Genomic DNA, 52,962 nt, shown 5'->3' with positions numbered 1-52,962 from the left:
GAAAATATAACAAAATAATAAAGGTCTGCTATTAAATAATGCAATTAACTAAACAAATAACCAGAAATTGTCATTCTTACTAATTTTAGATATACAATTGTCGCTTAGAATGACGGTTTTTATCTTGGGTTAGATGTGCGAAAGGCGCCGTTTTTGTCAGACACAGGTGGCAACCCTAGGTCAGGAGGTCGCAGATGTAGGGGGGAGCAAGGTTGTGGAGGGCTTTGAAGGTGAGTAGTAGTACTTTGTATTTGATCCGGTACGGAACTGGTAGCCAATGGTGTTGATGGAGAATGGGGGTGATGTGTGCTGATCGTCTGGTATGGGTGAGGAGCCTGGCTGCAGAGTTTTGGATATATTGTAGTCTTTGAAGGGTTTTAATGGGGAGACCAAGGAAAAGTGTTGCAGTAATCTAAACGGGACATAATGAAAGAGTGAACCAAAGTCTGCATCACTAGCAGAGAGGAAGGGTCGGAGGCGTGCAATGTTACGGAGGTGAAAAAAAGCAATCTTAGTGAGTGATTTGATATGAGGATCAAAGCTAAGGGTGGAGTCAAGCTGAATGCCAAGGTTTTTAACAACAGGGGTGGAGTGGACAGATGTATGGAATGTTTTTTGTGCCTAAATTAAATAAATAAATGAAATATGAAATCAATAAATGAAATATGAAATAAATAATTAAAAGTTGAAATACATAAATGAAATATGAAATAAATAAATAAAAGATTAAATAAATAGTTAAATAAATAAAAAAAATGTTAAATACATAAATAAATAAATGATTAAATGTAAAAACCATATATACATTGACATTGACATTTACATTCCATATGCACGGTCTTGCAATGTGCCATGAAATAAATAAATACTTCAGTCACCCATCAAGGCGGGACCTAGCCGCTGATTGGTTGCTGCCTGAAAAAAGAAAAATCAAACTTTGTGAGCATGACTGGCTGATCAGAATAAAGTCATTGATAGAAGCTAAAAGCTAGTGCTACTGCTAACAGCCATAACCTAGGCATTTTCATTCAGAAAGATTGTGTTCTATGTTGCTAACTCTTGGCTGTGAGTTATCAGGACGTACAGTAAAAGCATAGCATCTAGTGCTGTCAAAAATCCTTGTCGGCTGCTGAGTTATACCCTCATATTGAGAACTAAAGTCTCTGGAAAGTTGTGGACACTGATTGGGCAATGTAGCAAGCTGCCACTGACACTCACATAATAAGAGTTCACGGCATGGGCATCTCAAGCTTTATTGTTTATGTATCATATAACAAATGAGGTGAATTCAGCTCAAGTGAAGTTAACTGGGACGTCTGGGCACCCTACTATAAATAGAAGCAATAGCAAAGTCGTTTGCCATAGATAGAAGTTCGCTTTCTGTAGATGTCGATAACTAGCTAACGCTTGTGCTAACTGTTAGCGCTAGCTCTAGATGTGCATATAGCATGTCTATCAACCCTCAGACACAGCAAACAGACCCATCAAATGACAGAACGCTTTCACGCCTGATATCTTCCCAAATGTATGTTTCGTGAGTTATGATACAAGTCTGAGCTATGTCCTTAGTCCAGTGTGGTTCACAGGTAGCAAGCCAGTACAGTCTGACTCAGAGCTGGATCACTTCGTGTTATTTCAGGCAGCAATCAGTTAGGTCCTGCCTTGATGGGTGACTGACGTATTTATTTATTTCATGGCACATTGCATGACCGTGCATATGGAATGTAAATGTAAATGTCAATGTATATATGTTTTTTACATTTAATCATTTATTTATTTATTTATTTATTTCACATTTTATTTATTTATTTCAACTTTGAATTATGTATTTCATATTTCATTTATTGATTTCATATTTTATTTATTTATTTAATTTTGTCACAAAAAACATTCCATACAGATGTACGACGGAGTATTAGGGCCACACATGAAGGAAAAAAATATTTTTGCCATGACGAGATTAAACTCAACATGTCGACTTTAAAGTCGCCATGTCAACATTAAACTCGACATTTCGAGAATAAAGTTGAAATGTAATATCGACTTTAATCTTGACGTATAGACTTTAAACTCAACATTTTGAGAATAAAGTTAGTTTGGAGAGAGAACGACCGCTCGGGACGATTGAAAGGGAGGACGAATGAAACAATGCAACAAGTGCAACAATGATTCAGAGTGTTCGAGTGCAACAATGATTAGACATAGGCCTATATCATGTGGACAAAACATAGAACATATTAACCTACGTTGCTCAGCCAAATACTTTGCTGTTAGGTCCTTATCACGGAGTTACAGGCGATAAATGCGATGGTCAAAAGTAGCCTAAACGTCATAGCGGTTTATTTATTTATAGGCCTATTATTAAAGTGTTGTTCTAAACATTTAGTTGTTGCATCTAAATGTTCAACTTCATGCTTATGCACTAGAGGCATACTAGGCGCTCTCCCCAATCCTAGACTTTCACGTTGCAATTGTCTGTAATGGATGCAAAACAGCCCATTGCTGAATGTCTATGGAGGGACGAATGAAGCTGTCCTCCCGACCACCCCGGCTAGTAGCCTATACTTGCACATATGCACACAAAGTGCATAAATGAAGTGCATGCACACATATTCTCTCACGGGATCAAAATAGTATATATGCTTAGGCTATACCTGTGTTTCTAGCCTCCTATAGGCTACGTATTGCAGGTGAGACATGGAAAAGCAGTTTTAGAAAAATGAGTTTTGCCATGTTATCCTATGGAGAGTGACGCCCGTGGGTCATGAAGGGCAGTTATTTGGATGTGCAGTAGCCTTAACCACGTAAAACAGAGTGAAATAACATTTTGTATAGAAACATTATATCATTGGATACATATATTTTTCTAGCTATTTAGCCTAAACGGCATAGTATTTCCATAACCGCGAGACAGCACTTCACGATGACGGCAATGATAGTTAACAGACGCAATCTATCTGAATATCTGCAATCTATCTGAAATAACACCTATTTGAAGCCCATTTTTCATGTAACATATTGTGTATTAGTGTAGGCTACATAGCTTAAACTGATGTTTAAACAGTAGGGCCTATTGCGAGTTTAATGTCAGCATGTCGACTTTAAAGTCGACACGTCGAGATTAAAGTAGATATGATATTTCAACTTTATTCTCGAAATGTCGAGTTTAATGTCGACATGGCGACTTTAAAGTCGACACGTCGAGATTAAAGTCGACATTAAATTTCAACTTTATTCTCGAAATGTCGAGTTTAATGTCGACATGTCGACTTTAAAGTCAACATGTCGAGTTTAATCTCGCCATGGCAAAAATATTTTTTCTCTTCATGTGTGGCCCTAATACTCCGTCGTACAGATGAGCCATCAATGTTGAGAGTGAGATGGGGAGATTTGGTGAGGATGCTTTTAATAAAATTAGTACTTGTATGGACAATCACTACTAAGGTCAACTTTAGAGCTGAATATAGGGAATTGCCTAAGAGATATCATTGGGCACCCACCCTATTCTTATGGAGTAACCCCTATGCAACAAGAAACAACAAATAAAAAAAACTTTAACTTTAACCAACAAAACCAGGTTCACCATGATTTCCTTTGGCTCCTAGCCTAGAAATCTAGACGCGCCTTAGCGGCAGCAAATAATGTGGGTCTGGCTCGTCAGGCTATTTGGCTCCCAGACTATGATAAGCATATCTTATTGTAATGGTTAGTATATTTAACTGAGTGATGAAATGTTGGCTTATTAGAGAAAAAATTACAGATTTTTCTAGCCTATTTAGGCCTATTTGAAATACTCTAAATACAATCCCTCAAAGTATTTTGTTACAAACTACATTAGATTTGTTCCAATCCAATGCAAAATACAAATGACAAAATAGTAATAAAATGCGTATTTAAAATACATATAATTAAAATACTGCCCATGTATAAGCCTATGTAAGTAGAGAGGAGAAGTAAGGAAGCTAAGAGACTTGACTTAAATGTTCAGGCAAAGCTTTGGACAGCTACATCACGTCATTGATGATACGGATCAGGAAGGACCCTATACTTCACACGTGCCATCACTGGCGTGTAAACAGAAAGCTACAATCAGCATACTGATAAAGTCTTTCCATTTATATGTATAACGTATATGTAATTTAAATATCTGGTTTAATAAATTATAATGAGTTCGCAAATAACTTGCGTTGGGTGGGTGAAAAGAGGAGTCGCAAAGGAAACACCCGATAAGGTAAGCAGTTAACGTTGTCAACAGTCCGCAAACGTAAACTTTTGGAACCCATACATACATAAGGATTATATAAGGCGATATTGTCATGCTTTTAGTATCGGATGTGATGCACTCATTTGTAAGAAAAGAAATATTGTATTGTTATAACATTCCTATCCTATTCCTAAATTATATTTTTTCAGGTGGAGCTGAGCAAAGAGGAGCTACAACGTATAATAGCTGAAGCTAAAGACGAACTGGCGTAAGTGTTTTGCATTTCAAATGGAGACATGGAGTTCATTCTTGGCACTACAGGTTAATGATGCTACAGACACTCTTCTCTGCATTGCCATCTTGTCTGGATAAAGTATTTTCATAAGACCCACTTATTATAAACCCCATCACCCTTTGCTCACTAACAGTATCTGTAATACAAGTGGTGTAAATCTAGAGATGCTATGATTTAGTACCAGTCATTCCTATCTGCCTTTTCATCCACAGTTACATGTGCTAAAGCTTTCTACCTAGAATTAGATAGATGTTGAGAATGCTACAGTCAGTCGAAAACTACTTTCTACTTTCAAGTGTCTTCCTCAAGCCATCTTCTACCGCCATTAACTACTTCACTGTCCACCGATGACATTTTTCACTGAAAGTGGCTGAGATTAGTGCCAAATTGAACTTTCACTGCTCTTAATGAGGAATACGTTCTAAGTGAAGTTTTCCAACAACATGCCACTCTTCTGCAATCCATCAAATCCACTATTTTGCCGGCAGTCATGCATGTTATTCATTTGTCGCTCAGCTCTGGAGAAGTTCTCTTTCCTTTTAAACACGCAAAGGTTACACCTCAGCTCAAGAAAACCAATGCTCCTCTTTTATCTGTTACTGAAGCATTGAAATTTGCCTCTGCTCAGTCTTCGGTTTTCCTTTACACTTATCTACAGCCTTTGACACTATTAACCATGACATTCTCCTCGGTACTTTATCTGAGCGAGGAATTTTTGAGAAAGCTCTTAATTGCTTGCATCCTCCCTCAAAGGATGTAGGATTGTGACTTGGGTGTCACAATTAATGACTGACTAAATTTCTCTTAGCAGGTAGCCTGAGTCACAAAGTTATGTTGGTTTATCCTATAGGCTACAATATTCAGAAGATCAGATCTTATAATCTAACACAATATGCCCCATAACTTCTTGTGTAGGCCATGGTTCTTTCCAAACTGGACAATTGCAATGCATTGTGAGCTGGCCTACCTGCTTGTGTAGTGATACTGTCACAGAGTCAAACAAGTGTTGGCTACTCATTGCAGTGAATGGGTGCGAGTTTGATAGTGTATTTTGCCGACAGTGCATGCGCACTGTGGCCAGAGCTGAGTCAGGCCGAAGTTAATTAATAAAAGATACATAGATAGATCAGAATTTAACACTGGTTGCATGTGATTGGTTTATTCAAATTCACTTCACCGGAGAGGTCTTGCCCGTTTCAGATTCCCTGCCTTGATGTAGCTTCCCGCTACCTATATCGCCACCTAATTTGGGCCCAATATGTATTAAGTGCATTGAATAAGGCAATCCATTGTGTTGTGGTTGGGATGGTTTTGTAGTTGGACGTGTGTTGTCGTGGTGATTCATCTTTGCCTTTGTGCTTGTTTGTTCTTCCTCCCTCCTTCCTTTTGCCTGGGCTGTAGGGCGGGTGATGATGGCAGTGAAGAGGATGAAGGCATGGGTAGTGGGGACTTGAGTGAGGAGGCAGAGGCTCAACCCCATGAGGAAGAACAGGTTGGAAATGGAGCTGAAAAGGAGGACAAGGATGAATTGGCAGAGTATGAACTTGACAAATATGATGAGGAAGATATCGGTAACTCCCTTATTTTGTGTTCCCCAAATGATTAATGCTGTATGTATACGTTAATGTGCTTGACTTGGTCTTGTTGGTTACTGAGGTTTTCTGTGATTTCTCCTGTTCCAGTAACAGCCAACCTTGGTGATAGTCTAGCTGGTCTCACTGTGTATGGCACCAATGAGCAGGACCCCTACATCACCATCAAAGACACAGTAAGTTCAAGATAGGAGCCATTGAGTACCATTCTGCAGTTACATATAGTAGAACTATACTTAACCATTTTTTGTGTGTGTGTGTGCCTCAGGATCAGTACGAGAGGGAGGACTTTCAGATCAAACCTAGTGACAACCTGATCTTGGCAGGCAAAGCTGAAAAGGACTGCTGTAACCTGGAAATTTACCGTAAGCAAAACATGATGTAAAAATGTAGTGTTGTAGTTCTGTGCCAAATTTCAATGCCTTTTAGGTGGATAAAAGGGTACAACACACACTTGCACAACTCTTGAAACAATAGAATGCACTATTACAACACAAACTCAACTAGCAATAATATTTTTCATTGTTTATATATTTATTGGCTGCACATTTTTTATACATGTATGTTACTCCACACAGTTTACAATGCAGAAGAGAATTCCTTGTATGTTCATCATGACATCCTTTTACCGGCTTACCCGTTGTGTGTGGAGTGGCTCAACTTTGACCCCAACCCTGAAGAAACATTAGGTGAGTTGATCAAGATTAAACTTTAGTTGAAGTTTGAGTTCCATGCATACACTTCAGATTTACACACTGAACAGTCATGTTGACATGTTGGAGCGATTTTATTGTAGCATATGTTTATAATGCTTTGCATGCACTGAACAGTCATGTTGACATGTTGGAGCGATTTTATTGTAGCATATGTTTATAATGCTTTGCATGCACTGAACAGTCATGTTGACATGTTGGAGCGATTTTATTGTAGCATATGTTTATAATGCTTTGCATGACATGGACATTTTTGTCCTCTTTCTATTCTTTTATACTCTTCATATTCTTTCAGCAAACTATGCAGCCATAGGTAACATGACTCCAGTGATTGATGTGTGGGATCTGGATGTGGTGGATTGCTTAGAGCCAGCATTCACTCTGGGAGGCAAAAAGGCCAAGAAGAAGAAAAAGAAAGGCAAAAAGGTGAGCTTTACACTGGCATATTTGTAGAACTTTTAAAAATGTAATTAGTTGAGTTGAGCTCTTCCTCGACAGGAAAGATGTACATACTCCTAACTAAAACAAACTTAATTTTCAACATCATGGAACATCTCTAATTGAAATAGCATTAGACGGAACACTTAAACACACAGCTCCTTGCAGATTGATATGTTTGGGTGCATAATGCTGTTTTGCAGGCTGCTGCAGCTGCAGAACCAGTTGAAGGACACACTGATGCAGTTCTAGATATTTCCTGGAACAAACTTGTTCGGTGAGATCTCTCAACTAGTCATCCTTGGTTGTCTCAATTCCCTGACTGAAAGGTCAAGTTACCTACACGTCACATGTTACCTACACGTCACATGTTATCCACACGTCACATGTTATCCACATGTATTTTGTCACCAACAGGAATGTATTGGCAAGCGGATCAGCCGATGAATCTGTAATCTTGTGGGATCTGACCCAGGGGAAGCCAGCCACAACGTTAAGAAAACACACAGATAAGGTAAAGGCTTCACACTTGGAGGCCATGTCGTTGGTCACACTTTACCTCGACAGTCTACCCACAGACTATCTGCAGATGCCTAGATTATCAACCAACATCTCTCTACACTCTGTCAACTACAATTTATGGTTAAGGTTTACATAATTAACTTGAAGTCTCTGTAGGACTATCCAGGTGAAGTGTTACCAATTCATTGATCGGTACATAATATGTACAAAAGAGGTGGCCATGCCATCTGGTTGTTGAGTTTAATTTATTTATTTGTTCATACGGTTCCAGGTTCAGACTTTGAAATTCCACCCTTTTGAGGCTCAGACCCTTATATCTGGATCCTATGACAGGTTGGTTATCAAAAGAGGAAAAACCTTTTACATACAGTTTTGCATATATATTTAAATATTTTGACCAGTATAGTGTGAAATGCTGCTGTGGAGTTTTAACTGCCCTCCCATTCCCTTCTCACAGGTCTGCTGTTTTGTATGATTGCCGAAGCCCTGACGACAGCCATCGCACCTGGAGGTTTAGTGGGCAGGTCGAGCGACTTGTATGGAATCACTTTTCTCCTTTCAACTTCCTGGTGAGCAAGCCCTCATTACCGCTGTCAGTCTATATTGAGCCTCTTCAAGTGTTCCAGAATGCACTGCTTTCTTTAGTTAGCAGAGCATATTAGTATAGGGTTTGCGTTGTCATGCTGTTGGTTGCAACTGATGTCTGCACACTTTACTATAGGTTATCCTCCATGTAATATACTGTGTGACATGTTTTTTACTGTTGTTTGTTTGTCAGGCAAGCACAGAAGATGGCTTTGTGTACTGTCTAGACGCACGCTCTGATAAGCCAGTGTTCACACTCCGAGCTCATGACGGTGAAGTCTCAGGTGAGTGGGAGGCTTCATTACTGTTATGTGGAGGTCATAGAAGTAAGTGCACTGAATTGTGTCTGAACTCCTTGCACACTGCAGTGTAATTGCACTTAAATCAGAGGAGTAAGTGACGGACGCTCCTTGAAAACGACTGATCTGATAAGACTGACGTTATCTACAACAGGTATGGACCTGAGCAGTCAAGTCAAAGGATGCCTGGTCACCTCATCAGCTGACAAGCATGTGAAGATCTGGGACATTCTTGGGGACAAACCCAGTCTTGTTCATTCCCGGGACATGAAAATGGTTTGTGTCCCCAAATCTAAAAAAATATATGAGTTATGTTACTTGGTGATAAAACAACAGGGTGATTGATCGGTTGATTGGTCTGGAAATGTATAGAATTATGAAATTATATCTTCCAGACTCGGAGAAATATGGATATTTGAGTGAAAGTGTTGAGTGAAAAACAGCAAGCAATATCAAAGCTTATAGTTCAAAATCCCAGCAAAAATACACACATATTCTACAAAAAAATAAAAAAGTTGCGACCATAAAGAACAAATAATCAGTTTTAAGAAAATAGCAAGAACCCTGAGTGAAAGCTACACTTAATATCACAAACATGCTATTTGGCTATGCCTACTGTTTAAATTGTTTTTCACCATAGGGAGTGCTATTTTGTGCGGCCTGTAGTCCCGACCAACCCTTCCACTATGCATTTGGTGGACAGAAAGATGGCCTTCGCGTTTGGGACATAAGTGATGTTGCAGCAGGTATGGTGAAGCTTTATGGTGTAGCCTGCTATTCTAATCTCATACGTTTTTCATTCAGTGAATTTCTCAGCATAGTCTTGTAGCTGACTGTTCAGTGTTGCTTTTGTACAATGCTTTTTACAATGCTTTTGTACAATCCAATAACCATTTGTGAAAGCGAAACCAAATTACAGACTATCCATCTTTAAAGATATACATTGTAGTACCTGCCATGGTGTTACAAGATGTTCTCATTCAGTTAGTCAAGCATCTGTTCAATGAGGACATTTTCTTTTGAATACTTGATGGTAGTTTATCTGGCCTCCCCATCCACCCCTGTAGTGTACCAGTGTTTGATATAGCGGTGTAGCTAGAAAGAAATTAAGTATGATTGTGTTTGATCCCTTATTTATATTTATGATGTATACTCCTCTTTCAGTGACTGAAGTATTTGGAAACAGGGAGAGGTTAGTGGCAAACACCTCTGAGGCTTCCAGCAGCATGGATGTCTCCTAACTCCTCAAGCTGCTCATCTGATCCAGCGATACACAAATAAATCTATTTGAGAGCAAGAGACTTGTACGTGGGACAACAAACAAAGGACCATTCGCTGGACTATATGGACCGACTTATTATACTAATAACCACACTGCTCTGTGTTGATGATGGGACGTGAGAAAGAAAAGAAGACTTAAACAATTTTTATCTGGACAGATCATGCAGTGGTGTCTTACATGGACACCATTCAGTGAATCTCAATGTCTAAGAATGGCCTGCATATGGTCTGCCAGTTTACAGTCCCAGTGTTGAATATAATAATGGATTATATTACCTAATGTCTAATAGGTTAACAAAGCCTAGTACCATTGTGTATTTGTACAATTTATTGACAACCAGATTAGTGTATCTAGTGCACATTTCACTGTCAAACAATAATTTGAGAAATAAAATCAATGTAAGATTTAATCAACCTTTTTTATGCATAATTTGTTGCTATACAATTTTAGGAAATTCCCAAGTATTTAAAAAGAGCTGCTCTTAAGGGAAGCAAAATTACTTCGATTTGCTAAGACCTCAAGTTGTAACTAGGCAATGGTGCAGCGATCCGACAATCTGCACTGAGGGTAGTCTGGCCAGTATACCCGGTTGTCTGTCCCATAGATGTAGAAGCCTCCAGTCTCGCCTTTCCAGTAGTACTGAGCAAATGTGACCGGTATGGCCTTCAGGAGATGCCTCTGCTGGATGACCTTACAGTGCGGCCACCTTCGATGGGATGCCTCTACCATCTGCTGTGAGACGTCGTTCACCTCTGGCACTGAAAACTGTGACAGAGGCCTCACTGTGGTCCCTATGCTGGCGTGGACCACGTCCCCAGCCGCCTTCAGCAGCTTCTTCTCCGGCACCCCACAGCCGGTCAGCAGCCGATTTTCCATGTGGGTCCGGTACTCCACCCTCAATTCCTTGAAGTAGCACAGGTGTCCTTTGCCCACGCACATTCTGCAGCACACTCGACCCAGCGCCATGCAAGCTGCACAGGAAACCTGCCGCTTCCCGTGACAGTGGCTACATTGCTTGGACTGTGGTCCCTGATGTATCTTACACATGGCACATGGTTTTTGGCCTACTCCACCACAACGAGAGCATGTCACCCACTGCTGCTCCTGGCAATATTGGCAACCCCTGTGCTGGTCTGTGTTGATCAGGCGGTAGTGGCACACCTGGTTACTAAACATCTTGACAGGCGAGACGGCTACCTTCCAGGGTCGAGGTTCTTGGTTGTTGGTGTCGCTGGATTGAGGGAGGTCTTTTATTTGAGGCTCGAATCGCATGCAGACTGACCTGTGCTCCGTGAATGTCTCAAGGAAATAGAAGAAGATGACGTCATTGTTTGTGGATGTCACCATGAACTCTTTAGCAGGTCCGCTGGAGAGGAATGTCTTGGTCTTCACCCAGGCAAGAACAATATCAGTTATGTCTGCATCTGACAAAAGAGTCAGATTCAAAGGGTGGTAAATTTCAGATGGCCGATGCGTCCTATGGTTCCTATCTTGCTCTCTTGCAGGACCTGGAGGAGACACAGTGGTGTACTGAGACGGGGCCAGGATTACATCACATCGGTAGGATGGGGGATTATCTTCTGACATTTTCTATGGAGGCGTAAAATTGGCAGCAACCATATTTAATGCTGATTTATGATGAGATGGCAAAGAATTCCCTGGTGTGTTCTATGTATGTGATGTCATAGGAATCTCTTTCTTAGGAATGTCTTAGGGTTCTGGAAGGTGCTCAACATTGATTATGATGTTTAGGTTTAGTTTGTTTCAGGGCTATTTGCTGAATGAACAGCCTATGTGATTTTGTTTACATAGTGCAGTAAAGACCTTCAAGTATGTGGTTTAGTGACAAACCTGGGTAAGTTAATAAAGTGTAAGTGGTAAACCTCCTAATAAAAGCTCTATGGCTTCATTCACCTAATAAAACAATGCCATACATGGCTCTTGTTGTAGGAGGTTTACCACTAAACACAAAAGCATCTTTTACGTTTTTGTAAAATGTTTCTGTCGTCATTAACATATGGAATAAATCGACCACAAACTCAAAACTCTGAGAATCCTACTTTTTTTCAGGGCGATACTAAAGTAAATAATTTGTTATTTAAAAAGAGCATAAATGAAATAGCATCACTGTTTGACTTGGTTTTGGCAAAAAGACGAGTTAAAGGGACCGGACTATATTTGGCCTGACTTACACACGGAAATATTTCGTTGCAACACCGTTGCGTCAAGAAGCATGGCGGCGATCTTGGGTCAAGGAACGCTTAGCATATTAAAATGTTTATGTCCACGGTTTTCGAGTCGATCAAATGTGTTATGTATAAATGGTAAGTGTAATGCTGGCTATAGACTTTGACAACCATTATATATTAAGTACGAAGACCTTGTCAGTAGATTGAACAAATGCTGAGGCTAACTGATGAACTTGGAGTGAAAGGAGGCTAGCTAGGTTAATGTTGTCTGTCATGTTCCTTTGATCCTTGACGTGTTGTGCGACATGCATGATCACATTAATTACACACTGTGTCTCCCTAAGGTATTAACGTTTATACCAGTCATGCCAAATCCACAGTTCGGGGCCCAGAGATTGACGATAGGTAAGATTTACGTTCTGTTGTAAAGTTGTATGGGTTTGCTGTCAGAATAATAAAAACAATAATAATAAATGTAAAGGCCAAAGATAGTGTTATGTCAATAAACTACGAGGAAGAAGTGTTCTGGCCCATTGGCTCTCTCAATTTCAGGCTGTATCTTAATTCTTCAGTAGCATTAAGATGTCTATTCTGAGAAGAAAAAGAGTATAGAACTACATGTAATTCATGCAAGTTTTGTATGCTACTCTGCATTCAGAATGACATATTTAGTCAGGTGTGTTTGTTCTTGAACAGCAGGAACCGGATGCACCTTTGACATGACATAACTGTGTGAGCTAGATATACAGATGGCTTAGAAGCAGTCTCAATGTGTTCTCTGTTTTTCTCCACAGTAACGTGGAAATTGGTGTGACATCTGATGGGAAAACAGTTGTATGCTATCATCCCGCAGTAGAATTTCCTTATGAGTTAAGCCAGGTGAGACTCATCACGTCAGCCTATACTCTATAAATGCATAGTACCCATAAATTGAGCATAGCTGGCATAAGGATCATTTCAAACTTGTGATTTGCAAAATTTGTTTGCAATCCCTTCTCAGAAATATAGCAATACCCAAAACCCAAAAACCTCAGACCCAAAACCCTCTAAATCCGTCTGACCATTTTCTTTTAAATGAGCATGTTCTATCTGCTCCTTAAGTTTTTGCCTACAAATAGATATTCAGACCAGTAAGAGAATGGTATTTAGCAGGGTTTGAAGCTAAATTATTTGATTAATGTGTACTATATGGAGAGCCTTCACTCACAATTGTTGTCTTGTTTTTTGACAGAGGTGGCGGTTAGATAGATCGATACTTTATTGATCCCCAAGGGGAAATTCAAGAGGCTTTTGCATCTGAACTCAAATATTCCACACATTTAACTCATATCCTCACAAGCTTACCTCTAACCATTGTCTGAATCTGATTCAATGGATGCTTAGAAATGTAGGTTTCCATCCTGTTTTCTGCATCAGAGAAGTTTAGTTGCAGTCTTTAATCCATCCTATCTGTTCATTACCTGATCTGGATTTTGTTTTTCCTTTTTTAATTAAGCCTATTCCTCGTCCGGACCCCATAACCAACCTACCGGAAACCCATGACCAGGTTTTAAAACAGAGACTTGGCAAAGAAAGCCTAAAGGAAAAGCAAGCTCCCACTATTGAAGAGCTTAGTAATATGTTCTACACAACGAAGCACCGCTGGTACCCGATTGGACAGTGAGTACATATTTTGTTTTCAGTGCTGTATTTAAAGGCATAGGCATAATTCATTATCTAAAAATGGTAGAAAAGAATGGCTTTGACTGCATCATAAACAATTCCAGCCAGTCAACACATGTATTCAGTTGCAAGGAAGAGTATGTCATTTCATTGGCTGTTGAATTCAGATGTCAACAGCTTTTTGCCAGATTTGCAGACTCTGACACTCCACATAACTGTAGATTGCGTTCATTTTCCTTTTTGTTCTTTTTACAGGTATCGCACGAGGCGCAGAAATAAAAATCCTCCTAAAGACAGATAATGAAGTAATATGTCTAAATATCCATGAACTCATATGTTTTGTGTAACTGTCTTGTATTTGCAAAAATAAATAAAATGTATATGTGAACTAAAGTATCTTTTAGACCTTTCAGTTTGTAATTGTATTATCTTGCCATCATTCATGCAGCCTCTGAAATAAGTATGTTCAGAATCAGATCAACACTTTTAAGATATATCGTTTTAAAAAAAGAAACGGTGTGCAATTGGGGCATGCTACCTTTTCTAATTATATATATATAAAAAAGATCATTGGGTGGCACACAAATTAATGTTTTTTTTTTAATAGAATTGTTGCCTCCGTTTAGTTCTGAACGTGCAGCGGGAAATACGTTTCCCAGTCCGCTTCTGTTGGTGATGTACCATCATCACCGGAAGAGTTGTGCGTTTGCGCCGTCTCTCTAAGCTAGTTAGCTAACGTAGTGATCGGGCCACCGTACAAACCGTATTAAGACAAAATGGCAGGGTTGCCTCGGAGGATCATTAAGGTTAGTAGACATTATGTGCCATATTTTGATTTAACATGTACCACTGTTGTTAGCTTTTCCAGTGCAATGCAATTAAAAACAGGAATGGCACGTGCAAACCACTTTAGCACTAGCGTCAAGCCAATTTAGCCGTGGTAAAGGTAGCTAACGTTACTTCCGTTTGGTCAGAAACAGGTTGGGCGAAAATCCATCCTCTTTCGCTAATTATGGCGCACAAATACAATGTTGTTTGCACGATAATCACACGACAACTTGATGGGGAAACGGTTCATCTATCTGATAACGTTTAATCATTGAAATGAAGCGCCAGCTGTCCGGTATAAACACGTAACGTTAACGTTAGTTGACATTAGCAAATAAGCGCATGCTAATGCAGGAAAGGTGGCATCCCTCCAAACTAGTGTGGATCTATCATAGCCTGATAATTATACCATTTAAAATCACAGTTAAACTGTGTCCCTGTTTGCTATAAACGGGCATTTTAAACATTTCAAGGTAGGCTATTTCGTTTAATTGTCGATTATAATGGCTATACCTAGCATAATTCCTTGCTTGTTACTTTAGGCTAGAACATGGCAGGTGTGGCTAGCTTGCTGTGTAGGTAGCCTTCCGCCCTGTCAGGCCCGGCCCGATCATGCAGTCATATCTCGGGAATGAATGAAATGCGGTGATTGATAGGTTAAACAAAGATTGTAGATAAGCGGATATGGGCTAAACATAAAGTTAAACATTCCATGATCCATGATTTTGACTTAAGCTAGCACCGAAGATAATAAACACTGGGCTGCTGCAACTCAAAACGCACCAAACCCGTAGACGGAATTCATTTGAAAACAGCCAGGTCTGTAAACCTTAGAAGCAGTTTAAGGCTGTTATCACAGTCTTTAGGTATGTGACAGTTTTCATCCGCAACATATCGGCTGAATCAAGTTGTCGAACCAATTTTCTGCATAAATCATACATCTATTATTTTCTATGTTGAAAGGTAACTTAAGCTTTTCATCTAGGAATTGTAGACTGGGGAGGCTAATGCTTTTCAACTGTAGGCCTACGTTATACTGCGACGATTAGGCTAGAAACATACACTCAGAAGAAACTGTAGGCCTACATTTCTAAGAATGAATTTGCTGATACAATTTCAGCAGATGGTCTAGTTTAGACTAGGAAGTGAACAACATGGAGGGGTAGGAAACAGAGCCAGAGAATATTTAACGTTAACTCGGATAGTTTGTTATCTTTCTATCCTATAAACTAGAGCAGTCTAATACAACAATCCTGCAAGCTACAATGTTTCAGTCTAGTAATTTAAGAGATGTTACAATTCAGCAGTTTGATCTATTGGAGGATGTAGGCTAGTTTGCGGTGGTTTAAAAGGACTGTACGAAACTGAAACACAAAGATGTTTGTTATTTCCTTGCTTCAATGATAGAAATGGAGTGGTCGGAATAGAAACATGTCTACAATTCAACTGCATCACAAACTGCAGACAGACTCCAAAATGAACACACAGTTGAACCAATGGCTCTTTTAAAAAGGAATATTCTTAACATGAAGTTAAGATTTAATTCCTGTACTGGGGTGTTAGACTGAACTAAAGATAAATCACTTTAGTCCTTCAAAATGAACTCAAAGTACAAGTGGCTTTGAAGGTAGCCTAATAATTCAATCGTGAATTCCCTTAACAGAAACTGCCTAAAATATGTATTCATATTTAAGCAATGTGATTTTGGACATTGTGTGGATGTACACAAATACATCTTCATGATGAGCTGATGTCTGTTCAGGAAACACAGCGCCTACTGGCAGAGCCTGTACCAGGGATTAAAGCCGAACCAGATGAAGGGAATGCCCGCTACTTCCATGTGGTCATCGCCGGGCCCCAGGACTCCCCCTTCGAAGGGGGCACCTTCAAACTTGAACTCTTTCTGCCAGAAGAGTACCCCATGGCAGCCCCGAAAGTTCGGTTTATGACCAAAATCTACCACCCCAACGTGGACAAGCTGGGTAGAATATGTCTAGACATTTTAAAAGGTAAGTGTAAGCAGATACATTGCCTATGTATGCCCTGATGTCGATTGGCCTTTTTCATGTTTGCACCTAATCAGCACCCCACAATAGAAACACAGTCTTAGAGGCAACTCATGAATGTATGGTTTATACACACATATTACAAATGGCATTTTATATTGCGTGTGTTGGTTTGTAGCTTAACTAAGCTAGTATTTTGTGTGCCCCCCCCCCCCCCCCCCCCTGTCTCTGGCTCTCTCTGTCTCTCTCCCTCTCTCCCTCTCTTTCTCTTGTCCGTAGATAAATGGTCCCCAGCGCTGCAGATCCGTACAGTCCTGCTGTCCATCCAGGCTTTGCTCAGTGCTCCAAACCCAGATGACCCTCTCGCAAATGATGTGGCAGAGCAGTGGAAGAGCAATGAAGCCCAAGCCATTGAAACAGGTGTGTTTGGGAGTCCACTGCCAGAACTTTGAATTGTTTTTCAGATTGTTGCATTTTACAACCCCAAATGAGAAAAAGTTGGGATGTTGTGTAAAATGCAAATAAAAAAGAATGTAATAATCAGCAAATCTAGCAAACTCATATTAAAATATTCAGAGAACTCTTTGCGAACTAGGGATAGAGTTGAAAAACAATATTGGATGGCCATTTTTTACACCTCAGATGGCACTGCATTAAAACCCAGACCTGTTTCTGTAAAGAAAATCATTGTATAGGCTCAGGAAATCCTCATAACCATTGTCTATGAGCAGAGTTTGATACTCAATTTAGAAATGCTAGTGTAAACTTTACCATGCAACAGACAAAATTGTATTGACATGATACAGGAATACTACCGTCTTATTTGGGCCTGAGCTTGTTTAAAATGGACTGAGGTAACGTGGGAAAAGGTCCTGTGGTTAGACCAATCAAAATTTGGAAATCATGGACTCATCTGGGCTAGAGGAGAGGGCCTATCCAAGTATCCAACCTATCCAACTTGTTTTAGTGATCAGTTCCAAGCCCAACATCTATGATGGTGTGGAGGTGCATTAGTGCCTACAGCCTGGGCATCTTCCACATCTGGAATGGCACAATCAATTCTGAATGATGTATACAGGTTTTGAGCAACATATACTGCCATCCAGGCAATGTTTTTTTTTTTTCCCCAACAATATTTCTCAATAGAGACAGAGTCCAGGTACTAAAATGGCCTGTCTGCAGTCCAGACCTGTCAAATGAGGTGCATCATAGAATTAAAAACATGATTAAAAATACCTCATACTGTTGAGCAACTGAAATTCTCAAAACTCTAGCAACTGGTCTCCTCATTTCCTACAGAATTGTGTTAAATGAAGAGGTGAAGCAGCACAGTTGTAAACATTCCCTGTCCTAACTTTTTTTGAAACATGTTGCTGGCATGAAATTCAAAATATATCATGCATGCATCATATATTTTCCATGAAATAGTCAACATTTTCATTTTCAACATTTGATATGTTGTCTATGTACTTTTTGCAAAGACTTATATTATCACATTAGGTTTTTATTTGCATTTTACACGTCCCAACTGTACATATTACACATCAAATCACAGTAAGCAAAGGAAATTAAAGATATAGTGTCATCAAAGTCACTCAGTTGTGTAAAGGCAATGTTACACTGGTGTTAGTCGGTAGCGTGAAGGAGTTGCATGCATGCATGCATGCTCACAGACACACATGCACACAGGTAAATTTCAATACACGTGTCCTTTATATTCTCACACACACCACAGGAATGTTCTGTTTCTTGGTCTCACACGTGCTTAGACATTGACTGGCTCATCCTCACATACTCATGAGTGTCCTGTGTCTTGACTCCTCCTGCTTTCCCTAGGTATGCATATACACATGTTTAGACCACCTTGACTTTCACTCCCTCACCTCTTTCAATCTCCTATAGCCCTAACTGTCTGCACAATTTTTTCATAAATCTTTGACGCACATTGAAAGACAGCAATGTTTATTTACTAATACAAGCCAATTGTTGTGACTAATGAAATGGTTAAATCATAACTGAACTCTTCACCTCCATGCTGTGGGTCAATTGCTCCAGAGCTATTGTAATCAGACACAACACGCCCATTTTCCATTGCAGGTGGGGAGAAAACTGAAGACATGAAATACTAACCAAGAGACTGACTGTCTGTATTTGTGCGAAAGACAAGCAAGCGAGAATTAATAGATACTTTGATAAGACAAAGCTGCCAGATGTGTGTGAGAGTAAAAAAAATGTTTCAAAGGAAAATAAAATTGGGTGAACTGACTAAATTGGTTGTGATGGGAGAAAAATCTCTTCCTAACAAAATGATTCCATAGATTTTCAAAATGTCATTAGATTACTTCTTAGGCAAGCTCAAACCACACGTGCACTAGAAAATATATGAAATTCAAGTCTATATGAAATTCAATAATGAAACCGAAACTGAAGACCTCAGTGTAGGTATTTGTGGCTTAAAGAACATTTCTAATGCTAATATTATATAGGACAATACACCGACAGCTCATGTTATCAGTGTTATTGTACATCAAAAATATTTCCTATTCTTCTGTCCTACAGCTCGAACATGGACCAGGCTGTACGCTGGAAACAACATTGAAGTCTAAAAAGAAAGAGAACCTGAAAAAGAAGATTTAGAGCGTGAGTGTAAAGTGCTCTCGTTCTGCCAAGATCCTACTCCTTTCTTCGTTTGCATTTAAAGGACACTGTCTCAGAAAAAATGTAAAAAAAAATCATTAAGCAAAAAACTACAGAATATATATTAAGTAAGAAAAAATACAACCACACCTTTACAGACTACTGCAGACCTTTTGGTTATTTCAAGAGGCGTTAGTGAGGCATTGGTTCCTCATCCCACATTCACAGCACCCAAGGCTTATATATCGCTTGCTACACACCACACGGTTGTTTTCTGTATCTCTGTGGATGGGTCACCATATTTTGACGCCCCAGCCTTGCTTTAGGCCCACCGGTGTGGAGGTTCCAAACATGGGTTAGCGTCCTCCATTATCCCGATTAAATAACTTGAATCATGTAGGGGTAGTTGGGGTGTTGGTGCTACATTTAGGGGGGGGGGGGAAATTGACCACTCTCTTAATGAAATGGCTGCTACCGGACAGACTTGACTATGCTCATCACAAAATGGCTGTTACTGTCTGTAGCGCTTCACCCTCAAGCTGCTCTTGTATTTGGAACCCCATTTGTAGAACTTGCAGTATAGGTAGTAACAAGGGAGAGGGATGGTCAGCTAGTGGCCTTCTGGGCAGGGTTAAAAACAGAGGGTGGGATAGGATGTAGGATGGGGGGGGGGGGGGGCCTGCAAAAGGATGTACTTTTTACTTTGTTTTAATGTTTTTCCCCCTTACTCCCTTTCTGTGAAGCCTAGGTTCATTATACGCATGCAGTTAACCAGCTTAGAATTTGACCTTACAGACAATGCTGTGTGGGAATGTTGAGAATGATGCTTGTCCTTTTTTTTTTTTCTTTTTTTTTTTTTTGTTTTAATTATTATTGTCCTTTTTTATTGGGGCTGAGGATCCAGTCAGTGACATTGAAACTGTGTGGGGGGAGAGGCACACTGCAACACTATAGCATCAGTAACATGCCGAGCCCCCCGTAGGCTTGTGTGGCTTCTGTACGGCTCTGTCTGTCTGGGGAAACTGAAAACTGTAAATGTTATGTTTTAGTAAAATATTTTTTGTTATGCTATACTGTTTGTGCTCTTTCTTCCATTCTTATTGACTGCCATGGGATTTGGACAGGCCATACTCTAAGATTACTTTGGGTTCACATTCACAAGATGCTGACTATAATATATTCTATATATAAATATGTTTATCGTATCTTAAATATGTCTATCTTATCTTACTGCAACCGAGTTTTCCAGTTCAGTATCACTACCTTGGGTATTAAAGAACGGTGGCTGTATTCCTCCAAACTGACATTTCAAACCAAATCAGTCTGGACACCTTTGCTCTCTCCCCTGATTTGCTTCTGCTCTGTTGTAAGAGCAGAAAAACGCCTGGCCCCCTTTTCTACTCGCCGCCTTCTGGATTTGGGGCATAACGTTTTCGGGCAAAATTCAGTCATGGGCAAGGTTTAAGATTTGAAAATGGATCATTATGACCGCCGCTAGAGTAGCGGTCATATAGGGATTGTCAACGTTTTATTCTCTTTTTTTTTTCGTTTTCTTTTTTTTCGTCATCAACTTCCTGACTTTTTGGTCAACGAATCCCAGGACACAGAAACACCGGGGCACATGAAACTTGGTGGGCATGTAGTAACCCCACTAGACTTTTCCAGAAAAAATTGTTTGGTCAGGGGGCCACTACAAAACCCCCCACCCCCCACACACACAGACACACGCATGCATGCACACACACACACATCCACATGCACAGACACACGTACATAAACACACACAAGGCAGTGGCTCAGGAGGTAGAGGAGTCGTCCAGAAAGTGGAAGGTTGCCGGTTTGAGCCCAACTCCTCCTGACCCTGTCGAAGTGTCCTTGAGCAAGCAGCCCGATGAGCAGGTGGGTGCATTGCCGCCTCAGCCATTGGTATGAGTGGCTGTGTGTGTGTGTGTGGGTGAATGTGAGGCATGACAATGTAAATCGCTTTGGGTGCTCGGAGAAGTCGATTAAAGCGCTATCGAAATGCAGTCCATTTACCACACACGCACTGACACATACACACAGGCACAAGCACGCACATACAAGCATACACAAAAGTTGCAAGAGTATGGGGTGGAGTAGGAGATGGAGACAAATTGACAAGCGTGATTTTTTGCAGGGAGAATGTAAAGGACTGAGTGGCGGTCATATTTTGTACCGCTATGCGGTACATCTAGTTATATACAGCTTTGAAAATGTCTGATAGTAATTGTCCTTGCTTTTAGGTCCTGTGTTTTGGTGTGTTTGCTTTAGCTGGATTCTGCTTGATCCGGCTGTCAGTTTTTTTCTTAAAATCGTTCCGAAAGTGATCCCCATCAATCCCCTTCATATTGTTACCTTTATAGTGTACTGTGTGGACTACATTGTGATCAGAACACCTGATCTTTGTCTTTCTATGACATGGCTTTTCCCGTCTTTCTCTGCTGACTGACAGTGCTCTTAATCTTTTCTTTTTATGGGCCATGTGAGATGAGATTTGTTTTTTTGTTTTTAATTTTACAACTCTGTCTAGACGGCCAGCAACCTGAAGTCACCTCCTGTGTTGTTGATGACACCCTGGAGGACCGGTGAGGTCTCAGTTTCTCAAACTAGACCGTTCTAATCTAGTTCTCTTGCTCAGTTGTGCACTGGGGTCTTCCGATCCTTTTTTCGATTCTGGTTGAACCCAGTTTACTGCCTTCTTTGAAATTATCCTTTTAAAATGATGAACTTTGATTAGCAGACAGAATGTGTCATTTGAAGATAGGATGCGTTGCATTAAAAACTAGCCATTTCTCTAGTCCTTAACAGTGTTTATATAACAGTATTCCTCATTGATGAGGTGTTAGTTTAATGGTCAAAGAAATTGTTTCCTTGAAAACAACGAAAATATCTATGTGAAAGTCAGTCTATGCTTAGTATTTTTGGTAGCACTAGCAAAGGTCAGGGCTATGTCTGGACTGGTGAAAATGCCATTGAGGAAGTATCCTAGGCCACTGCCATTAAATCACCTTTAAGTCATAAACTTGCATTTATTTCAGTGAAATGAAATTGAGCAGACATATTTTTATGAGCTGTTCAGTAATGGAGAAATCCATCCTGCTGCTCTTTGCAATGACCCCCTCCTCCCCCCAATGCCGTCACACATGCCAGCTGGAAGGTTTGCCCAGTCTAAGATTGCTTTGAGTCACAAGATCCATAGGCAGCAAGAGCATTGGTTGTGCCGGGGAGGAGTGGCAGACACATAAGTTACAGTGTGGAGTGGGTGGACTGTGCTGTATTGTATTTAATGACTTGAGTTGTTTACACATTCAGCCATGGGTTTCAGGCCATAAAGAACATCTTTTACTTTTTCTGTCCGAATCAGGATATTCACATGTCATAACAGCTTTATGCATACACAAGTGGTGCACCTTGCAATGGGAGATAAATGTTTGTCATGGAGGAGGCTGCAACTATTAATCTATCCACAGAACAGAGGAACTGTTAGCAGGTTCTTCTTTGTGTACATGTTGGCAAACCAGCCTTGACCAGCAGTGGTGGTGACTCATGGACACCACCTACTACCCACCCACAATGCCCCTTAGCAGATTTTTATCGACACTGGCTGCATGTCGCTGCTCATCCACAAGAGGGAGGTAGTTTGATGGTAAAGAGCCGGTCTCCACACTGTAACGTATGTGTCTTGCTTGCAAGCCTGCTGTCAGCAGAATTCCATGTGTCATTGTTTTTAGGTATAGAATGCCAATTAGGGTGCGAAGCAACACCTTCAGCACATGTCCTGAAAATATCACTATACGTCAGTGGTCAAGCATTGGGGCAGAATGTCATCATCTCATCCATCAACCAGAGTGGTGGTGCCACCTATGACAACTAGTAGTTACCATTACCATTAAGTATTGTCAGTAAACTAGAATTTATAGCTAATAATTTCAAATTTATTCTAGATTCTGATCTCAGATCTATATGGCATAAATCAGGGCAATTGTGTTTATGCATAGGCAAAGTTCCTGATAGGAGCATGACATGGCTGCTCTCTTGAGTTGATCTGTAAGACTACCCCATGGGAAGCAGAAACTTATTTACTGGATTGAACAATATGTCCACACATCATCAAAGTCAACCTTGCTCCTTGAGGGGGAAAAAAAGAAAATCATGAGACAGTTCTGTGGAAGCTTTTTTCTCTCGTGGTTATGTAAGGATAAAAACAGCCCATGTCCTTTCAGAAGATTTGATCTAGTGCTGATTTAACAGACTAATGGTCTAGGGTGTATCATGGGTGGGTCCAATACCAAAGTGTTTTTTACAGGACTGCTCTCTGGTGTTTCACCATATTATGAACCTGTCCCTGACATGCATATGACTCAATGAGTCACCTCTTCTCCAGTGTGGGCCCTCCCTGTAAACAGAAGACAGACACAATGGCACTGTCACCTTATCTGGGCTCTCAACTACTCATTAACCACCAGGAAGAAGCGCTGAGGAAAGGTTGGTAATGTCATCCAAGAGGAGCAAGTGGAGTATGTGTAGTGTGTTATAGAGACAAAGCGCTATGCTGAATTGGTTACATGCTATAACTTCTTAAGGATGATACATGTAGCCAGGGATTATGGAGGATCCCAAGGATAATGTAGATGATAAAATGAATAGGAGCCTATTATTGACATTTTGAGTCAGTTTGTTATCTTAGACATGTGCTGTCATATTAGGTCATAGAAATGTAAACAATAATAACCCAGAGAGGTCGGCTCATTACACTACATTTACTGCCATAAAGACTCCCACAGCTCTAGTTGTTCCGGCCACCCCTCTCTGAGTTTGTGCTTACATGTCGTCATCAGATAATGACTTATTATGATAATGACTCATATTAAATTCAAGTGTGACTGGGAGTTGTGCTTCATCTCTTTGGGGCTGAATGACCCAGTCAGACAACACTCTGATTCTAGAGAGGTCTGCCCTGGTGCAAGATCATATGAATTTTACATTAGATCTTACTCAGAATGCCATCATACAGACAGTTTAAAGACACTCTTATCAGAGGGAAAAACTCAGGAGGTGTCTCCTTATTAGTTATATTTTAGTTAATTATTAGTTTATTTTGTATTATAGTCAGCATGTACGTGCACTTAAGTGTCCACAGTTTGAAATCAGAACATTCTTCCTTTAATGGTGAATAGAATGGTGGTAAAAGGAGACTCCTAGATAATGACAGGTCACATAAATCATTCAGACAGCAAAGCGCACTGCTTTATGAAGGCCTTACAGGTGCTTAGGGAAGATATGACTCCAGTCTTACTTAACCAGCCTGTTCAGGGGGAGGGATGGCAGCGGTGGGATCTCTACATCTGAATATTTCATTTGCCGTGCAAGCGCAGGCTATGCAGTGCCTCTCCCCCCCCCTTCCCCTCTATATATAACAGCAGGAGGAGGAGTGCCTCAGCCACCACTGGGCCCGTCTGGACTTATTCTACTGCTACACATGTATGGCAACACTGTTGTGTAGGTGTGAAGAGAGCGCAAAAGTGTCTGTATTCACAGGAATGCCATGTTCTATACGGTGCGTACGGGTGTGGTAGCCCACACAGTCAAAGTCTTCAGTTCACTCAGCTGATTGCAAGTCTAATCGGTATTCAGCACCAGGTGACGAATGGATTGTCATCAGTTGTTGCAATGCTCTGATTTCTCAATTATGTGAGAGTCTTTTGTTTACTTGAACATCAGTAGAGACAGTCTGTCGGGAGCGAGTGATTAACCTGTCACAGCATGGTGTGCGATATGAGCTGCCAGAAACTGGTATCACCTATCACCATGCTGTTGATTGATTAATCACTGATCTAGACAGTGGGGAAAGATGTTTTCTACTGTGAACAATTAACCAGACTCAGAGATTAGTTAGTCACATCTAGAGTGAGTGTGGTAGTCCATTTGACAACCAATATAGGATTTAGGTATTTTGTGCCTGCACCTAGCTTGATCTTATAAGTGTCCCTCTAGTTTGGGAAGCCTTGGTAAATTTGGGTCAAGTCATTGCTCGAATATACAGGTCAAATATGTTCAATTTAAAAAGGATTCTTATGTTGTTGAATTTTCCCAAATTGCATAACTTTGTGTTTTAACATGAGCCATGCTCAGACAAGATATTTGATAACTTCAAAAATCACATGGACAGTCACATGCATGCGTTAAAATGTAGGACGCTGCCAAGACATATTAAATGTCAGAGATTAATTTTGCTAGGGTTTCATAACTGATTGCACTACAGGAAACAGATGAGTCCATTTTTGTCTCTTTGTCAGAGAGAACAAGCTGAGTGCTCACTTAAAAAAAAAAAGAGAAGACAGGATTCTGCCGCACTCGCTCTGCCCATCGCTTTCACATGAGTGCAAGGCTGGAGGAATGCTTGCCCTCTCCGCACTGGCATCTCCCATCATAGAGGGCATGCTCTGATTTATGAATGAGGTGTTGCATAACTCAGAGTGCCCAGCAGAGGAAGAAATGAGATTGCTGCAGAAGACTTTTTTTTGGTGCCAGAACGACTAGTGCAGTGGCCAGGTCTCCCACTGACATGATTTCCTTACAGACATGTCTGTCTGATAAATGTGCACACTGATGTGTTGAAATGACTCTTAATCTGTATATTAAGTTGTGTCAGTGCTGTCATGAGGATGTGAGGGGAACTGAATTTCAGCTGCCCTTTAATACATCACAACTGTGCCAGTGCAATGCACTTCTGTATGACTGAACATGGTTAGATCTGGACTAAACTACTTGCACAGAACATAACTTATTCAGCAAACGCTGGGTGTCAAAGTATGTATATCTGCAGAGGCATTAGCCATGGGAAAGGTCCTGTTTTATTTAGCATAATTATTCAATCATTCCATCAGTCCGTTTTTAATGGTAGGCTTTTAGAAAGTATTGTTTACAGGTGGATTTCACATCTCCATAATGAGAGAGAGCATTAATGCTTCTCTTCTTTTTCCCCCCTGCTGTCACAGCACCTGGAGGTCAGCTAGTTCTCCTGAATATCTTTAATCTCCATGGTGTAACCGATACTAAAGCTTTTTGTTTTGTTCTACTTTCCCACAATTTGCAAATTATACAGTCTCCCTGTAGCATGTTTACGTCTCCCACGGAGAGATTCACATGATTACATACTGTGCTGCCATGTTTGTAGTCAGTCTCAAGGAGACTGGTGCTCTGTTTGCTCGATTGGAGAACAGAGAGAGTTATTGTGTGCATCTGGGTCAGACTCCCTTTTTAAAAGAAAATAAGCTGTTTTTTTACTCTCCTTCATGAGAGGATAATTTCCCAGGTATATCAATTGACCGTAATGTTAGCGAAGTGGGTACATCTACAGAGATCCGATGTTGGGCATTTATTATGGAACTCTAAACTCAGCTGAAGGCAACACTAACTGCACCGAGCTGTATCATGCACTGGCCATAAGTAAAATATAATTTATTTTTTATTTGTATGTATGTTCGTTCATTCAATCATTTGTTCAAAACTGAACGTCTGACTTTATGGGAGGAATACTGCAGGGATAGCACCTTGTCACATGTTGCAATGCTCTGCTTTGTTTTTGTGGAATAATAACAAGATGCTAACCAGTGATCTTGTTGCTGCATTAGTCCCTGGACAAACCACTGTGTTATTATGTGACTAAAAACATATTTAATTTGTGTCTTTCCCCATACAAAACAAAGGGCAATTATGTGAGGGCAACACCACATGATAGCAATGCTCCAGCCAGAAAAATTCAATGGCTCCAGATTCAGACAAACAAAATAGCTCACAGTCCTGCTGGAATATAATAATATTTCCAGTGACGGACATTCCATGACATAATGTTAGCTTTAATTTCCACCCTGAGAATGTGAGCAGTGTTGTTTGTTGCCAGGCCTTTATACCAAACCTCTGCACAGAGCAGACCCAAAGGAGAATCGTTGATAAGACTGCCTGTTTTCTGTTGTGTGGAGAGGTGCGTTACTGAGCCATGGTGACAGGAGACACCGAGGTGACAATGGGGAGGCAAGGGCAAGCGCGCCAATGCACGTCTCGTCTGTGAAGCCTATTAAAAAAAAAGCAACTCTGGCAAAACCCTCCATTGTGCTTGAAGAAAGAGGGAAAGCTGTTCTCTTTCGCTGTTAAACTTGAGCTGCATTGTTTAGGGAGTGTTTGATGTGATAAAGCATTAGTGTTGTCACTAATGCTTTACTAGCCTAGTTGTCACTTTCTTTGCCTTTTTGTCAATCACTGCAATATACAGCAGTCATATTACATATTTTCAAATCCAATGATGTTCAAAATAACAGCATGGAAAAGGATCTTTACAGGACCTTTCCTTTAAAGGACCTTTTCTTCTTTATTATTAAACAATACCATATTCTGTCCATCACATACACCTATAAATCAGTGTTCACAGTTTCAGGTACCGTTTGTAGTTCTCTTGCCAAAAGCTAGAAATATGCTTTTCTTCCCAGTGAATCTATTTTAGTGGTATGGCTGTGTGAGGAAACCCGGTTGCATTTTGCATGCCGGGGCAGCTGCTATATTCAACAGCGACAACAGGAGCACAAGATCCATCACAAGTCCCAAGCCCCGGCTGTCAGAATCCACCCAGCGACTGCCAGGGCCACTTTCAGGATGGCCGGACACTCCAGAGGGTTTCTGTGTTGCAGGGGAATTTCCTCCTTCTACGACGCCTGTTCTGGGCATGGCACTGTAGACAGCACTGATGCTCTTAAAACTGAGATCACAGAATGTTGGTAGGCGTGTGTGGAACCAGGTTGATTGGCAAGTGTTCGAGCAATCGCATTAAGCTACAGCACTGATAAGCGTTTTAGTCTTTTGATGGAGCAGAGGACAGGAGAGACAATAGTAGACAGATGCTGGGATCTAACGCGCCCTCTTAATCACTTTACTTTTACCTACTTTACTAACCCCTTTAGTAGTCCAGGCAGGTACTCGCCAACTTCTAATGTCTTCCCTTCAGACAGTGTTTTTCTTTAAAACACACACACACACACACACACACACATCATCTAAACATAACAGGCATTTCCGATAAGTATGGTTTGCCCTGATATTAGAGATATTAATAAACTTTATAAAACTATTCACTCATGCAATTACAATATGAATCAAGATTTTTTTATGTATAAACCAGACTGACTTCATCCAAAGTTGAGGACCTATGACTCTCAGTTTCTTTCAGTTGACCTTGCACTCACGTCATGGAGACAACTGTTGTGCAAAACACAGTTGATCACCTCTGATGCCTGTCTGGCGTAGCTAATGGTCCATGTGGAGTGATCGTATCATCTGTGAATGAGAGGAGTGAAAGAGCAGATTATCCGCGTTTGGATGCTACTCTCAGGCCTGTGTGAGGCAGATGTTACTGGTGACTATCTTTACAGCAGTGACGGGTGTAGGCAGCGATTCAAATCGGTGCCCTTGATACCCTGGTCTCCTAAAGTCGCCTGAAATCAGAACCCCATTCCCTCTGGGCACAGACTCTTTACTAGTCAGCGTAATGAAGACATCCTGTCTATTTTGGGTGAGGTGACGGGCAAGTTGTCTTTATCTTGGATTAGAAGATGAAGATCTAGATCTTATTTTGGGCAACATTAATGGTGTCTTTGGGAAAGGTGTACAGGACTCCATGGTCTGTAAAATTCAGAAATTCAAAACTCACAGTTGAAAATTATGTTTTATTTATGACCTTTGTTATATGTTGAAGGGCATTGTGTCATTTAACACCTATACAGATTTATCATGTATACACGTGACTATATGTTTTACAGATATTGTCCATATGAGTTACTGTAGGATGGATCTTCACCTGATTATATGTGAGTATGTTATATGAATAATATAAGGGAGTATTGGAGGCAAAAAAACTGATGCAGGCCTATGTCATAATATTGACCTAAACATAACATTTGAAAATAGTGTTTGCATTATAGTTCATTTTTCTGTAAATCAAAGGAGTGTTTACTAACTGTGATTTGATCAACACTGCTTGGTTGTCATCATCACAAAGTTCAAAAGTCACACCATATCTGATTCTGAGGCTATTTGTTTGAATAGTTGTGGCAACTGTAATCAATGTCTGTGTAAGATTCATCGTCATGCACAGACCATTCTAGTAAAACATGACCAACCCCTTTAGCCTACTCGTAAATGTAACATTGCTGTAACAGTGGGGCTATCCATTATGACTGGGTCTCTATTTTTGTCACAGCAGAGTCAGGTCCTCAGAGTAATGAAATTTGGGGGCATGTTTTTTATACATCCAGAGTTCAGAATAGTTAAGCAGAAGGGTTCAGTGACTGAAGGAACCCCCATCCATCCATGTTGGATCTTTTGGGTGAAACTTTATTTTAAAAAAAACGTCATGGTTATGAAGCCATTATCTTAACACACTCACTCTCAGTTTTGATTCTTCAAGCATTATCTGTAACTGATAGAGGTCAGTTTGCTTATGATTTGCCATAACAGGGATCAGTTGGGACTGAAAGGTTTTGAAAGGACATTAGGAAAAGTTATATTCCTATTACCAATGGATAAATGATTTTGTAAACCCAAACAATATAGGCTTCAATTAGTCAGCTGCTTGGGTCATAAAGTCAATAATTTCTGCCGCATTCCTGGCTGGTATTAAAGTTCATAATTGATTTTCACCCACTGGGTTTTTGAGGTCTGTCAGTCTTCTCTCAGAATATGGATGGCTGCTGGAACCCACAACCCACCCTAACTAACAATGTCAATATCATATATCTTCAAAGGACAAAACAATGTATATGAAGGATAGTTTATCCCTCCAGTTTCTTAGTTTAATGATTAACCTTTTTCTCCAGCTATGCATGTCTCCTAGCAACAAATATGGCTCCGAGGCGGTTAGATATTGCCTTAACTTCTAAGAAAGGTGTAAAGTAAACAAAGGGACATCATTTGTTTGTGCTTATGTAATACGGTAAAGATTAAAACATCTTCACTTCAGTTTATGTTTGAGAAATACAACCAATTACATAATTATTACTCTATGTTCAATTTATCATTCTAAATTTAGACTATAGACTATATTATTTTTTTATTTGTAGGGTAATTTCTGCTGTAGGCTATCATTTTATTTGCCTATAGTTATTATTACTGTCTCTTCAAACAAAGAATATAATGCTATTAATGCTATGATTTATAATGTATTATTATAAATATTATTAAAATACAATTACAGATTCTGTGATTTTGCCTTTATATTTCCTTTGTATTGATAGATTCCATAAATGTGCCTTTAAATTGCCATTATACTGAATGTTTTTTAAGGCATGAAGGCATTGCTATTTCATACAAAGCATGATGACTTGATTATCTGGGCATGTAGGCCTATGTTGTTTAATCCATGCCTGCCTGGAGATGACTTAGGAGTTGATGTAGTATAGAGGCTATGGTCACATAAATATACATTTAGCTTAGTCTAGTCTTAAATAATTAGTTTATGAGTTGTATTGTTGAGTTTTGATCTCAATGAAGTTTCCCATGGTTTACCACACACCAATGTATATGACCAGGGGTTGTTCAGCTAACTGGTCCAAAGCTCTTCAATAGGCCTACAGTCACTGTGATTAGGCTAACTTTATGTAGCCTAACAGTTACATTACAGAGATGTGATAATAATGTAATATGCCTGTTACAACAACACATAACCTATTCAAAGTGATTAATGCTTATTTCATTCATATCCACACTGATAACATCTTGGGCTGAGACTTTTGGTTACAAATTGACTCAAGACCAACAACTTTTACAACAGAAGCATTAATCCAGATAACCAGGGTAGCCTACTGTTAGCCTCTAGTGTTGACATGCAGCAACTGCGCATTGGTGACGGGGGTGGGAGGGTATCCACTACACTTACAGCCTAGGCTATATACAGGACTGCCCCATAGCTGCCGAGTGCCGACCGTAAAGACTGGCGATGTGTCTCTCCGCGAGAAGAAGTGAATCAAGCATCTAATTTGATTGGAGTGAATGGGGAGACAGAAACGACATCGCACTTTACAACTGCTTCATCTCTTCATTGGACTGTTTTCTGCTACAAATGCGGTTTCTTCCCTTCCCACTTAGACCTTAGTCTAGACTCGAGTGGTTAAACGTTCGGTGTTTCGCTACAGCCTCTCCTATTCACCGAGGTCGGTAAAGGTGGGAGCAGACTGCATCATGAAGTTCAAACCCAACCAGACCCGAACATACGACGGCGACGGCTTCAAGAAAAGGGCCGCATGCCTGTGTTTCAAAAACGAACGCGAGGACGAGGTATGGAGGACGAGATTTCTCAGTGACAGCTCGAAAGGGTTTTGCCCGTTCAGTTGATTTGATTCTGTACCCTCGTTCCAAGCGGAATGGTTTACTTATGTTGACTTCCTCACCGACCTATTCGTAATGTTAACATACATTTACGAATATCACTCATTTGTATGGTTTACCATTATTCCCTTGCCACCATTCTAACAGTAGACTGTAGAATGATTACAAAATGTTTAATGCGTAAATGCCATATGGGACCAATGGTCACACTGCTGACCATATATCTTAGGTCAATTCTGTTGTCTTCATTTTCTGCTACTTCTGTTACTTCAATGCATTTCCCATTACTAGGGGCCAGTCTTTTGTGTGCAGTGGTACACAGCGCCTCTGGCTATCCAGTTTGGGCTAGTTTGAAGCACAACGAAAGGGACGGGCGCGCTGTTGCATGTCAGCGTTGTGCATTGGACCGGGATATACCAGTCTATTATGTTGCAATCACTTATTTGTTTGCCTTTCTTTAAATGCCGATATATGGCATAGCCATCAAATCGGATTCTGTAATCACATGCATCCAAGCAGATGGTTCGAGCCTATTATCCGTCTCTTGACGCCGAAGTGGCCATGTTACTCGACAGGTTTCTGTAATCGGCTCAGCATCACCGTAGAGAGTAAAATTACGCGTATGCATTCCCTTTCACACGTTCACTGTGTTCGTTGGTTTTGTCAATAGTCACGATTTGCTGTGATAGTCCAAATGAACACAGCTGTCTTACTTTCCATCAAGTGTATAAAGGTTGACGCACCATGCTTCCTGGGATAGGATGTCTGCTGCTTATATTGCCCGTGCAGTCCGTCGCTAAATTCAATGGTCCCCAAAGTTAAGTGTGAATTTTTTGTCGGTTCACGTTCAACTAGTTCAAGTAGAAAAACAAAGTCATCATATTTCCAACCACACGTCAATTTTGGGCAGGGTAGCCTACATCAAAACCTGGCTACATTTATTGCAGCGCAAGCGTTGGCAGTGGCCGATTCGAAAACTGCATTATGTAAACTTATCGGTTTATGTAATAGCCCATAGCTTCCTGACAGGTAACGGAAATCTTACTTTAAAGTTGTTTATTAATATACAATGTGTGTGGTAGCATAGTCTACAATGACTCTGTAAACCTGCGAGAAAGTAAGCTAATGTGTAACATGAATGTTACTTGCGTCGTCATGCAAGTCTGAACCTGAAACCTAAGGCAACTCAGATTTGGGCTGTCTCAACAGTGAAACGAAGCATTTGTCCCGACGGTGACAGGTTCTGCGAATCCTTGCTCTGTGCTGTTGTTATGTAATATTTCACCCGCAGATGTGCATGCTTTCTTCGAGAGCTACATAACTGCTTGGATGTCATAACACTCATGTGCTCAACATCCAAGGAAAAAGTCTCCGTCACCATTGTGATTAAAGGAAATCTTAAACAAATCTTGTATGGTTTATTGGACCATTTTGCCATGTATTTAGGCCGAATTGAGGCCACCTAGAACTACAGTGATGTTTGTTTTGGGGTAGGTCTACTTAGGATTGTGTTTCCAGATGTAGGCTATTGTTTTGCTGTTGTGCGGAAATTCAGGAAAATATGGCCACTGTATGAGATGAAGGCGCATTAATTGGACATAGTGGTGTCAGTTAGATATGGCTTCATGGAATGTCTGACTTCAACTCTGAATGGCTTTTAATTAACTTCCTTGTTGCTACATTTTTATTGCTTTGTGCCAGTCATTACAGTCTAACACCAACTGAACAACCAAGTCTTATTTGCTTACTTGGTGCAAATGGATACATTCTGAACCACTGTAATGAAGTTGTTTTGTATTGGAGTTGTTTTATTATTATTTTCAGTTGGCCCATCTGAGATGTGGGTGTCAGTATCTGCAGTGTGTCTTATCAAGGACTAGGTCAGCTTTCATCATATTTGTTAATTCATGCTCTGGACATACAGAGGGTCACTACAACAATAGAGTTCCCCCCCCTGCTGAATAACAGCCGGCAATGGTCAGAGTGCCAATCTTGTTAAATTCAGCAGATATGCACCTTCTCAGCACAACAAAATAGGAACAGATACCTCAGGCTTAAAGAGACAACATTGCTCTGAAGGGCCTGCACTTTCTAGTGGAGAAGTCAGATATTCAGATAAACATATGCAAGCCTGGGCTCACTTCATGTTTCTGAGCGCCAGGATTCATTAACCTGTCACTCCGTTTGCACCTCCTTGGCGACAGGGTTAGGGAGATGTTTTCCTTCAGCCGATTGTCAAGACACAAGCAGGTGGTCTGAATCGGAGCTGGCGGTGGTGTGTAGGCGTTGTTCAGCGGAGAAAGGATCTCCGACGCAGCTCAGCTCAGGGGGATCAGTGACCGCAGTCAAGCTCAGGTGAGGTTAAACAGGAAATAGACCCTCGTAAGGGTCAGGGTCAACTGACAACAGCACAAACTGGAGAATAGGTGCGAGTCACCAGGGATTGAGAGTGGAAGCTAGAAGACTGCCTGTGCAGTATCAGAGGTTGATTCTAGGGGCTTTTGGCTGGTTTGGGACTGACCTTCATCTGCGGCGGCTTGATCAAACCAGATCCTGCTGCAAACAAGCTCTAGTCAGCGTGTCACAAGGTTTTATTGACTGTTTTGAAGTTGGAGGTCGTTTTTTTTTTTGCAGGGCAGTGAGATTATAAAATACAATATGGGTCAGCTTATTGATTAGACCGAAGCTGAGGAGTTTGGCCAAGACAACCGGTATTTATGGGCCATTGTGCAGCTCACAGAAGATATGGTCTGATATTATGGGCAAATGGAAGCTAGAATCAATAAAACCCATCTTGGATTTCAACTCATAATCATCTATACCTGTGAACTTGCTAAGTGTTTCCAATGAGATTTTTAATTTGTGGCTTATTAACTGTGTCTCCAAAGTTGCCAGATAATCGAATAAAAAATGCAACCCAACGTTACTCGTTTGTTTAGATGCAATATGAAGCTACTGCACGGCACACATCACTGGCAACCATCAGGGTTTCACTCCATTTTACTTTGAAGGAATTCCTTACTCTGGGGTGTCTGGAGTCTACGGTAAAGACTTTCTCCTGGTGCATCCCAGGTGCTAATCTGATAAGTAATGCTAATGCTGTTGTGAATCTTCAGTGGTGGGGGCGTGACTCCCTGTCCTGCATTCAGACCTTTAGGTTGGGGGTGGGGGTGTGGAGGGGTGGGGTAACTGCGCACCCCGTTCGCTGTGACATTTAGGAGATGGGTTTATTTGACAGCCGTCGGCGTTCCCTCGTCATGTTTCCCTCTCAGGCACAGATTAGGTGTTTATTTCCTGCCTGGATTCCTGGCAGAGTTTTGGAAACAGAGGGGTGCCTTGGTGGGAGTTGCTCCATCCACAGACCCGCTGTTTTTTTCCATGCCTGTGTAGCCTGTATGCCGTAGGTTAGTGTGTGTGTCTGTCTGTGTGTGTGTGTGTGTGTGTGTTTGTGTGTGTGTGTGTGTGTGTGTGTGTGTGGAGGGGGGTTGTAAGAGAGGGTGTTTTCTCACCTTTGCAATAAATGTGCAGGGAGTGGTTTCCGGAAAACAGGATTAGTTAACATAGAGCTATGGTGAAAGCTCTCGCCATGTAACACTGACATGCCATTCTTTGGAGCAAGGGTCTGACAATAATAAAGGCAACTAGGGTAGGAAGTTATACATTCACCTTAGGAATCGTAACACAAAACATTTGTGTTCACTTCCTGTCGGTTCAAGCTCCAAATTGTCCAAGTACACGAAATTCAACTTCACACCCTTGTGTTGGCGAGGTATTGCGAGCTCTCGGCCTGGCGCTCGGCTTGGCACATTGCTGGGAGGCGCATCGCTGTCCATATTCAGCAGGAATATGCTAGACTGCGTTCCTGTCCTCCCCACTCTCTCCACCCCCTCTCCCCTTGGCCTTCTCGTCATGCCTCCTCCTGCACCTTTCAGCTCTGGTCTCCCCCTCCACCCCCCTCAACCCACACACACACACACACACACACACACACAGTCCTGCCTGCATTACATCACAGGCAATGCTCCCACCAGTTACTGCTGAGACGCCACAGTTTATGCAGGCGGAAAAAAGCCTTTTTACAGCCGGACTATTGATTAACCCTGACAGATAGACAAGTCTTTCTCTCTTCCTTTCTTTCTTTCTTTCTTTCTTTCTTTCTTTTTCTCTCTCATTTTCTCCTCCAAGCCTTCCTATTTCTTTATGTGTCCCTGTCTTTACGGTCGGTCAGAGTTTGTAACCAAGACATATGTAGACACGAGGGAATGTTGGACTAAGCACAGAGTGTAGAATAGGCTTATCATTATTTCCACATTGCTTAGATAATACAGAATAACTGATACTAGCTGGATGTAGGTTATTGGTCATTTTTCTGTTGTCATGGCACAGGTATGTGTCACAAAGACTATAATGTGACCCAGTCTTCTGTTGTACAGTATGCAGTGGGTAAACCTTTTGGATAGCATGAGGTCTGTTAGGATCATGACATAATAGTTTCCCCATTAATCAATTGTGAATGATAGGAGTTTGTCTGCGTTTTGTCAGGGTTGAATAGTGACATCGCAGGGTTAGAGTCAGGTCGCAAGTACTTGCCTCTGGGAGCTTTCCAGCAATCACTATTTTCAGCACTTTGCTTGGGTCATTTGAGGCAAATTTGTTTCAAATGTAATCGTTGTCAGGAAGCAAACCCTCATGCACTGTGTGAGGGGGGCAACCCAGGCCCTTGTCCCTAAAGTGTGATGACCGTGTCGTCTCCACACAACATGCACAGCAGAGTGCAAATATGAGGCTTGAAAACCCCCCTCATAAACCCATCTGTGCGTGTTCATTTGTGCCTTGTGAAAGCCTGCAAAGCTATCAGTTATAATATAAATGTCAGTGGTGTGTTCATTTGACCTGCGTCAGGCTGGCTCAGAGACAACCTTGGGCTGCCACTCCGACATATAATGTAGGTGGGTGGTTCATATAGCCCCACGTTCCCCAACGCCCCTCCCCTATCGATTGATCCTGCATATCAGCCGGACTTCCCCCAGCGCCTGGACATACACAATTCGGATTCAGTAGGCCATAAGTCCCGGCTGGAATGCTAATGATGGCCATCAGGGCTGGTCATAAATAGGCTGCTGTCGGCTGTGGCTTTGGCCGGGGATTTTGTTTGTCTTTTCTTGAGGGCTGTTCCAGCTTGCCCTGCCATGTGCCGTTGATCCCCTCGGCCCGAACGTGCGCTGGACTGAAGTAGGCCAGGCACCTGCTTGGTTTGTGATGTTTTCTGGTCCCATAGGTATGTACCCGTACACAAAAATAACCTGCTGCTGTCGCTCCGTCTGCGCCAGGAAAAGCCAGGTGCCATGGGCCACGAGCCGTGACCCGGAGCCCGAGGGGAGAGGGAGAGAAGGTGACACGTGCTCCCTCGGCGCGAGCGAGCGAGTGAGTGAGCGAGGGGTGGGGCGGCAGACGATCCAGCTTCTCCCGCATCAATCTCCACAATCCTGTTAGCGGCTGCCTTAAGAAGGCCGCATCAGCGGCGCCTCAAGGCCACCCCCCCCCCCCCCCCTGCTGGCCGTGGGGCAGATTAGCCGTCTGACGGACGGTGGAGTGGGGGCCGCAGCTAAGCGCCCGTCACGCTCCCCACCTGCGGCCCGTGCTCCATCAGCCCTTTCACAGAAGGCGCTGGATCCCGGGGCTCAGCGGGGCTCAGCGGGGTTTAGCGCTCAGGTGAAAGGCAGCAGAGATGGGCCTGGTGCCTCATGCCTGCACTGCCCTGACCTCTTTAGCTTTTAGCCACGATAAGGGACAGTAATGCAAAAAGGAAACATATTGTTTTTCAGCCAGGTTTTGACTAAACCATATTTAATGTAGGCAGTAAGAGGTCATACTCTGCTTAAGATGTGTGAAATGTATGGATCTTGCCTATAGTCATTGAGTTTAGACAGTCACACATTATGTGAAAAGGTGTGTGTGTGTGTTTTGCAGGAGGAAAATGCAGCTGCAGTCTCATCTGATCTATGCGTCTGAGTGTGTGTCAGCTGCAGAGAGTGGCGTAATTTAAGATCAGTTGCCTGTTCCAGTAGCATCTGCAGGATTTGGTCAGGGTTAGCATTAGCCACCTGTCCCAGGCCCCTGGCAACAGAGATATATATATTAACACATCACAATCCACTCGTACGACCCATTTACAGACGTGTTATTACAATGTGTGATCTCCACTATTGGATACAACATTTCAACATTTTCAGGATCGTCACTCAGTAGATAGTAGATAGTAGCTAGAATGGGTATATCAAGATATACTAATAACAATTAGTTTGACACAAAATGTTGATTGGTATGCAGCCACCTCCCATAACCTGGCATGCCCAGGACTGAATTTGACCTCAGCCTCTGACCCCATGACCTTTAGCACTTAAGGTTTATGATGATGTGAATGCGGGTGAAATTCCCCAAGTATGCGAAGGAGATACTGCACAAATAGTAGTTAGTGTTCAAGCAATATTTCATATCTGACCCCATGTGACCTTGAGGTTTAAATCCCATAACCTTGAATATCAAATCAGTTCATCAATCCCTTATAGTGAGTTAGTATGCTAAGTTTTATGAATATCCCTTATATTGAGTTATTATGCTAAGTTTTATGAATATCCCTTATAGTGAGTTAGTATGCTAAGTGTTATGAATACCCCTTATAGTGAGTTAGTATGCTAAGTTTTATGAATATCCCTCAGCCTACCTTGGGGACACCAGGTAAACACTTTGCCATAATGAATGGAACCTTGCACACATGGACGCTCGTCATGGGCAAACACACGGACAAACAACCGGAAAACGACCTGCCCACAGCAGATGGAGGCATAATTAGCACCTCTTACATTACTCCCATTCTGACATCTATTGACTACCTGGACACCACATCAGGAGCTCCCACACCCAGAAATACAGTACATGACTATCTTCATATGTTCCAGTTTATCCAGTGCCATGGTGTCATGGCAACTCATTGGTCATTATTAGATACATGGCGATGCGAACATTCAGGCCTAGTAGGAACTGGAGCAAATACCAGGCCACATAGATAAAACAAATTTCATCACGCTTGCTTGACCCTGCTCTCATTTCTGCCACCCGGAGGTTGACTCGTGTTGTTGTTGTTGTTGTTGTTGTTGTTGTCTCCTGTCAGGTGTTGCTGGTGAGCAGCAGTCGGCACCCGGACCAGTGGATCGTCCCCGGGGGAGGGATGGAGCCGGAGGAGGAGCCATGTGGGGCTGCCGTGCGGGAGGTGTTTGAGGAGGTCCGTGCCTGTCCCGATACACCCCACACTCACCCACACTTTGCTCTGCTCATACTCTTTACTGCTCATAAAGGCCTACGCAACAGAAGTGGCACACCGTAGGGTCTTTTAGCTTCATTTTAACATCCGAACATATTATTGTTATACCAGTAAGGCTAAATCAATTGAATCATAGCACACCAATGGTGAATGTCATCATGAAATGGATCCACTCTCACACTGGTATATCTGCTTTATCTGCTTGTTTATTGCTGTTTGCTGGTGATCATGGTGATGTAAAGCCGTTTATACACACAGATCCACAGGGGGCAGGGTGTGTAATTGTTGCCCTTCTTAAGCATGGACTAGGTCACTTATCTTGACCTCCTAACTGCAAAGTGCTACTTTCAGTGCTGGCCAAATCTAAATCCAACACTCTCCCTGGCAAGCTCACGTGGTGACCGTCACACCTGTCCGCCCGATGGCTCTGTAATTCACAGTAACGTCATCGATCTGCCACGGAGCGGATGTGTGTGAACAGAGCACACACCTGTCTCAGCACTCCATGGCTCGGCAGCACCCTCAAACTTAGCGCTGCAGCGACTATTCCCATAGCTTAGCTACCCTATGTAATTGAATGCATGCTGAAAATTAGACGTCCATATGAAAGCCACAGTGTACATGACAGGATTGAGTGTTTGAATAATTTGACCAGTTTACCTTGTCAACAGCAGCGTCATGTTTCGTGTCATGGTCAGATCAGACTTATTCATGTGGAGTGGAATGTTAAGTACAGACCACTGTGTCCTGAGCGTCCCCTAGATGGAATAGAGGTTAAAGGGAAGTTGACCGAGGTCCTGGAGTGTACCATAACTCCAGCCCCTGAATGACCTTGTCACCACGCCAATGTCAGCAAGCTAATATTGGACCTTGTGCTAGATTCCTGCACATTTACAGGCCTCCATGGCTGGCCCGGCCCTGCTTCCTTCTCTTTAGCTCCAGACTGCTGGAACAGGGGTTCTGTAACTCAACCTGGACACAGCCGACATATCTGAGGTCAGGGTTACGGGAGGGATGCGTTTGGGGACCACATACCCATCCTCACCTGTCAATGTGGGGGACATGACCCACTTTTGGTGCAATATTCTTCACACTCTCAACCAACTGTGACTTGATACTGAGATGGGAAAATTTAATTCGGCTTGAGTGTGTGGAATATATGGTGTACATATAATTCAGATGATTAGTTTAATGCTTAACACTCTACAAAAGTTTTATAAAGATAAGAAAGAACCCTGAACACAGTTGAGTTCAAGTTTTACACCATTAAATTGGCTAGTAGCGCTGGCTGCACACCTTTAATATTTGCCAAACAAATAATGCTAAAAAAAGGTTTGTATATAGTAAGTAGGGATTCTTATCATCACTGTAACATGATAGTAGAAACAGAGTTTGTTCAAGAGTGAGTTGCCGTGTGGGCGGAGAATGCTGCATGCTAGCTATGGCCATGCAGCTCACAAACCTACACGTGAAAGCTGAGTCATTTCCTAAACTTGTTTCATCCTTAAACAGCCCCACATTTGTGCTTTGGCCCGTATGGTGGTTCAGGGAAGAAGCTGCTGGTCTTTTGAAGCCTAGTTTCTCAATTACAGTGACACTGACCACAAAATAGTGGTTTGGCACCACTCCTTCACACTTGTGAGAAATACCATTGGTTTGTAATTATATGGACATCTTGAAGTATTTGCATGTTGACATGATTTGGGAATTAATACGCATGTGGAGTGTTTTTTAGGATGGGATCTGAAGATTTAGAAAGTTTTATGGGAGGAACTGTAATGTTTGGACTGCATTGATGTGTGTTTTATGGCTTCATGTTTTACCACCACAATTCCTTTCCCTAGCTTGTGTGACAAACGTTTCGACTCAACTTATAAATGGCTTCTCTCGTCCACAGGCTGGAGTGAAAGGCAAGCTGGGTCGTTTGCTGGGAGTTTTCGAAGTAAGGTTTAATCTCATTTCACATGTTTATTGTGAGATGCTGTGTGTTTTTTACCGTCACACTTCTGCTTTTATATGCTTCTACTAACACCAGTGAATTCCTTATTCACAAATACGGAGCACAATTTTAACACCGTTTTTATTTGAATCTCAAAGCAGAACCAAGACCGTAAGAATCGGACTTACGTTTACGTCTTGACTGTGACTGAAACCCTGGAAGCCTGGGAGGATTCGGTTAACATTGGTAAGCTTATAGTTTATAAACATGATATCTATTTATTTTTCTTTATTAGCGATACACACACAGTGCTATGAATCGGGTCATGCCTTTCTGAGATTATGTGTTGCTACTCCACTCTACTATTTTCAGCAGATATCGCTTTAAGAGAGAGCACAAAGGTCACATGGCTCTTGGAGAGCTGCTAAGCCCAGTATATCCCTGTCTTTTCACAACACTTGAAACGAGTGTCCAGTATGCCAGCATTGGCTGGCCTTGACAGGGCATCTCACATGGGCAGCCTGGTCTCGCTCACCACATAAATCATGGGGTTTAATTGGGATTCGCTGCGTCATGGCGGGTATTAACGCAGGAAGCCACAGTATCTATAAAAGATCTGCCTTCTATATATTAAATATCACAGCTCACTGATATATATGTGGCACGTGGCACTGTTTGGATGCTTAACCAGGTGGAGACACCCGCAGAAGCATATTCTTTTTAATCGGATTTAGATTGACAGTGTGGGGATTAGGGTGGAGGTGTTAGAACTGGCTCAAGTTCTTGTGGCACAAGCACAGTATGAGAGAGTGGTTAAATATTCTATTGAATAATTATTGTTACTGGAACAAATGATCACGAACAAGCCTACCCGTGTGTCTGTTACTTCCTGAATGTTTATGCCTCATGTATTTGCACACTCAGTACACTGTGTTGTCATTGCCACTTCAGGAGATCTCAGTAGAGTACATTACCAAAACAGCTTCCAAAGGGTTCCATTACAGATCACGTACAGAGACCTTTTCTGTTCTTGTACATCGTCTCACTTAACACACCCTCGTTCAGCCAGACTCAAATGTACCACTCCTCAAATGGCAACAAGTTGTCTTGGATGCCAAGTGGTGCACCCAACTCAGGGAGCACAAAGATCTCCTGTTTTTCTCTCTACTCTCACCTGCCCTGACCTGGAGGACCAGTGGCCAGATGTTAATAGCCTGTGGTCCACACGCTTGCCCATCTGACTGCCTGGCTGTGTTAACAGTAAGGGGTTAGTGGAGGCCTGGCTCACACTTGTCCCTTTTCCTCCTTTTGGGTCCTCCACAGTCTTGTGGGTATTAAATGTTCCCACGCAACATTGATATATCTGGAAGATCTAAATTCTTTCACAGGTGGGATTCGAGCTCACGCCTTGTTCTCACATGTTAGTTCTAATGGTTTGGCCTGTTCTTGGCATAGCTGTGGCAAGGCAGAACATTTGCTGAAACACAAGTACCCTGTCCTCTCTGTTTATCAACAAGTGTACCAGTAATCATAAACCAGCGCTATTTGTAGACGGTCCCTTGCAGGGGCTCCCAGTCATCTTGCAGTGTGGTGTCAGTGTTGCACAGGCACTTGACTGGTCAGCGGCCTGCACTGAATGCTGAAATAGTTTTCTTTCCCATCACTGATATCAATACATCTGCACACGTACACATTTCCCTCTGCTAATCCATTTGAAATGATATTTCTACTGACACATTCCCTTGCACTAGGTAACAGACTAAACTAAGCACACCCAACCTCTGCCATATCTTTTGCAGTGCATCGGATTGATTCAGCGGATTTCAATATTTCAAGCTCTTGCTGTCAGCTTTCATTTCTGTGTGATTTGTATATCCCGATTAAGGGACTCAATGTTGACTCCCCCTGTAGACTGGCAAGCAGGTTTACACGTCAGTCACATGCCCTCTGTCTCCCCCTGCAGGCCGGAAGAGGGAATGGTTCACAGTAGAGGAGGCCATCAAGGTGCTGCAGAGCCACAAACCCGTCCATGCCGAATACCTCCGGCGGTTACGCCTCAACTGCTCCTCCAATTCCAATGGCAACTCGCTTCTCAACCCAATCCCCATCAACGACATTGGGCCGCGCTTCAACAACCCCCAACCCTCTGTTCTGGGCACCTCCTGTAGATAGGACTGCAGAGGCACCCCCTCCCCTCCCCTACCCCCACCCCCCCAGCAGTCAGGATGCCATGAAGCCATGGTGCCACCTCTGTTTGGACCATCTTCTCAGAAACATATCTGTACAGTTCGGAGCTAATGCAAAAACCCCACCACCTGACACCACCTGACACCACCGACGATTGCATGAACCCGACAGTCACCCGCGGCGACGTGCCGCACTCACACCACTCCTCACCTCACCTGTGTCATCTCACGACGTCTGAACTGGATCCAAACCAAAGCCATAGGCGTGGCGCTGTGCTCAAGGTCAGGGGTTTGAAGAATGCCTTAAAATGAGTTCCCCTTTCGTGGTTGGTTTCAGGGGTCAGGGCTAAGTGTTCTTAATGATTGTTAGAGAAGAATGTTGAATTTATGGCCCAGTTTGGGGAAGAGAGTTTGAAGGGGACTTGCGGTTTTTGTGGGGAACAATCGTAGAGAATTTGACCGCAGCTGTGTCCAGAATTTTGCGCAGAATAAGACTTGGAAAGTCCTTCCCCCCATTTGTCAGTGCATCGTTAAGGGGGAGCATGTGACGAGACCCTCCAGGTTGCACAAGGAGACGAGGTGAAGAGGTGGCTTGTGGAAGTTGGATGAGGTTCGACCCCTTGGACCTTTCCCAAGGGGCTTAGGTCATTGCCTTGGGAGTGATGAAAGATCTACCTCAGTGTGATGGATTCTGGGTAGGCTGGTTTCATCAGCCAACTCCATTTTGGACCCTGTTGCTGAGCTGAAAATAACTGAGGATGCAAGTGAGAACGTAGTTTGTTGTGTGTTGTGCTGCTCTACGATGTAAAAAAAAAATGTACCTAGTCTACTCTCAGGATCGTGCCCACTTAAGATGGAGGCATTCCCCAGTCACTCAGTCCTAGACCACCTTAAGTTCTTAAGTCCCTACCTTAAAAGAAATGATTCAGCATCAACTTCACAGAGACATAATGACCATCATTGTGACCTTAATAGTTAACAGTGGTTGATAGAACATTTACATCATGGAAAGGATGTTCCATAATACCAAACCACAACATTAATCACAAATCTAATTCATAGCTGACATTTTGGGGGACAAAACATCTGCTGTCACTGGAACCTAAGCACACTGATACACCCTGGCAGTGCAACACATAGGCTTACTCCAACCCAATCTAAAACTCCAACCACACTTTTTTGTGGGTCTTTGGAAACTCCATTTCCGTCCATTGTCCATCTGGTAAACTGTCCATGCATAGCTATGCAGCGCTGCTTTTAGCTAATGTTCCATTTGCATATTTAGACCCAGTAGCCTGAGATAGCCTCAGGAGAGCCTGCCGCTTTTTTGGCTGACCAGTCCTTCCATCTCCTCCAAAACCATTCACTTAACATTTGGCAGCAAACACACTGTCCCTAAACACTCCCTTTTATCAGTGTCACAGCACGTTCCTCACTGTGCACAGAGGGAAATAAATAATTAACAAACCCTTTAGCGTCACTTAGCGGCTAGCCTTTGTGCACGTCCATTGACTGACCCTGGGAAAAATATGAAATAATAAGCACCATGGATTCATGTGTTTTTATCTGTTATTATGTTTAAACAAAAGTAACTCTCAAGGCATCCCTTTAACAGTTTGCCCATTTACTTGTTGAATTCCCGAGACTTAAGCAGTCTACGCTATTCCCCAATGCAGTCATTCAGTTCTCAGAATTTGAATTTGAATTGTTGAATGGGGAAGCGAGCTGACTCCCTTGCCTAAAAGAAAAGAAAAAAGATGTGAAGGACAGACTCAACAAATGTTATGTAAATATTCCAAAGGAAAGTTGAAGATAATGTGAGTGTGTTCTTTTTTGGAAATGCAAAGTGTATTAATCTTACTCTGCTGAATAACTTTTCTATTCTTTTTTTTCTAATGATGTAAAAAAAACTGACAGGAGAAGACTGTGATGAACTCTATTGTAAATGTGTGTATTTTCTCAAAGGTTAAATGTTATACCTTCGTCAGAGGGTATCTTAGCAACACCCCCCACCACCAACACCATCACAAACACTCAATGTAATGGTCCTTCAGAGTGCTCTTAAAGGGGAAGTGTTTGTCATTGTCTGGCCACAACATAGGAGGCCTTAAATGGATGAGAATGTAAAGGCTGTTGTACTGTATACTGTGGGGGAGGTTGTATTAGTTCAAAAGGAATGGAATTCCAGTAGGGGGCAGAAGTGTTCCTTTCTCCAGGACTAACTGTTGATTGTAAAGTGCTAGGTCCGAGGTGCCACAATGGGCCTCATGTTTGACCCTCAGAGGTCTGTCCAACTGTTACACTACACTCCCCTCCGAGAAAACAGCCACTGTTGAGACAAGGCAACCAGTAGGCTACAAATTCACTGGGTCCTGTATGCGGGGATTGTTACCGTTAATTCCGACAGAATTATCAAGGAAATCATTGTGAGTTAGAGCTACAGATGATCAAACTTTTATATATATATATATATGTAATTTATTTGTATGTGTAAATGAGTTTTTATCTGACATTAATGATTGCTCTAATGATGTCTGTTGAATGGAATTATAGTGTTATGAAAACGATAAAGTTATTACGAAATGATACAATGATTTGTATTTGTGCTCCATTGCAAGTTTGGATTCTGCTAGTAAATGATACATGTATTAATGTCCTTTCACCACTTTCCTTTCTGATTGGAAAACACAAACTTGTGCAGTTTTATCAGTCCAGTCTGTTTGGGTCGGGGTACTAAAGCAAGAGAGACTCCCAGTGCCAAGTTGTCAGATACATGATGGAGTAACATAGTCTGCAATATACCACCTCCCCTCTCTAATGCATTGCCTTCTCAGAATGTCTGCTGTGGGCCAGGAAATATGGTTCACAATATATTACATTGCTGGTACTTGTAAATATAGTAATTTCTACTGCAGTAGATCAGCACCTTCAGATAGAGCTAATACCTGGAGACGAGTGTGTGTGTGTGTTTGTGTGATGGTCCTGGTTGCCACAGAGACAGGAGTGTGGGCGGTCGAATCAGGAGCCCTGTTGCTGATGTGAATGTCGTATGCCACTGATTAAACTGTGTGGGAGTGAATGTGGCTGCACTGTCCTGTCTATCAATGCAAAGTGGATGAATCTCCTGTGTCTTTTTTTCTCTCTGTCTCTCTGTCTAGTCAAATGCTAATAATATGTACAGTTGTCAAATCAGATCTGTTGATCAGTCCCTCAAAAAGACTATCATATTTTAAGTGAACTTTCATTAAAAAGGGAAATACTTGATGAACTGTGTCTTGTCTTTGTCAATGACTCTCAGTTTCTGAATTTATAAGGGAAGTGGTTAACATTGTGTTGGACAGACAACTAATGTAGGATCCAAGTTCTGAAAAACCTGAACATATAATTTAAAAATGTAAAGATATAGACCTTTTGAGTTCTAGTAATGCAATTTGTACATTCATTATCCAAATGAAAGTTATATGTTGTCATGGTGACTGAACTAGAAATAGACTTATGTCCTCTCATTACTTTCCTACCCAGCTATTGAAGGGTGCCAACCCAGACCTCCTAATACAGTCATTCCCAGTCTTGCCACAAGAGGACAGCATTCTGAGGTAAATGAACAATGATCAGTACAATGACAAGATCTCATGAAGATCACTCTGTCACAGTATACTGTACACTGCTCTTCAAATCTGTGGGGTCACTTAGAAACTATCCATTCCACTCCATATAGGCACATACTAGTTTACTGCTTCTTCCCTACATTTGGGTTGGGTTTGGAGGTGCTTGGAGTCAGAGTCACGGTCTCCAATCGAGCACCATCCACAAAGTGTGGCATGGTATTGCAAACTGGAGTGACAGCCTTCCTTATTCAAATTCCTTTTATCTAGTGCACTCTCTTCTCATTGGCCATTCCAAGATATGGCTTTTTCTTTACATCACTAGAATGCCAGCATCCTGAAGTCACGTCTTCTGTTGAAGTTTACACATGCTGTTTTGTGGGTACTATTTAGTAAACTGCCAGTTGAGGGCCTTTGAGGTGTCTGCTTTTCAAATGAGAGTCGAATGTATTGGTTGTCTTGCTCAGTTGTGCACTGGCACCTCCCTCTCCTCTTTCCATTCTGGTTCAGGCCAGTCTATGCTCTTCTGCGAAATGAGTAACACACAGCGTTGCATGAGATTTCTCACACGGAACAGTCTTCATTTCTCAGAATAAGAACAAATAGATACATTTAAGGAGTCTTTGTTTTTGGCCATTTTTGCCTTTAATCCAACCCACAATATGATTCTCCAGATACTCATCTCATGTAAAGAAGGCCAGTTAAATTGATTTGTTAATCAGTGCAGCAGCTTAGCTCAGCTAACATAATTGCAAAAGGGGTTTCTAATGATCATAAACTCAGTTTATTGTGCCTCTAGAGCACAGGACAGGTGGTTGCTGATGATGGGCCTCTGTATGGTTAGATCCATTGCATTAACAATCAGCCATTTCATGCTCCAAAATTCATTTTCAATATTATTATCTACATTGTTTGTCTGATTGATTTGGTGTTATTAGTCCTTAAGCCAGACCCCCTCATTTGGTTCACTCGGTACCATTCAAGAGAAATAGGCTAAGTCTCATAATGATTATATGCCAGTTTTTGAAAATTAAGTCTATATTGTTTTGTTTTGCAACTGTTCTGAAAATTTATGTATGAGTATGTAAATGAGTCATTATCTAATGAAATATGCAATAATTTGCATACATTTTAAGTCAGGCTCAAAATTCTTATTTTTGTTTTTTATTTTGGAAATGTGAAATATCATAACAGTGGGTGCTTTGAATTTGGGTATTTTGAATAGATCAAAATACTGCCAATAGCAATTAAAGAAAATTATCGCCAAATTCACAACTCTGAACCAGAAATCTCCACTTCAATTGTAGGCTACTTAGAAACACTAAAGTTTCCAGATATACTATATGCTGGAGGACTAGAGGAGGTTGTTCATATGATATGTGACCTATAGTATAGAAAATAATAAAAGTTTTAAAAAAGGTATAAAAGTTATGGAATATATGGTTTTCCTAGCCTAGAAATCTAGACACGCCCCTAGCAGCAGGGCTAGTCTAGCAACTCTCCGTTGGCTTGTGAGCTCCAGAAATCGAAACTCAATCAGGCCAATGAAGTCGTGTATAGAGTCATTAGGTGGGCTTAACATAATGATTGATGGCAGAGTTGCAACGGTTTGGCTTGAATTCCCTGCTACTTGAAAACAAACTAGATGTACCGCATAGCGGTACAAAATATGACCGCCGCTCAGTCCTGTACATCCATTCGGCGAAAATAAATCATATAAATGAATTTGTCTCCATCTTCTACTCCATCCCCCACTCTTGAAACTTTTGTGTATGCTTGTTTGGAATGTGTGTTTGTGGGCCGCACACAAAGTAGCCTACTGGCGCTGCAAAGGTGAATAGATTTGTAGCACTTGCCAAAAAAGTTGTAGCATTGTTATAAAACCCTTAAAATATCTAAACAATCACAAGTAGGGCAGTTCATCACAGTCCATCCATTGCAACTGGACTGATGAAAGGTACACCTGTAGGCTACATTGTATTTGGGAAAAGCAGAAGATAGCAGCATAATGTATTTATTTATTTATTTATTATTAAACAAAACAATCCCTGTCACTTCCATGCCGTTTTCAACAGCTATCAAGAAGAGAGGTCATGTCATGAATTTTTGTGAATGTTTCTTCTTCTACATATGCATAAGTTTAGTCATCTAGTTCATATGATATTCAGCTTTATTGTCAATGCACAAATTAAATACCAGTAGGCCTAGTCTAAAACAAAATACCGTTTTACCCAGTGGTGCAAATAACTGACATGTCCAAAAGGGCCTTCATGAAATGGGTTGCTAGACTGTTCATACACATTTTAACGGGCCAAGTTGAAGAGCTACTACCAAGCTGGAATCAAAGCACATCGACTCCCCTCTCACACCCTAAACACGCACTTCGAACAAACAAAAAACGTCTCAGTCTCACGGTATAGCCATAGGCAAAACTGTATTGGACCGGTGTAACGTTGGTACTAAATCATACATCGCAAAGAATGATTTTTGTAGCACGTGCAACAAATATGTGTAGGTACAGCCCTGCCCTGGATATATCTCTAAACGTGCGCTCTAAAACATTTGGTTTAAATGGAGATGTAGATCACGGGTGCGTTAATACATCTACATTGCGGCGAGTTGACACAAATTATTCACTTTGACGAATTTATGTAGTTTCAGTCCAAGTAACTTCACTTTGAGCCATGCTCTTCCTTACTTGAATCACCTTTGAAAATACAGGATTGAAGTAGCCTATGGGTGTTTGGGAATGAACGTTGACTCAGATGCTTTTTGAGACTTTGAGCTAAATGTCCCAGCCCGGTGTTTAGGATGCATCATCAGGTTATCTTTCAGGTAGCCTATATTTTCCATTAGAAAACCATCACGTAGCGAACGTGTTGTGGCTAACTCACTTAGCTCCTGTTAGTAGCCTAGGTCAGTGTTTCCCAAACTTTTTTTCTGGGGACCCACTTTTTAAAAATGACAGACCATCGCGACCCATTTTACTTCAAATCTACCCTGCAACCACCAATATTGTTTTAGGCCACAGGTTCTCCAACTTTTCTATGCCTTCCCCAACCATACATTGCTATAGGATCTAGATAGATAGATCCTGCTTTGAACACGGTTGTGTTGCATTTTGAGCACCATCAGCGTGAGTTGGAAATGAAATGACTACTGAAAAGATGCGTTTAAATGCGCATCCGAGAGTTTGGGGAAATTCTCGCATGTTGCGCAGTCGTCATTCGTCAGCATTTAAGCTGAAAAAAAAAAAAAAATGTTGTAGGCTACGTTGCGTTGCAGACAAATGGGTCCATAACACTGTGGACGTCAATTCCGATGTAAACAGCAAGTCGATATTGTATTGTTGTATTATATTATATTCTATAGTCGTTATATCAGAACAAGAGGCTTTTGCGCAATATAGCCGGAAAAATGCGCCTTTACTTTGGAGTTAGCGAGGTAAAAAACGAGAGGAATAGTGTGTAAAATGTCCATTTAAATTGTAGCCTAATATAATGCACTGTTGTGCATTTTAAATCAGAAATAAGAATGTGAGGAGTTACTATTAACTTTAAAGATTGCATCTACAATCGAAACTATCTACATGAAAATTGAATGGCCTTATGTCCGGTCTATGGATGTCTGCTTTAGTTGACAGCACGGTCACTAGATTTTAATCAGTAAAGTTGAGGAGCTGGTATCTGTTAATGTTCGTGCAAATAGGCGGATTCATGTCCCTTGTAGTTTGCAACTGCGAGGTACATGGCAGGCGCCCCACAGAACGGTTTCATTTTGAGAGGTAGATATCCATGCTCTGGCTCCCCCTCTGCGATGCGTTCGTCCCCCAGTTCCATGCGCCAGTTTAATGAACTTTTATGACAAAACCGTGACTGTGGTAGTTAACAAACTACATCCTGATAGAAAACTGTTAGCTTTCCTGGTATCAAATGACAAATGGTATCAGTTAGGCCTATAACACAACATAAATTGTGCTGGCGACCCAAATAAAATCTCCTGCGACCCACCCTTTGGGAAACACTGGCCTAGGTTATGGTTATAAGCAAATGAGATGACAGTCGAAAGATGCAATTAGTGCTGTTATCAATTTTCTTGGTAGCCTATAACCGCATTTATGGTTTTCTACAAATACATCAATAATCAAATTGGCCTCTATCACTCAACCAATGCTAACAGTAACATTATTACCTACTTAGATTAACGTAGCCTACCTGCAGTAAAAACCAAGCATGTCCGATAAACATTCGCAGATTTATTTCGGCTTCAAGAAGAAATGGGAATTACATGTCATGCAGAAATCATCCTACCCTTATTAGACGTTATCTGCGGTAAACTACAGTCTTGTCCTTGTAGGAAGCATAGCCTAGTGTCTTTCCAACCCACTTTAGATTAACTTCCAACAAAATTACGTCTCACTGCAACGATGCGCCATCTGGTGGACAAACGACTACGTGACGCCAATACTGGAAATGCAGCCAAATTATTATGATGAATATTTGGTTTTCCTTTAATCCTACTGAATTTGTAATTATGTATCGGCCGTTGTAATTGCCGATACTGATGGTATGTGCGTACCTGTGTGTGTGCGCGTGTGTACATGTGTGTCCATCTACAGGCCAATGAGTGTACAGTCACTAAATGTACACATAACTTAATTTTTTAAACCCCCCCCATGGATGAAATTCGACGAACCTTGGCATACCCCCAGAGAATGTCAGGTTAATCATACACATAAAATTTGGTGCAGTTCTGAACATCTTAACTGAAGAGAGGGGTGATTAAAGCAGAATGATATTGCATTTTCATTTTTTACCGGGGGGGTGCAAATCACAAATGAGTGATTATGGGCTAGGTTGATGTGGGCCCTTGAGACCAACATACCATAAAAATGTCTTCATCCTCGGTGCCACGGTTCAGGTAGTTATTTAGGAAAAACTGCATTTTTTGGGTTTCGGGGGGCCCAGCGCGGTGGGGGAGTGGCCCCCGGGGACCAAACGAAATTTTTCCGTAAAAGTCTAGTGGGGCTACATACCCACCAAATTTCATGTGCCCCGGTGGTTCGGTGTCCCGTGTATCGTTGACCAAAAATTCAGGAAATAGATGACGAAAAAAAAAAAAAAAAACTTTGACAATCCCTGTATGACCGCTTCGCTAGCGGCGGTCATAATAAGATGGATGTTGCTGTTGGCGAACAGTGTGACACGAGTTAAGTTTTCATTAAGTTGGCAAACGTTTGAACTAGCCAACTAGCTCCGCTGATGGGAAACATGGGACTCATAGCGCTGCCGCTGTCCTATTGCGTGCAGAGGGAGTTTGAAAGACAACTGATTATCCCGCCCCTCGGACTGAGCACTGCGAACGGTGAGTGCCCAGACCCTACATTTTAATGTGGGTCTGGCTCGTCAGGCTATGGTTTTCCAGCACATGAAGACATTCTCTAAAATACAGCATTTCAGGATTTTCAGGGATAAGATTTTACCCAAAATGAAAAACAAAAAGAACAATGTAGGGCCTGACTTCATCCAATGTTAAGATGTCTGTATTTGAAATGTATGCAAATTATTGCATATTTCAATAGATATTTGCTAATTTACATATGTATAAATAATATCTCATAAAACTTCCAATACAAAACAAATATTGACATAATGTAAATAGTTTTGTGGGCATATCTATTAGTTAATTTTAGCCTATTCACCTGTATCCCCTCATAAGCTTAGCCTATAATAGACACAAACAGACATAACACACAAAAAGCTACCACTAATGCAATGTTGTCACTTATTTTCTAACTCTAGGGTGGTATACCTTGCCAAAATCACTATGAGACTTATTCCCCTCAGTTGGTACAGACTGACTCCTCTGGCTCAAGGACTTATGCCCCAAAAGTAGCTTTTACTTAGAAAACATGGACATTTCTAAGTCACTCCAAACTGTAGTAGCAGAACTGCTTTTGACTACTCTCTCTATGAATTAAATTAGCCTTAGGCTAAGCTTAGTTATAAGTAAAGGTACTATATATAAGGGAAGTAAGTAAGATAATTAAACACCAGTACTAGAAGACTCAGAATGGTCATTTTCCCATTTTGAATGTCTTATTAAATATGTCCTTTGCAGAATATTACAGTGTGTCTCCCAGGCCTGAGCTCTCTTAATTTAGTGCTGTTGCCATGTACTCCTGTCTGGATCCATCTTTAGAAGTAAGAAACTCTTCTGAAATCTGACTGGCTAATTTAGAGTGGCTATAGACTACGTCCCCAGTG

The 52,962-nt window shown here is 41.5% G+C and overlaps 5 protein-coding genes across 5 annotated transcripts; 4 read left to right on the top strand and 1 right to left on the bottom strand.

Annotated features, from left to right (window-relative positions):
- Positions 1 to 4,034: 4,034 nt before the first annotated feature.
- On the top strand, positions 4,035 to 10,339 carry pwp1 (PWP1 homolog, endonuclein). Its single transcript, XM_042077971.1, has 15 exons — positions 4,035 to 4,231; positions 4,414 to 4,472; positions 5,901 to 6,070; positions 6,182 to 6,267; positions 6,360 to 6,456; positions 6,670 to 6,780; positions 7,100 to 7,230; positions 7,446 to 7,519; positions 7,660 to 7,756; positions 8,036 to 8,097; positions 8,222 to 8,333; positions 8,543 to 8,633; positions 8,803 to 8,924; positions 9,289 to 9,394; positions 9,813 to 10,339. The coding sequence occupies exons 1-15, from the start codon at positions 4,166 to 4,168 to the stop codon at positions 9,887 to 9,889; spliced, it is 1,461 nt and encodes a 486-aa protein (XP_041933905.1). The 5' UTR covers positions 4,035 to 4,165; the 3' UTR covers positions 9,890 to 10,339.
- Positions 10,340 to 10,458: 119 nt separating this feature from the next.
- LOC121696817 (protein SSUH2 homolog) lies at positions 10,459 to 11,517 on the bottom strand. Its single transcript, XM_042077865.1, has one exon. The coding sequence runs from the start codon at positions 11,515 to 11,517 to the stop codon at positions 10,459 to 10,461; it is 1,059 nt and encodes a 352-aa protein (XP_041933799.1).
- A 606-nt stretch (positions 11,518 to 12,123) lies between these two features.
- mrpl42 (mitochondrial ribosomal protein L42) lies at positions 12,124 to 14,174 on the top strand. Its single transcript, XM_042077973.1, has 5 exons — positions 12,124 to 12,254; positions 12,464 to 12,524; positions 12,914 to 12,998; positions 13,615 to 13,778; positions 14,037 to 14,174. Exons 1-5 carry the CDS (start codon positions 12,164 to 12,166, stop codon positions 14,080 to 14,082), a joined length of 447 nt encoding a protein of 148 aa, XP_041933907.1. The 5' UTR covers positions 12,124 to 12,163; the 3' UTR covers positions 14,083 to 14,174.
- A 259-nt stretch (positions 14,175 to 14,433) lies between these two features.
- On the top strand, positions 14,434 to 19,683 carry ube2nb (ubiquitin-conjugating enzyme E2Nb). The gene is made up of 4 exons (XM_042079107.1): positions 14,434 to 14,587; positions 16,372 to 16,618; positions 16,895 to 17,035; positions 19,175 to 19,683. Exons 1-4 carry the CDS (start codon positions 14,558 to 14,560, stop codon positions 19,219 to 19,221), a joined length of 465 nt encoding a protein of 154 aa, XP_041935041.1. The 5' UTR covers positions 14,434 to 14,557; the 3' UTR covers positions 19,222 to 19,683.
- Positions 19,684 to 31,208: 11,525 nt separating this feature from the next.
- Positions 31,209 to 46,359, top strand: nudt4b (nudix (nucleoside diphosphate linked moiety X)-type motif 4b). Its single transcript, XM_042078832.1, has 5 exons — positions 31,209 to 31,594; positions 38,817 to 38,927; positions 40,864 to 40,908; positions 41,064 to 41,151; positions 42,869 to 46,359. Exons 1-5 carry the CDS (start codon positions 31,499 to 31,501, stop codon positions 43,075 to 43,077), a joined length of 549 nt encoding a protein of 182 aa, XP_041934766.1. The 5' UTR covers positions 31,209 to 31,498; the 3' UTR covers positions 43,078 to 46,359.
- The last annotated feature ends 6,603 nt before the right edge of the window (positions 46,360 to 52,962 follow it).

This window comes from Alosa sapidissima, chromosome 22 (assembly GCF_018492685.1).
Source record: "Alosa sapidissima isolate fAloSap1 chromosome 22, fAloSap1.pri, whole genome shotgun sequence".
NCBI lineage: Eukaryota > Metazoa > Chordata > Actinopteri > Clupeiformes > Clupeidae > Alosa > Alosa sapidissima.
This window is presented reverse-complemented; position numbering and strand designations above follow the sequence as displayed.

Excerpts from the sequence above, each read along its gene's own strand:
- pwp1 (XM_042077971.1), top strand. The coding sequence starts at position 4,166 with ATGAGTTCGCAAATAACTTGCGTTGGGTGGGTGAAAAGAGGAGTCGCA. Across the intron at positions 6,781-7,099 it reads CAACCCTGAAGAAACATTAG|CAAACTATGCAGCCATAGGT; the intron begins GTGAGTTGATCA and ends ATATTCTTTCAG. Across the intron at positions 8,334-8,542 it reads TTTCTCCTTTCAACTTCCTG|GCAAGCACAGAAGATGGCTT; the intron begins GTGAGCAAGCCC and ends TTTGTTTGTCAG.
- LOC121696817 (XM_042077865.1), bottom strand. The coding sequence starts at position 11,517 with ATGTCAGAAGATAATCCCCCATCCTACCGATGTGATGTAATCCTGGCC.
- mrpl42 (XM_042077973.1), top strand. The coding sequence starts at position 12,164 with ATGGCGGCGATCTTGGGTCAAGGAACGCTTAGCATATTAAAATGTTTA. Across the intron at positions 12,525-12,913 it reads GGCCCAGAGATTGACGATAG|TAACGTGGAAATTGGTGTGA; the intron begins GTAAGATTTACG and ends TTTTCTCCACAG. Across the intron at positions 12,999-13,614 it reads TTCCTTATGAGTTAAGCCAG|CCTATTCCTCGTCCGGACCC; the intron begins GTGAGACTCATC and ends TTTTTAATTAAG.
- ube2nb (XM_042079107.1), top strand. The coding sequence starts at position 14,558 with ATGGCAGGGTTGCCTCGGAGGATCATTAAG. Across the intron at positions 14,588-16,371 it reads TGCCTCGGAGGATCATTAAG|GAAACACAGCGCCTACTGGC; the intron begins GTTAGTAGACAT and ends ATGTCTGTTCAG. Across the intron at positions 17,036-19,174 it reads AGCCCAAGCCATTGAAACAG|CTCGAACATGGACCAGGCTG; the intron begins GTGTGTTTGGGA and ends TCTGTCCTACAG.
- nudt4b (XM_042078832.1), top strand. The coding sequence starts at position 31,499 with ATGAAGTTCAAACCCAACCAGACCCGAACATACGACGGCGACGGCTTC. Across the intron at positions 31,595-38,816 it reads AAAACGAACGCGAGGACGAG|GTGTTGCTGGTGAGCAGCAG; the intron begins GTATGGAGGACG and ends GTCTCCTGTCAG. Across the intron at positions 38,928-40,863 it reads TGCGGGAGGTGTTTGAGGAG|GCTGGAGTGAAAGGCAAGCT; the intron begins GTCCGTGCCTGT and ends TCTCGTCCACAG.